The sequence below is a fragment of the Equus quagga genome, chromosome 20 (genome assembly GCF_021613505.1).
Source record: "Equus quagga isolate Etosha38 chromosome 20, UCLA_HA_Equagga_1.0, whole genome shotgun sequence".
Taxonomy (NCBI): Eukaryota; Metazoa; Chordata; class Mammalia; order Perissodactyla; family Equidae; genus Equus; species Equus quagga.
This window is the reverse complement of record NC_060286.1, coordinates 40920035-40988924: the sequence shown is the minus strand read 5'-3', so window position 1 is coordinate 40988924 and position 68890 is coordinate 40920035. Positions and strand designations below refer to the sequence as shown.

The window sequence follows — 68890 nt, the reverse complement described above, 5'->3', positions numbered from 1 at the left end:
CGCTACAGTCCTGAGGTCCCACTGGATGCCAGGCTGCAGCTGAAGGCACCTAGCACCTGCCCCTCCCACCACTGCCCCTGGCTGGGTGTGGCTCCATCCCCATGTGCCGATGGGGAGGGGCGTGCCTTGCCTGAGGTCCTGTTGAAGTGTTGGAGGGGGTTTGAACTCAGATCTGCTCACCTCCCAGTCCGGTTCCCCCGGAGGGGTGGAGGGCTGCTGCTGGGCAGGGGGCTGTCCAGGTGTAAGGGGGTGGCCGTGAGGGGCCTGCAGGGGACAGGGGGACACTGTGGCCTTCGCGAGACAGCCTGAGGTCCCTCCCCATGCCCAGCCCCGAGGAGGTCCACGCCAGGCCTTGTGAACTGACGGCCTGGACCTGTGATGCCTTCATTCTCCTCCTCGTTCGTCTGAGAGCTCCTTCCTGAGCGCGGCTCTGTGCCCGGCCCCCTGTGGAGGGAACTTCTAGGGGACATGGAGGAGAACCGAATGATGGCAAACATGTCAGTTACAGAGGGGACCGTGTTACGGGAAGAGCAGGGGTTCTAAGAGGCTGTTGTGGGGCCCCCCAGTCTGCTCCGGGAGATGGAAGGGGGCAGGCTGTGGAACCGAGCCCTGCAAGTTCCATGGGAGTTAGATGGTGAGAAGGAGGGGAGGCAGAGCGAGTGGGGCGCTCCTGGCAGCGGGACCAGCAAGTGCAAAGGCCCTGAGACCAGGTGGAGCTCAGCAGGCTCGAGAACTTGATGGAACTTCCTCTGCAGGCGGCGGTGGGGTAGCACAGAGAGAAGGCCCTGGGCGTCAGGGCTGGCAGGGGCATACGAAGGGGGGCATTGTCTGCTCATCCGGTCTGCGATTTTACAAGTTGATGCTGGCATGTTTATGGGATAGACAGAGCTGGACTGGCATAGGGTCAGGGGCCCCAGGGAGGGGTGACTGCAGGTGTCCAGGGGAGACATGGTGGCACCTGGGCCCAGCGAGGTGACGGTGGGGAGGGTGGGAAGTAGTTGGGTCTGAGAGAGGCGGGGTCGCCAGGGCCTGGTGCTTGTGGGGTGGTGGGGGGGAGGGGAGAAGGGCGGGTCCAGGTGGCTTCTGTCCCTGTCCCGGCAGCTGAGCTCGTGGAGTGTTTCTGACATTCGGCAGGGGTTCTGGGGGCATCCAGGGAGGCAGCTGGCTGAGCCCGGAGAGAAGGGGCGTCTGGGCGCTGCAGGTGGGCAGGCCCAGGTGCACGGCCCAAGCAGCACCAGCAGCCAGGGCAGGGATGGGGGTCACGGCCACCAAGGGCCTGGGACTGCCACCCCTATGCAAACCTTCTTTTGACTCCAGTGCCCATGCAGCTGCATCCCAGGAAAGAGTCCTGCCTGGACCCCTGGCCTCCTGAGATGCCAGGAGGAAGTGCCAGCACCTGGCTGGGGCCCTTCTCTGGGTTAATCTCCCCTAGCCGGCTCTCCATCCAACTACGTCCTGGGCCGCCATGTGCCAAAGGTTCTTGCCACAGAGCATTATCAGCCGCTGTTCCTCTCCTTATCCCCTGTATATCCTGAGGAATTGCACACAGCTGCTAGGAACAGAGACTGGAAATAACCATGGCTTAAATAAGACAGGGAGTTATTTCTCTCTCAAGTTAAACAAGTGCCAGAGGCAGGTGGCCCAGGGCTGGTGTGATGGCTCAGTGGTCATGAGGAACCCAGATTCCTTTTGTCTTTCTGCTCCTCCATCCTTTATATATGGCTTCTGCCACAAGTTTGCCTCATGGTGCAAGACAGCTGCAACAGCTCCAACCATCACTTCCATGTTCCAGATAAGAAGCAGGAGGGTGGGGAGTGGGAACAAAAAGGGCAAGGGCAAGCTGTCTGATCCCTTTTAAGGAGCTCTCCCAGCAGTCAAATACAAGCACTTCTGTTTATATCTCATTGGCTAGCCCTGGCTGCAAAGGAGGCTGCGAAATGCAGTAGCTGGGTATCTTGCCTCCCAGAGTAAAATGAGGGTTCTTTATGAAGGAGGATAGGAGAAGGGTTGACAACCAGCGGTCGCCACCACGCCCTCCCACTGTGCCAGGCCCATGCAGTTCTAGTTTCCCTGCCTTTCCTGTGCTCATCCTGTCATGGCAGTTGTCATCGCCATCTGTGTCCTGTCTGCCTCTCCATGTCCCTGCGCCCAGCGCCGCACCTGGCAGAGGAGAAGGCGAGAGTGGAGCATGTGAGGCCCAGCCCGGGGCCCCTCCCTGCACACAGCAGGTGCTCAATCCGTGCAGGCTGCCTCCCCAGGCGGATGCAGAGCCCAGGACATGACCTTCTCCTCTCCAGCACTTTCTAAGCTCCGAAGCCCAGCTCCCATTTAGTGAGGATCAATTTAGGGGCGGGAGGCCCCTGCCACGTGCTCCCTGGATCAATGGGCGGATGGGAGTCCGGTGATGGCTCTGGCCAGTGAGGGACGGGTGGCCCTGCCCACCCCCCAGAGAGGGGCTCCAGCCCCAGGGAGAGAAGCAGGCTCAGCAAGGCGCTTGGAGAGCTTGGCCTCGGACGGACGGACGAGGATGCTCTCAGAGGCCGGCTCCCAGGCACGGGGCCCCGACCCCGGCAGCCCCAGGCGGGATGGCCACCGCTCCCTCACGGAGCCCGGGGCCGAAGGGCCCAGGAAGGAGGCGCACAGAGAGGGCGCACAAAACCGCCAGCCGAGCTCCAGCCCTGGGCGGAGCCCCGAGGGCCAGACCCCTCGCCCCAGCTGGGCAGCGCGGCCCCGCCAGGAGGAGACACAGACGACCCCTGGCCGGCCACCCACCCCAGAGCCCCTGGGCACGGGCACTGGGGCTGCCACCGGCCCCCTCGCCCGCCTGGGCCGCCGCCGGGAGGCCAGGCTGCCCTTCTCCAGGTTCCTGGATGAGGTCACTGTGCGAGTGCTGGATCCTGGGACCCTGGAGGCCTTACGGGGACTCAGAGGCCGCAGCCCAGAGCCCTCCCCGGGTGGGCAAGGCCCAGGCCCGGCCCAGGAGCCCCTTGGGGGAGCTGCAGCCCCACAGAAGATGCTGGCCCTGAGCCCTCAACTGTCCTCTGAGACAGCGGCTGAGGCCGCGAGCACAGCAGGGCCAGGCAGGGCCCTGGAGACGGGCGGGCTTCGCGTGGGCAGCGGCGAGCACGGAGGCCAAGCTGCCTCCCCCCGCAGGCCTCCAAGCCGGGTGAGTCTGAGCCCCGGCCCAGCCCCCAGCAGCAGGCCGCGGGGCAGCGGTCAGCTGCGACCCCTTCCCTCCTCCCTCCGTGTGCCATTTCCCCACCCGAGGTCCCTCATCACACCCCTTTTGTAATATCTGTAATGAAAAAGACCTTAAGCGCCAAAAGAATGAATCTCTAAGGTGAAATTTCTGGCTTTGGGGCAGGCAGAATATTTCTGGACGGAGTGTGCATGAGGAAACAATAAGGATGACAATAATAACGTCACCCCATTGGCAGAGCCCTCGGCACTTTACCATGCGTTCTATATAATTACCCCTTTGAATGTCTGAGCCTCGGACGCTGCCGCCTGAGGCAGGATGTTACAGTCCTGTCGGCAGGTCTGCGGGTCCACGTCCTTCACGGCCGCCCCTGTTTCCCGGTGTTGGAAACTGAGGCTGGGAGGGACCCTGGTCGCATGAGGAGGCTGGGCATGGGCTGAGGTCGTCAGGTGTAAGCGCAGGTCTCTCTCAGCAGGCCCTCCGCGCGGGCGCACACACACGCACACGCTGGCCACAGACGCGGCGGCAGAAGGATCTGGAGAGATGCTCGGCCGTCTGGGGGGTCGAGCAGTATGAGCATGGGGAGGGCAGCCCCCGCGTGCTTGCACCCCCGCCTCGGGGCTGACCTTCTGTCCCCAGAGCCATCTGTGTCCCCAGGGGCCGGGCTGGGTCATCACGGGCTGCTGAGGCCGTTGTCCCCTCCTGACTTCTCCGGGCACAGGAGCGCGGTGGGGCCGCAGGGCCAGTGGGGGCCGTCTCCCTGACCCCTCCCGGAGTGTCCCTGTGGGGAGAGGTGGTTTGAACACAAACTCCTCGGCGGCCGCCAGGGCCGATACTCACTGAGTGTTGTCCTTTAAGCTCCGGGTCCCCAGCCTCCGGGCGCCACCGTTATGCCCTCCATGTCCAGAGGAGGAACCGAGGCCCTCAGAGGTCATGCAGAGGAGCCGGTTGGAGCCCCCTCTGCACCTCTGCCAGCTTGCCCTCCAGGGGTCCGCCTCCTTCTCCAGGGAGAGCTGGGGAGCAGCGTGGCTGGGGGGCAGTTCTGAGTATGTGAAGCCCACCAGCCCTTCCCCTGCGGGTCTGCTGTGGCCAGCTGGGCCACACCCAGCCTGGGAGTTCTCAGCTCAAGGATCTGCTGCCTGCTGTGTGACCCTGGACAGGTCACCCACCCTCTCTGGGCCTCAGTTTCCCCGACCGTGGAGAGGCAGTAAAGGTCATGATTCTTCCTCTGCCTTGCCATGGGGAAAGCATCCTGCGGGTACCCAGTAAGCGTCGTGTCCCCAGCCTCCTCCCCGGGGGCCTGGTGATCCAAGCCCCCTGCCTCTCTGCCGCTCTGGGCTCTGCACACCACACAGAGCTCACTCTGGGGACCGCTGGGCCCCGGGGGAGCCCAGAACGCCCAGGCCTCTGGAGGATCCTGCCTCGAGGCCCCTCACACACGCCCCGCGGGGCTGCCAGGCAGCACAGAGCCTCGGGGATCAGTGGGTGCTGGGGGGGTGGGGCTGCGTCCTGGGGCCCAGCTGGGAGTGTCCTTCCCAAGGGGCCGGTGTGGGCTCCTTGAAGCAGGAGGTGGGCATCAGCCCCTACCCCACCCTCCCGCCCAGGGTCACATCCCCTGGTGGGCATCTACCCCGGGTCCCCTCAGCATCTCGGAACAGGCCGGTGAGAGACACCAGGATCGGGCCCATGGACCGAGCTGAGGCTCAGAGAGCTGAGCCCTGGGAGAGCCCCGTCTCCCTCGGCGTCTTCGCCTGTGTTTGTCGAGGGGAGTTAGAGCGAGTGGGGGGATCCCAGTGTGTGGCAGGAGTTCGCTCACTGGGACGATGATGGCAATGAAGATGACAATGATCCCCTTCTACTGGGCACCCCTGCCCCCTGGCCTGGACAGGCCTGTGTCCCCAGAACAGTTCCCAGGGTGGGGGTGCAGCTTTGGGAGGCAGGGCAGCCCGCCGGCTTCCAGACATCATCCTAAAAGCCCCTCCTCAAGGACAGCGCCTGGAGTCCCACCATTGCCCACGTCAGGGAGGAAGCTGCAAGCCAGGGAGGGCCCTGGATTTCCCACCTGCCTCTGCCTCATCCAGCCGAGGGGCTCTGGGGGCTCCCTGGTCCTCCCCTTCACTGTCTAGCAAAAAGAAAACGCTGTAGATGGCCTCTGGGCCCTCCAGCTGTACACTGTCCACAGCTCCCTCATACTATAGTGTGAATGACTCAAGCCATCCATTTCCTGAGAACAAAAGGGTCAGAGAAGGGAGCAGGAGGCACAGGGCCCTGGTCATGGAAGGAGAGGTGGGCTGGGGGTTCTGAAGGGACCTGGGTGGGATTGTGAACCCTGAGGCAGGCCGGGACGTCCCCAGAGCTGCAGTCGATCCTGTCCCAGGGGCTCTCCTGCCAAGTGACCTGGAACAAGTTGGTCCACCCTCCAGGCCTCAGGCTCCCCCTCTGCAAGGCAAGCCGAGGTGCGGACGGTGCCTCTGCCCGCTGGGGGACCCCCGAGGTGCCTCCGGAGGGGGCAGCTGCCTCCCCGCTCCCCAACTGTTACCACGTGGGAATGTGGGCCAGAGTTGCCAGATCTTCCAAAATTTCAGTAGAAGCCAAAAATATGGATTTTAAAATGAAACTCTCCCAATTTTTAAATGTTGGCTCAAATGTTTAAAAAAAATTTTAAAACCCTCTTGCAGGCCAAATACAACATGCTGGTGGGCCAGATTTAGCTCCCGGAGGCCAGTTTGCAGCCGCCGGCCTGGGCCTTTGCTCGGCACAGGGCTGGGAGCCCCGAGGCCTGAGGCCACTCGGAGCCCAGGGAGAAGGGGCGGGATTGGGACCGGGCATGGCTCAGACCGCAGCGGGTCCTCTGGAATCCAAGGGGAAGGACGTTCCCGGCCAGGGTTCAAGTCCCCAAATTGCTGGGTGACCTCGGGCAAGTGCTCGCCCCTCTCCCATCCATCAGCTGAGACCAGGAGAGCAGGGCGCCTCCATTGGTGTTCCCGCTAAGGTCCGGGGATGAGCCACTGTGTGGCCAGCACAGGCTAGCCCTGTGGGGGATGCTGAGGGACACGCGGCTGGCTTCCCGCCCCCAACCCTCGTCCCGGAGACGCCCCCGCCCCCTCCCCCAACTTCCTCCCGGAAACGCCCCCGCCCCCCTCCCTGCCCAGTCTTGGTCTCCCGGGCGGCTCCGCCCCCTCCCTGAACCCTGACCTGGCAGAGCCCCCTCCCCCGTCTACACTGACCCGGTTGGCCCTCTCCTCCGGCGTTGCGGCTGTGAGTGCGGACTCCGTGCTGACGGCTCCAAGATTCGCGTCTCCCGCGCCTCCTCTGGACTCCAGACGCAGGTACCCTCCTTGTGAAGTCCCCGCTGGGCCGTCTGACAGACGCCCCTGGGCCTGAGCCCCGATCTTCTCCCCGCTCCTCCTTGGCGATTCCCTCTCCGCTCCCGCCTCTGCTCTGTCGGGGCCCCGAGCGCCTCCCCGCACCCCGCCCCGGGCCCCCAGCGCCTGGATTTGTGCGGGCGCCTCCGGCTGGACCCTCCAGCCCTGCGCTGGCCCCGCGGGGCGTCCTCCACGCGGCGGCAGGCCTCCTCTGCGCAGCCCTCCGGGGCTTCTGACCCGCTTGGGATGGAAGGCCAAGTCCTGCCGGTGGCCCACGAGGCCCCCCAACTCGGCCCCTCTCCCCACTGGTGGCGGAAGCTCCCCAGTCTCAGCAGGTACCGTGCTGAGCCGGCTCCTCCTACCAGTCTTTGCTCCTGTTTGGCCTTGACCTCCCTGTTGACAGGTGCAACCCCAGGGGCCCGGCCTCCCTGTGCTCAGCAGACTCTCCCGTCAGGCACACTGGGGCCCAGGGCGCTGCCCCGATGTCCGTGTGATCTGTCCCTCTTGAGAATACCAGCTGCGTGAGGGCACAGGATTTTCTCTAGTTGGTTCACTGCTGAATCCTCTGGAACAGGGCACACAGTTAATGTTTGTTGAATGAATGCAAGAAGGCAAGGAGTGATGTAAAACATCTTAGAAGGACATTCACCCCAAATGGTTAAATTAAAAGGCTGGCTCTCCGGAGTCCTGGCAGACCTTTAGAAGCCCTGTCCCCAGGACAGGGCTACCTGTCACTCACAATGTCTTTTGAAGATTTTCCATCCTCCCTATGTGAGAGATTGAACTCAGAGAGGTTGAGAGCATTGTCTGAGGTCACACAGCTACTTGGGAGGCCCAAGTTGCCGTCAGTGGGAGGGGGGTGGTCACTGTCTTGGCTGTGCCTGGAATTTGTCTCCCCCACTCCAGGCCTTGTCTCTGCCCTCCTTTTCCCCAGCTTGTTTCCTCCCCTTGAGGTGGTGTTGGGGGGAGCAAGATAAGGGGGAAATTGAGGAAACGAGCCCAGAGTGGATAGGAGGAGGCCCTAGGGGCTGAGGACTGGGGTTGGGGTCTGAGAGGCCAGCCGCAGGCCCCGAGGGAGGGCAGGACGGGCCCAGGGTCACACGGCGAGCTGGGACCAGCACCCAGCAGGCCCCCTCCGACCTGGACTCACTTTCCTGCTCTCAGTAGTTCCAGGAGCCGCAGGATTTAGGGGATGGGAGCAATGCAGTGGCCGGACAGAGCAGCAGTCACACGTCCCGAGGTGGGGGCCGAGTGGGACTGACCCGCACACGCAGGGGGCCTCCTGGGCAGGGCTGTGCGCCAGGGGGGATGCGGGCTGGGTGCCCCAGGCTCGGGGCGGGCTTTAGGGAGGGGCCGTGAGAACAGACGGAGGCTCTGCGTGGGGGCAGATGCCTCTGAGTGGGGTTCAGAACCGCCCCGTCCATTCAGGCTCGTTGGGGGCCTCGGGGCTGGGACCTGGGGATGGAGACACCGGGACCGGAACCGAGAGGCCCTGCTGTCAGGGGGTCATTTACAGTGCAGGGCCGGGGTCGGACAAATGACCAAGGAGGATGAGTACCCAGAGACAGGGTGTGGGGAGAGGTCTTCTGTTTGGGGAGAGGGGTTGCTGTAGACAGGTGGTCAGAGACAGAAGGTGCCAACCACGCCGAGATCCGGGGCGAGCATTGCAGGCGGAGGGAAGTGCAAAGGCCCTGAGGCAGGGGTGAACTGGGTGAGCTTGGGACCAGCACAGTGGCCAGTGTGGCCGTGCATCTCAAGTGAGGGGCAGGTGGCAGGGTGTGGTCAGAGGGTCAGGCAGGGCCAAGTCAGTATTTCTCACCCCTCACCGAGGCCTGGCTGGGGCCACAGAGTTGCCTCTGTCCACGGCCTCTTGGGAGTACCTGCTGTACGCCTCAGTCACCATGCCTAGGGTCACCTGGAGGGTGGCAGCCGTGGAGGCTGACGAGAGCCCCCTTCCCAGGTCTCCGGCTCCTGCACGCAAACCACAGGGCTGCCCTGGGAGCCTCTGTGCGTCTGTCAGATGGGGAGACAAGACCCGGCCCACGGAGTCCCTGCGAGCATTAAATGGGGTGGGTTTCGTCCGTGGGCAGACGGAAGGGTGCATGGGTCTGCTTCTGACCCGGTGGCCCTTCTGAAGCTCAGAGTTGTGCAGGGAACAGGAAACCAAGCAGGTGGCGGGAGGGCGTGGTGGGGCCGTGGCCGCCAGGGAGCTCAGAGTGGGGCTGGGGAGTCTGGGGGGGCGGGCGGTCCTGGGGAGGGGGCCCAGCAGGGGCAGAGACACGGTGGAAGGGACGCGTGGCACCGTCCAGTTTGGCCAGTACGAAGGGCTTGTGTGAGGTAGCTGGGGAATAAAGGCGGCCACTGGGCTGGACCACCCAGAGGGGACGGGGGGAGACTTTGGGACAGACAGTGACGAGGTCACAGGTGGGTTGCAGGAACAGGCCTGGGGCCGTGAGTGTGGGGTGGATGGAGGGACAGTGCCCGGAGGCGGGAATGGACAGTCTCTTGAGTCTCCTGGCCACCCGTGTCCCACCTGTGCTGGGAGAGCACTGGGATCCCACTTGCTGGCGGGTCCCTGAAGGGGCCAGAGGGGCCCCGAGGGTGTTTCCCACCCCCTCATTTCTCAGTGGGGACCGGGGCATCCCACAGGCCCCTGGTACTCAAGGTCCCCACTGGCCCCGGCCCTCCTCCTACAATGGAGGCACCGCCTCTGCTCCGACACGCGGGCAGCGCCCCCGTTCTCCTTGGTGCAGCCCCCCGGCAGGCCTGGGCTGCGGACTTTTTAAAGATTGGCACCTAGGCTAACATCTGTTGCCAATCTTATTTTTTCCTTCTTCTTCTCCCCAAAGCCCCCCAGTACATAGTTGTATATTTTAGTTGTGGGTCCTTCTAGTTGTGGCATGTGGGACGCCGCCTCAGCATGGCCTGCTGAGCGGTGCCATGTCTGTGCCCAGGATCCCAACCTGTGAGACCCCAGGCTGCTGAAGGAACGTGTGAACTTAACTGCCAGGCCACGGGGCTGGCCCCCAGGCCACTGACCTTGAGCCGGCCGTTTCACGCTGCGGCCCTGGTGCCCTCATCCGTAGAAGTGGCATCTCGGGAATGTCCCCGAGTCTTTTGGTTAGTGAATTGCAGGGTGGAGACTGGAACATGGGGCTCTGGCTCAGCACCAAGACCATTGCCAAAGGCACGGTGCCTCCCCGCAGGGCCAGCCTCACGGCTCGCCAACCATGCACAGCTGGGACTGCTCATCACAACCCGTCCAGAGCCTCAAGCAGGGACTCCTGCCCCCCACCCCAGGGGAGGTGCCGGGCTAGCCCCAGGACACAGCCAGGAAAGACACAGACCCCACCCCAGGGAGTGCACAGGTGGTGTGGAGGTCTCAACCCATCAAGGCCTCTGGGTCTCCATGGAGGGCTGCCCGGAGGGGGAGGCTATAAGGGTGAGGGCAATGGTTACCCTGCAGGCACTGGGCCTGGGGAGAATTTGAGATGTTGTGGTAGCATCAGAGCCAGGCTTCAAGGTCTGGAATAGCAGAGCGAAGGGAGGGGCTGCTGAGGCGCAGGCTCTGGACCCCCTCCCCTCTGCTGTCTCCTGCCCCGCCCTGCCCCCCACCCCCTGCCCCCAGGGCCACTCAGCAGCCTCTCCTAGAGTCCCTTCTTGGGGGAGAACTTGCCAGACAGGCCTTTTAGAAGAGCTGAAACATTCAGTGTAAATAATTAAGGCTAAATTTTTAAAATTAAATTTTAATATATTCGTATTAATCTTAGACAAACTCCCTGGCAGGTCATTGACTGTGAGTGATGGAAGCCACTGGAGATAGATGAGGGGGTGTCCCCAGCCTTGGGTGGGAGCGGCCCCTGAGGAATGGGGTCTCTCCTCGGCCGTGAACCGGGACTGACGCTTCCGTGAGAGGCGCCCCGCCGTGCGAACGCCGGGAGGGGTGGGGGGCAGCGGTGCTGTCATTCCTGCCCTCCGGGGAGGGTGGCCTCCCAGGGCGGGAGGGGGAGTTCGCTTCTCAACCATCAGCCCCTGGAGGGCAGGGCTCGCTCACTCGCTGCCCCCTCCCCACCCCAAGAAGTTCGCGCAGAGCCTTGGGTGGATGGACGCGCGCTCGGACGGCGGGGCTGACCCCGGGAGGCGCGGCTCCTCCTCCGCTGCGCTGGGCCCGCGAGGCCGGGCCTGCTAGGTGCTGGGGGGGCCCTGGTGAAGGGACAGGGCGCCTGCGGGAACTCACAGCCAGAAGGGAAGAGGCAGGAGCCCACAGGCCACAGTGCTGTAGGACCCAGGCATGCATTGTCCGTGTGTATTGAGCGCCTGCTGTATGCTGGGATCGAGGGCGCTGAGCATGGAGATGGGCACCCGGAAAAGGTGGGCCTGGAGTACCCAGGGGGCTTCCGAAGGTGTTGGCCAGGCGGCCAACTCTGTGTCTTGGGGGAGGAGGGTATATCCAGGGGGTCCAGGCTCGTGGTCTCGGACAACTTTTCGAGCGTTGGGGATTGTGCCTGGCTGCCAATCCGGGCCCCTTGGGGTCCTTCCCTCTGAATTTCTTTCCCCCGCCCCAGCCCCTTCGCAGACCGCAGTGCTGAAGGGCAGCAGAGCGCTTTGTCCGCCTCCCCCTGCCCCCAATCCCAGCTCGCAGGTGAGGAAACTGAGGCCAGGAGAGTCCCGGGAAGGCCTGCGCTCGCCCTCGGGGAGTTGGCGGCCGAGCCTGGCCGAGGCCCCCGGGCCGGGCCTCCCAGCTCGGCGCTGGCGGCCGGGCTGCGCCCTCGCCCGGCGGGGCGGTGGGGGAGGCGGCGTGGGGCCCGGACCGGAGCGGAGCGCGCTCCCGGCGGACGCGGCGGCGGCGCCCGGCGCGAGGGGCCGGGATGGGCAGTCATCAGTCTTCCCAGGTGTGTCGCGTGGTCCCTGGGCTCAGCCCCTCGTCCCCCGTTAATGCCAGTCATGGCACGGAAAGACGGGGGAAAGCCCCCGGGAGCGGCCTCTCCCGGGCGATGGAGAGCCCGCCCCGCGCCCCCCGCTCCGCGCAGGAAGTGCGATCCCGCCCGGGCCGCTCGCGGTCCCCGTCGTTCGCCGGCGCCCGCAGGGTTAACGGCAACGGGTGGGTCCCCCCTCCCGGCGCGCGGAGGGGCTGCCCGGCAGCGCGGGGCTGGGCGGGGAGGGTCTCCAAGCCGCGCGCGGGCGGGTCTGCGCAAGCCCGGCAGGGAGCCCCGCCGGAGAGCCGGGCGCGCAAGGGTTAATCCCTCGGGCCCGGGAGGGGCGAGCCAGGCCAGAACCTCAGCATCTGAGGGCAGCGGGGTCCCAGATCGAGGAGTCTGAGGTCCCAAATGCCATCACCCTCGGATTGTGTAAGTGTCGGGGTCTGCAATTCCGTCAGGCCCCCAGTTCCGCGATTCGAACATTCTCCGACTCGGAGGTTCTGCTCGTCTTCCTCCCGGAGGGAGCGCGGGGCTGGAAGGGTTAACGGGCGGGGCGGGGTGGGGGGGGGGAGCAGTGGGGGCCGCGGCCACCGGAGAGTTAACGGGACCGGGTCGGGTCCCCCTCCTCCGGGCGAGAGCGGGATCGCCCCGGGCCGTAGCTTCCCGAGTCTTCGGGCCAGCCCCCTACTCTCCCCCGGGGGGCGTAACTCGGTGCCGGGGCGCGCGGCAGCCCGGGCGGGCTCACCTGTTACTCGGCCACGGCCCGGCGCACCCTCCAAGTCCGAGGGACCGCGGCCCGGGGGTGGGGGCTGGGGGCGCGCGGGCCGGGCTTCCTGCCGACCGAGCACGCGGGGGTGCCCCGCCGCCGCGCCCGCCCGTGCCCGCGGTGCCGGCTCCGCCCGGCGCGGCCGCGGAGCGCACGCCTCCTGCCCGCTGACCCTCTCCTTTGGTTTCTCGCAGGCCTCTGCCGCAGACATGGAGAAACTCAGGTGAGTGGAGCGTCTTCCGTGCCGCGGCTCGCGGGGGCCGGGGTCGGGGGTGGGGGCGCTGGGGAGGGCGCGGGGAGGGAGAAGCCTGTGCCGGGGCGCATCCACGGGGCCGCGGCCGCCTCGGCGGGGCTGGCCCGGGCCGGGGTGCCTGTGTGTGGTGCGTGTGTGCGCGCGCGAGACAACGGGGAGCCCCGCGCCGGGGCTCCTCGATCGGGCCGGGGCCGCGGCGGCGGGCGGGGGGGCGCGCCACGAGGGCCGGCCTCCGCGGTCCCCCGTGCCCTGCCCCGGACTCTCGGCTGTCCCCCGGGACCCTCCAGGTTTCCGCTCCTGCTGTTACGCGCGGGTCCCGGCACCGGCTGCGCCCCCACCCCCCGGCTGACTGTAGCCCGGTCCTCAGCTTTTAAGTTTCCGCCTCGTGGGGGCGGGGGTGGGGGATGGAGTCCTCGCGGCTGGCTGGCCGGCCGAGGCAGGCGCGTCTTGGAGCCATTTTGGGGGAATCCCGCGACGGCGTCTGGGGAGTGTCCCCCTCGGCCACCCTCCCAGGGCTAAACTTTGAGCCTTTGTGGACTCCACCCGGCTCCCTCCGCGGCAGGCCGGGGAGCAGACGATTTGAATATTCACGACTTCCTAGGCGACTTCCCTTGGCCACCTTGACCCCCACTTTGGGAACACCCCTCCTGTGTTTTCCTTCCGGAGTCTGAGCCGAGGCGGTGTGTGAGCAGCAGGCCCAGCTCTGGCTGCCGCTCTCAGCGCGGTCCACCCCGGCCTGGAGGGTCTCTCGCCCCCCTACTCCCTCCTCTGAGGCCAGAATCAGCATCAGTGGGCAGGACTCTAGGTAGCAGGGCACCCATTCCCCAAGAGGCAGGGACCCAGCAGAGCCCAGGATTGCCCCAGGGCGGGTCCCTGGGGCTGGGTGCCTTCCCAGGGACCCATAGCCCCGTGGGTGAGTCGCTTGGAATGCCCAGGTGGGAGTCTGGGGCTGGTGGGCTCGCACAGAGGCTGCAGATTGGACACCAGAGTGGGGCCATCTCCTGGCCACTGAGCTGGAGTGCAGCCCCCTGTTGTGGGTCCGGCGTTTGTTCTGGCTGGGAGGAGGGGTCCAGTCTCTTAGGTTTTAGGAGCTCAGATCCCAAACCCATGTGGGTCAGCGAGGCGCCCTCGTCATGGTCAAAGTCTGGGCGGGGCTGGTAAGGCCAGAGAGGGCAGCTCTGGCTGTGGCCACACAGATGGGCTGAAGCCGGGCCTCTGACCCCAGGCCAGGCCCTCCCCGGGACCCACGCTGGCCATCCTCTCACGGGGTTGAGCTCCCTCTGGGGGAGGGGTGCTGCTTAACTCCACTGGGATTGGAGGAAATGGTGGCATTCGTGGGACCCCCTGAGGCCAGCCTAGGGGGTCCCCTCTGTGGCCCTCTTTCTCTTTCCCTTTCTCTCCCCGCCCAGCCAAAGCTCTAGGCAAGAGGGACAGAGACGTGTACCCCATAGCCTGGTTGGGGACACAGGTGGGCAGGTGAGCAGCTCCACTGTCCGAGCTGCTGGGGGCTTCCCTGGGCTGAGTCCTGGAGGCCGGTGGCAGTGGCCTGGGCCTGGGTTCCCGGCTGCACGGGGCCACGTCCCCTTTCAGTCGAGGTAGAATTCTGGAGCTGGCAGCAGCGGGGGTCCCATGGGGGCAGGACCCGGCATCGCCCCCCAGAACTGGGGAGGGTCCTGCCCCCCACCTCGTCCCGTTAGTGTTCTCAGAGCTGCCCCGAGGGACTTTCCAGACCATTCCTTCCCGGCCAGTGCAGGGGCTGCCCCTGGGGGTTCTGTCCTGCATTTAGTTCCAGGGGTCCAGGACCAGGAGGCCCAGAGGGATGCAGGGGAAGTCGGTCAGCATGGCCTCCTGCAGGGAAGGTCACAGAGTTTGGGGTCCCATAGACCCTGTGTCTGGCAGAGTCCTGACCCTCTGTGGGCCTCAGTTTCCTCATCTATAAAGTGGGTGTCCTAGCCACCCCCACCTTGCAGGGCTGTTGGGAGGCTGACGTGAGCTGCTGTGGCTGACCTGTGTCACCTGGGACCTGGCCCATAGCCAGGGCACAGGTAGAGAGTCACCATGGGGCATGGGAAACTGCACGATTACAGGTTCCCCGGGCAGGAGAAGATGCACCTGCTGTCCAAGCAGCGGGCTCCCGGGGAGTCCAGAGGGCTGACCCTGCGCCTGGTCCTGCCTCCTGGCCCTAGAGTGCGGTTGTGTACATCACAGGCTGGGCCTGGGGGTCTGAATAGAGAGGGCAGGCCCTGGGGCCACCACCTGACACCCCCACCCCCACCGCCATGCCTGGAACAGAGCCTGGCTCGAAGAAGGGCCCAGGAAGTACTTGTTGAATAAGCAAGGGACAATGTCATTGTGACCCCCGGTGGCTCCCTTTGTGGGCAGGTACCCAGCTGGGGCCATCCCTGCCCCCATCCCTCCGCCCGACTCCCACTTCTCGCCACCCGCCCCATACCGCATCCCACTTCTGAGGCCTGAACCAGCTGTCACACCTCTCTGCCTTTGCCCATGCTCTTCCCTCTGCCTAGCATGCCCTTCCACCTGCCTTCTTGTCCACATGACAAACTATTTGTCCTCCTTGTCACCTTTTCTCTGTGGCTTTTGTGACCCCCTTGCCCCTCACTCCCAATGGACTCCTGCCCCCTCTGTGTACCAGGTCCTGCATGGGCACTGAGACACAGTAAGGCCCAGCCTGACTCCAGAGCAGGGACACAGGCCCATCGACAGATCCTCCCAGGGATCCTGGGTCGGGGACACTGGCCTGGGCTATCAGGGAGGGCTTCCTGGAAGTAGGGACATTTGAGCTAAGGCTTGAAGGATGAATAGGAGTTTGCAAGGAGGACAGACAGGATAGAACTTCCAAAGGTGCAAAGGCCCGGGGGCCTGAGGGAGCAAGGATATGTCTTGGGAGACAGGTGAGGGGTGGGGAGTGGAGGGCAATGGAGTGACCTCTGCCCTCCTCCTGCCCCAGATGGGAGCCCTGCGGGCAGGGCCTGGGTCTGACCCCTTGATTCCTCCAGCCCCGGCACCAGGCAGGGGCTGGCCCACAGTTGGGCTCCCCAAGGTCTGGGCCCTGTGGCTCTGGCCTCATGTGTGCCCTCTGCCCCCTGACCCTCCTCCCATAGCATCCTGCGTCCGACTGCTTCAAAACTTTCCTGTGACATGGAGTATTTATAGCTGTGCACGCGGCCGCTGCCCTGTGTGCAGAGCCGCTGCTCCGCTAATCCCGGTTAATCCCCTCCTCTGCCTTCCTCGCCGGTCCCCGCGCCTCCGCTCCCCCGGGGCCGCCTTGTCTGCTGCGGGCCTTTGGGCCGGCCCTGCCTCTGCGTGCGCTTCCGTCCCCTCCTCTGTCATCTAGGAAAGTGGGTCACTTGCCTCACAGGGCACTTGGGACACAGAAAGTGCCCAGGAAACCCAGAGCTATTCTGGTTACGAGTCCGCCCCTCCCCGCAAAGGACGGTTTTTCAAAGTTGTGAAGGGGGGCGGGCACAGGAGAGAGTCACACGTGTCCGGCAGTGTAGAGGCGAAGTTTGGGATGACCACGCTGGGTCGACTGTGAACACTGCCAGCCCCCCGGAGACCCCCCAAGGCCCTTCCCCCATCACAGCCCCCTCCGGCTCCCCAGGGGTCTCGGGGACCCTGACTTTGGCATGAGCGGTTCCCTGTTTCTTTGAGGCTCAGAGTATGGTCTTGCCTGGTCTAGAGCCCGTGCCTGGCGTCCTCCAGCCGGGGTGGCAGGCTGGCTTTTTCTCACCAAGACGTCATGTCCGTGAGCATCGTTCCTGGCGGTGCGCAGAGCGGGCGGGGCTGGCTGGCCAGGGACTGGCGTCTGTTGACGACGATGCTGCCGTCTGACTCCTCACTGATATGGGCGTCTGGGCAGCTCCCAGCTGGGCCCCTCCTGCCCGGGCCATCAGGGGCACGCGCCCCGCATTTCTGGGGTGCAGCCCGGAGCAGAATGGCCAGGCCAGGGCCCATCTCGGGGTCTGCAGCTGCGCCCACAGCACCTGGACATCCCTGCATCCGACCGGCGGGGTCTGTGCTGTGTCGTGGGTGGTGCCAGCACACCTCCCTGGACGATGCCCACGGGGCTCCACTTGCCCGCCGGGCTGCTTCCGTCCGGTCATCTCGCTGACCCGTCAGAGTTCCTCGCCCGCCCTGGGCGGCACAGCCACCGCACCCCGCTGTTCCTCCTCTTTCGATGGTCCTCTGACTGGCAGAAGTTCTTAATTTTCCTGCTGTCCAATGGGAGGTTTTACTTCTGACTAAAGCTTTCTGTGTCGTGTTTGGGAAACCCTCTGTGACATGAAGCTCTGGGCCTTTACACCGCTCCAGAGTGGTTTCTGTGTGTGGTTTGAGATTGGGCTCCGTTTTTCTTTTTTCGCACACAGACTCCCAAATGTTTGGGCCCACACTCTGATTTATTCGTATCACCAATGTTTGTTGTGGTCCTGCCAATGCCAGACGCTGTTCTCCATGCTGGAGATGCTGTGGGGAGACACCAGGATGACGCCCTGGAGATGCAGACAGGTGGTCATCTGGCTGTCCGATAAATGAGCCGACATGGACCTCATTTCCCACCACCCTCCTCTCTGGCCACCAGGCCTCCTTGCTGTTCCTTAAACACATCACACAGGCTCCTGCCCCAGGGCCTTTGCACGCGCTGTCCCCTTCTGCCTGGAATGTCTGTTCTTTCCAGCAGATCCACGTGACTCCCCGGCTCCCTTCCTTTCACGTCTTTCTCAAATGTTGTGGCAGGGGTGGGGGGGGCGGTGTTTCCCCACCACCCACTTCATGTACAGCGATACCCCCTCCCCCACCCTTCCACTTTCCTGCTTTGATTTGCCGTCTCCCTGATCCCCACCCGACTCTCGAATTGTTTAATTTGTTTATCGTGTTTATTATCTGTCTCCCCCAGAACAGCAGCTCACTGCAGATCCCCAGGGCTGAGACCTGGCACACAATAGGTGCTTGGTGAAGGCTTTTGAACCAGAGTGACCTGGGGCGACAGTGAGGAGGGAGGAGGCGGGTCAGCCATCCCCACACCTCAAGATGCCAAGAGGGGGCCGCTCCACTCTGCCCCCAGGAAGAGCAGTGTTGGGAGCCCAGCGCCCCCACCCTGCTCCTCGGCCCCCAGGGAACAGTGCGTTTTATTGTTTTGTAGAAATCCCCCGATGAACAGGCTCCGGTGGGGCCTTCAGCCTCGGGAGCTTTTGCGGGAGAGGGACGCTCAGGTGCAGGAGCGGGGAGGGGTCCTGGCGGGACCAGCACGGGGTCCCGGGCCCGGTGAGGGCGGGTGCTTCCCCACGGGCACTCGGCTCTGACCTCAGTGCCCCCGGCCCCCACTCTCCCAGCCATGAGGGATCACAGAGCTGGAGGGGTTTGGGGAAACTGAGGCCAGGAAAGCCACAGCGTCCCCAAGCAGCTGGACACTTCCCAGTGGGAGGAGTCATCTCCGAGCTTGGGCCAAACGATGCGGCCCACCGGCCCGAGGACGCCCAGTGCCCCAGTCCCCGCAGACAGGCCGGCCACCCGCCCCCTTCCAGTGTCCCCCTCCTCGGGGCCACACCCACGGCCCTTCCTGAAGCCCAGAGCTGAGGGTGCACCTCCGACACCGCCAGGCCTCCACGGACCCCTCCAGAAGACCTGAACCCCTTGCGTGGCACCCAGGCTGCCCTTAGGTCCTGGCACAGCCACCCCCCAGACGCTGGTCGCCCAGCAGGGCCCTGTCCTGCCTCCCTCCCCTGGGAGTCTCTGGCCCTGGCCCTCTGGGTTGTCACTGCTGCTTTAACGTGCTCATTGAGCACGTATGTGACAAGCATGTATTGAGCACCTGCTGTTTGCAGAGGCTGTTGTAGGCGTTGCGGACAGAGGGGTGACCACACACGGCAAACATCCTCTAGTTCAAGGAGACGGGATACCTTTTAAAATAAATAAAGACAACAGTGACAAGTGCTGGGGAGACCAAAACCCCCCCAAAACCAGGAGGTCAGGGCACATGTATGTGGGGGGCCTGGAAGGTGGTACGTGGGTGAGGACCTGAGCAGGTGAGGGCGGCCCCATGACGTCTCAGGGGAGAGCTCCAGGCAGAGGGATGGGGCAGGTCATAGGCGCCGAGGAGGGAGCACCCCGACCTGTCAGAAACCACGAGGGCCAGAGGGCTGAGCAGAGGACGAGCAGCCCGGGAGGCGAGGGGGACCGCTGGAGCCCCCGAGTCCAGGGGGACGCTTGTCCTCGGTGAGTCAGGACCGCCGAGGGCCGCGATGGGGTCAGGTTTGTGCTGCGCCGTGTCGGGCCCTGGGGGGCAGGGAGGCCGAGCTGGGAGGGAGGCCAGGGCAGAGGCAGGGGCCTGGGGGAGAGGGGTGGGCAGCTCGGAGCAGGCAGTGGCCACAGCGGTGGCAGAGGAGGTCGGATTCTGACATCTTAGGGATGGGGGCGGACAGGTCTCCTCACGGCTGGACGTGGAGTGTGAGGGGTCTGAGCCACCGAGAGGATGGGACGGCTGTGGGGGAGGAGCGGGCGTGGGGGTATGCGGCTGTCGTCGCACCCACGGGCCTGGGTGTCCCCTTTCACTTAGCAAACCCCTCCTGCACACGGGCTCCCCCATCTTGGAGGGCATCCCAGCTCTCTGGGCACACAGTCGGTGCTCACTGAGGGTCAGGGGACTGCCGGACATTGTGGTCTGGGACTTGCCAACTCGAGAAGAGGCGTCCTGGGGGTGGGACTGGCCACCTGCTGGGAACCACCTGCCGCTTGCAGGATTGCTGTTGAGTTTCCTAGTCCCCTCCCTCCAGACCCCCTACTCTTTACCTCTTGTCTCCTCCACCCCACATAGGAGGCCCAGCCTCTCTCTGAGTGGGGTCCTTCGAGGCCCTCTGCCCTGCTTCTAAACTTGATCCTAGTGGAGGAAGGCTTATGGACTAATTCTCACTATGGCGTGAATGACTGCCTCACTTTGATTTCTCTCTCTGGGATCCAGGGCATTGTAAAGAGACCTTCCACATGGACTGTCCTCTCTTCTTCTGCCCTACCCTTCAAAGTCTCCTGTCCTCACAGCCCATCTGAGTCCCACTCCTCCGAAAGGCTCCGTGTGAAATATGTGGTTAAGAAGTAGACTCACGGGGGTTTGAATCCCAGCTCTGCCACTGTGTGTGGCTGTGTGGCCTTGGGCAAGTTTCTGACCCTCTCTGACTTTGTGTCTGCAGCTGTAAGATGGGGAAGATAGTAATAGCACAAACCTTAGAAGGGTTGTTTTTAGAATTAACTCGTTCACATGGAGCTTGGCACGTGGTGAATGCTGTGGGGCTCGTCTGGCCATTAACTGTCCACCCCTCTCTCCGGTGGTCTCGTCTCGCCCAGGCCCTGTTTCCCCAGCTGTTGGGCAGGTGGCATTACTCCCATGGTGAAGGAGAGGACCCTGCAAGGTGGGGGGCGACCGCAGCCCTGGACTGAGCGAGGACGGCGGGAGAATTTCAGTTGGGGGCAGGGCCCAGGGCCAGGTGGTGATGGGTCCCCAGAGCCAGGGTGGGCAGCGGGCCCACAACCCAGCGCTCCACCTCACCTCGCTCGCTGCGAGCAGAACACCAGGCGTGCGGGTCGGAGCCCCGGGGGCCATGCCCAGCCCTCCCCGTGCCTGCCACCTGCTTCCCCTGCGACAGCCCGAGAGTCACTTTGTTCCCTGTCTCCCACGGGCCCACCAAGGCTCTGGGGCTTGTCGGCGTCAGGGCACGGGGTCAGGGCAGCGCCGGGAGACAGTTGGCCGAGTTGGCGCTCCCTGAGTGGGAAAAGTGGAGAGGCGGCGGATCGGGTGAGGGCAGCAGGCCTGGCACCGGGTCTCCTGGCATCTCAGGCTCCACTTCCCCCCTGTGGCCCCGTCGGGGGTGCTCTGTGTCTTGTCCCGTGTCCCAGCGGGAGGAGTGAGGGCCAGGGCCGGGGGACCAGTGGGGACATTGGGGTGGCCTCCCTGGGGAGGGGAGGCCATGTTGGGGAGCGATCTAGTCCTGGCTCCCGTGGTCACACTGGTGCCCTCGAGAAATGCCCTCACCCCAGACCTCGACGCCTCCCTCTGTGCCCCGGGCCACGCGCCCCGCCAGACCCCGGGTGAGTTTCAGAGAAAGACACCGCTGGCATACAGTAGGTCTCCTTGGGTGATTGAGTGATTGAATGCGGGTAAGCTTGGGGGAACCTTCTAGAAAGAGGTCATGAAAGTCACAGGTGCCCCTTTGGGCTTTGATTACAGATGGGGAAACCGAGGCCCAGAAAGGCAGCCTTGGCCCCAGTGCCTCCTTCCAGCCCCCGTTGCAGCGCCTGTCCTTTTCTTCCGGTCTCAGCTTGGCCCTCGGGACTGTCTCCTGTGGGTGTGGCGAGGGCGGGGGACACGGGGAGGTGAGGACCAGCCAGGGACCCCGGGCGCCTGGAGAGGCCCAGGGGCGTGGAGCGGGTGCAGGGTCAGGCGGCCGCCCCCTGCCCTGCTGCCAGGGTCACCCTGAGCTGCCGCAGCCCTGATCACCTTTCCGGTCCCCAGACTTCCAGAAGCAGGCCTCCAGCTGATGCAGTTGACGTGCGCCCAGGCGGTTCGCAGAGCTGGCGGTGGTGGCCAGATGGGGGACACCAGCGGGGTTCCTGGGTGGGCAGTAACGAGCTGACCGTCAGAGCGGGGATGGCAGCCCCCTCTCCCCTGGGCTCTGGGGCGGGGATGGCCAGCATGGGGGGTGCGGGCAGCACAGACGCCCCTGAACACTCATGATGGGTGGGGGCAGGTGTGGCCTGGGGAGGGGCGGGACCAGGGCCAAGCTGTGCACAGCCCCAACCCCAGCACCCCAGTCTAGTGGGGAGACCACAGGAGAGGAGACTCCCGGTGGTGCCCAGCGGTGCTGGGAGAGACCGCTGGGCAGGGGTGTCTGAGGGGCCCCTACTCGGCCAGGGGTTGGGGGGCTTCCCGGGGCCCACCGTGGGGCTCGCCTCCTTCTCCCAGCACAGCCTCCTTGGTCTCCATGTCTCGCTCACCCAGCCGAGGGACGGTCCCCAGCCTGAGCTTGCTGCCAGTCCTCTGGCTGTGTGGCGCCTCTGGGCTCCCTGCGTCCTGAGGGGGAGGACCAGCCGCCTGGCACCGCTCAGGGTCTTCTGCCGGCTGACCCCAGGCCCCCACCCCAGGCCTGGCCTCCAGCCACGCTTATCTCCAGGAGCCAGTGCGGCCCCAGCTAGAATGTTCTCACCTCTGGGCCTTTGCCCAAGCCACGCCTCCTGCACAGAGGCTGGTCACGGTCCTGCTCTTCATCGTGACTGGCACCGATGGCCCCTCCCGCAGGCCCTGGAGGCCCTCTGCCCCCTGCTCGGGCTGCCGGATGAAGCACCGGACACCCAGTGAAATGTCTGTTTCACTGTCTCGCAGTCATTTCAGGGTTCAGCCCCTGTAGGAAACAGAAAGCAACTTCTTTGGGCCAAAGCAAGCCCCTAAAGCCCCAGAGGCCAGAGGCAAGGAAGAGCCCGCAGCCCTGGACACCACGGAGGGACACTGGGGTGTCTGGTCGGTGGTCCGGCAGCCTGTGGGCCCGGGGTGGGCATTCTCTCCCCGAGCCTCAGTCTGCCCATCTGTAAAATACATTCACTCAGGTGATTTTCATTCATTCAACAAATGTTTATTGGGGCCTCCTGTGTGCCAGGCTCTGCTGCAAGGTCCAAGGACACAGAAAGTCCTCTCCCGTGGAGCTGCTGCAAAATGGGGTGAGGCCAAGGACCCACAGGCCCAGCAGGGAGGGGAGAGAGGTGACTTTGCAGCCCAGGGAAGGCCTACCCGAGGAAGTTGCATTTGAACATTGAAAGAGGGAGCAGAGGAGCAGCCATGGGAGAGAGGGATCCAGGCAGCAGGAACAGGAGGTGCAAAGGCCCTGAGGCAGGAGATGCTGAGTGTGGCTGGAGGAGGGAGGGAGGGAGGGCAGGCGCAAGGAGGTCCAGGAGGTGATGGGAAGGCCGCCTGCCCGGGGCCTGCAGACCAGCGTGAACACTGGTGTTGGCTGGGGCTGTGGGCAGGGCTTGAGCGGCAGCGGAATGGATATGACTTACTTTCCACAAGATCGCTCTGGCTGAGAGCAGATAAGGGCAGGGGCCAGGAACCAGCCAGGAGGCCGGGCAGCAATCAATCTGTGAGAGAAGCCGGGCCCAGGGGGGTGGAGGATCTCTTCCGGAGGAGTTGCTGGCCTGGAGGGAAAGGAATGGGGGATGCCTCCTGGCATGGGGAGGGGCTTGCCTTGCTGGGGTGGGCGGGGAGGGGAGGCTGTGGGTCTGGGGAGGGCACGGGGAATTTGAGGGGGCCCTGCAAATCTGTGCTGCCTGCGAGCCACCCGAGCAGAGATGGAGGCAGCGGGCGCGTGTACGCTGGACCAGAGGAGACAGAAGTTCAGGGTCCTCAGCAGAGAACCGGTGTTTGTGGCTAGGGTCACCGTGGGGCGAGTGGGCCTGGGGAAGGGGAGAGGCCTGACCCGGGCACCTGCTGGTGTCAGGGGGTCCGGTGGATGAGGACACTGATGAGGGCATTTCGAGAAGGATGGCGTTTGCAGGAGGAGGGAGGGTCCGGCCGTGTCACTGGCTGCTGAGGACTCAGGTCACCTGAGGACCAAGGAGGGTCCCGCAAGAGCCGGGTGGGCGTTGGTCCTGGCAGGATGGGAGCCAGGACGGACATTTCCCTGGAGCAGAGAATGAAGGTACCTGCAGGGTCAAGAGAGGGTGGTTCTCAATATGGGAAGAGCACCTGCGTGTTTGCATGCCGGAGAGAAGGATCCGGAAGAGAGGGACAAAGCGGTGGCTCTGGAGTGAGGGGAGACGAGCCGGAGCGGTGCCGGGAGCGTGGAGGGGCTCCCGGGCGGGCTGTCTGTAGTAACAGCGGGTGACGCCGGGTGTTGAGGCAGATGCTGGGGGGTGGGTGGACCCGGGGCGACATCTGTGGAAGTTCCCTTTGGGTGGCCTCGTTTTCTCAGCGGAAAAGGAAGCGAGGTCATGAGCTGGGGGGGAGGGATGGGAGGTTGAGCAGAGGGGAGAGGGGTGAAGTCATCTTCTGGGCGGGTGGGGGAGGGAATGGAACAGAGATTCCCGGATGAGCAGAGGGTGAGGCTGTCAGCTCAGCTGTGACTGCCCGGTGTCCGTGCGAGTGCAGGCGCTGAGTCCGTGCAGACGTGGCCTCAACCAGGGCCGGCCCCGACCCCAGTGTTAGCACGAGGAAGATAGACACATAGAGGGGGGATCTGAGGGGCTGACACGGTGGGGACGAGGTGGGTGAGGGGCCGTGAGAAGCTGGCAGTGTTGCTGGAGCGAGGGCGCCTCAGAGGGCGAGAGCTGGAGAGAGCAGGGTGTCGCACGTGGGATCACTGAAGGGTCCAGCGTTGGTGATGGCACAGTGGGGCGTCCCAGTGGCTCTGGGTCACCCCGTTCGCCCCAAGTCACTGTTTCAGTAGGTGTTGGCTGTGCCAGCTCAGTGCTGGACCCACGTTCCCTGCCCGGCAGCCCCCTCGCCCAGGCCGACTTCTGTCCGTCTGCTCTCCGTGGGCCTTTGTGACTGGAAAGGACTGCCGGGGCCCCTCGCTGGGGCTGGGAGGCCTGGGTTGGGCCCGCCTTCACTCACGGGTGACACACCTCAGGTTCTCCATCCACAATGCAGGTCTGATGAGGACTGGTGTGGACAGCGGTGGGCCGTGACCTGCAGAGAGTGGGCTGAGGGACACCCGAGGCTGATGGCCCTGCCCCCCGCTCGCCCTCCTCGGACGCCCAGAGCCCTGCTGTTTGTCTCTGTTCCTCTCTGCGGGCCAGGGTCCCTGGGCCTTCTCTTAACAGGCCTTTCCTGAAGCCGCTGCTGGGAGCTCAGGGCCTCTGTGCTCTTGCTAGACCAGGGCTGCCCAGAGGCCGTGGGCACCTCCAGCACACGGCCATCAGGCCCTGCCATGTGCCCTGCCCCGCACCAGGTGCTGGGACCCTGAGGAGGAGGAGCAGACACAGCCCCTGCACCCAAAGAGCACCCTGTTCCCTGTAGAGCTGGGACAGGGACAGTGGAGAGGGCTCCTGACCCAGCAGTAGATCTAGGAGGGCTTCCTGGAGGAGGTGAATAGAGTGAACCTAAGAGCAGGGAAAGGGGTGTCCTGAGCAGGAGGGGCAGCATGTGCAAAGGCCCAGGGGTGACTCTGCAACTGCCCTGTCCACCTGCCTGGGTTGCCTTGCTTTGCCCCAGCCCAGGGCGCCCCTGGGTGTGCCCACCCACCAAGGGCTCACCAGGCATCAGCGCCGCCAGTTTCCAGCACATGGCTCTGCTTCTGCAGAGAGAGGGGGCAGCAGGAGCAGGGCTGCAGCCGCCTGATAAGATGGGGCAAGATGAAGCCTTTCCTTCAGCGTCTCCTGTCTCCTGTCTCTGGGTGGGAGGGAGCAGCGGAGCAGCCGTGTCACCTGAGGCCGTGGGGTGGGCGATCGTTCCACTGGGCGACCTTGGTCGGTGGGCCAGGAGACAACAGGACCTGGGTGGGCGTCAAGTTCGAGGAGTCCTTGCACCCCTGTGGGGTCCTCCCTGCACCCCTGTGGGGTCCTCCTGGCTGTGGGCCCCCGTCGGCACTGTGACACTCCCCTCCCTGGGCACAGAGGCACACACGGGCACCACCTTCCCAGGAGCTTTGCACAGCAGCCTGGCAGCCGTGGTGGCAGCGCCCAGGGTCCCATCTCTGTGCACATGGCGTTGCCTTCTGCAGGGGGACTCAGGAGTGCCCCCCGCTGGGGGCAGGGGATAGGGGGCCGGGACCGTTCTGCAGGGACCCACCCCTGGGCCTGCGCAGGGCATCCCAAGAGGCTGATGGGCTGTCCCAAGGAGCCAACTTGAGGCCCAGCTTGGAGAGGACCAGGCTGGGTCGGAGCAGCTCTGGGACAAAGACTGTCTCCCAGGGCCGGGGTCACCTTGGCCCAGCAGCCCGTTGGTGGTAGCTCTGAGGGTCGGTCCACGGTCTCTGCCTCTGCCCTTGAGCCTGGGCGCTGGCAGCGAGTCCCTGTGCCCGTGAACAGGTGTTCCAGTGGCAGATACCAGGGCAGCCAGTGGCTCAGGGCTGTGTGAGAGGCCGGGGGTAGGGCATGGCCAGGGCGCTGCTCCTCGCTGGCGTTGCGGGGGTGGAGGGAGGTCTTGGGCTCTTTGCAGCCACCCCCACTTCTCCAGCCCCAAAGTAGCCCCAGGGATCTAAGATCACCAGACCTGGCCGCCCCGAGACCGGATCGGCTCCTCGTCGCGCACACGTTCGTGCAGCCACTCATTCAGCACGAGTCTGCTGGACGCTGTCTGTGTGGGGACCCGGGGTGGGTGCCAGGGATGGAAGGTGGAGGAAGGCCAGTCCCATGGGAGGCAGGGAGGTGACAGGGTCATTGTCCTCCAGAACGAGACAGGGGTGAGGAGGGCAGGCTGTCCCAGGAGGTGGGGCCGAGGGAGGAGGGTCGGCCTGGAGAGAGCTGGCTGGCCCAGGGACCAGCGAGGACAAAGGCCCTGAGGTGGAAGGAAGGGGCTCCGGTGTGCAGCCTGAAGGCCGGCATGAGTGAGAGCGGCCAGAGCAGGGCAAGGTGGGGCAGTAGGGGGTCCGAGGGGCCTTGGGGTGACAGGGAGTCATGGGGCATTCTGACCGGAGGCAAGTCACCGTCTGGCTGGGTTTGGTGACATGCCATCTGGGGCAAGAGTGGAGCAGGAGGCCTAGGCGCCATCGCTCAGCGATGACAGCACAGCGACTGAGCCCCTGGAATGCTCACTGACGAGGAGCCGCGTCGGTACCCGCCCAGGGCCGGCTAGGGCGTCAGGGTCCCCCCCAGGCCCTGGGTGGGAGGAGTTAACCTGGAGCAGGGGGAGCCAGTGCGATCCTGGCAGAGGGGATGCGGGGACAAAGTCACCAAGATGAGGAGCTGCCTGCAGCATGTGAAGAATGACAAGCAATTTGGTGCTGCTGGAGCGTGACTGTCGGCCGGGGCCGAAGCGCCAGAGCCGGGCGAGGACAGGCTGTGCCCGGGGGGCGGCCGCGGGACGCAGGCCCTTGCTGGCCGCCGAGGGCTCCTGGCAGCTGGGCGCTGGTGGGCAGTGACTTCTTCAGCCCAGCCCCAGGAGCGCGCCCCAACCCAGACCCCCGTCGCCAGAGCCCGCTGGGGATGGGAGCCACAGGCCCGCCTGCTGGGTGCGCCTCCACCCCAGGAGCCTGTCCATGCCACTGGGCAGGGGAGGGTCTCCTCCTGCACCCGGGCCCCCGAGCTCCTGTGCCCTTCCTCCCCTGTGCCCAGCACGGCGCCACGGGACCAAGGGGAAGGGGGAACAGCCCTCCACCCCTCCAACCCCACTGGGACCCCAGGTGGCCCCGAGTGACGGAGGAGGAGCGGCAGGAGGTAGAAAGGGAAAGAGAGGGAACCTTAGCGAGGAACAACCAAGAAAGGCTTCCTGGAAGAGGTGGCATCTGAGCAGAGCCTCACAAGAAAGGAGAGGATCTGGGGATTCAGAGGAGGGAGGTGAGGGCCTTCACAGTGGAGGGAACAGCATGGAGAACGGCCTGGAGCACGGGTGGGAGTGCGGCCACATCTGGGGGAATCAGGAACAAAGAGGCAGCTGTCCCTTCCAGTAGGGAGAGGAGGGAGAGAGCCTGGCTGGCTTGAGAGCAAAATGTCCTGTTGTTCTGCCTGTGGCAAGGTATGCAGGCATCAGGGGGGGTCAGGCGTGGCTGTAACCCCCTCTGCCCCTCTCTCTACCTTGGACGAGGTCAGAGGGCAGCCACAGGTGGCCGCAGCCGTCTGCATCTGTACCCCGGGGGTGACGCTGGTGCCCCTCGGAGGCCGAGATGAGGTGGGAGAAGCACCCGGCGTTCGCTGTGCCCCCTTCTCCACCCCCAGCCCCAAGGACCCTCGGCCCCTCAGAGCTGGCCTGGCTGGTCTCCCTGCTCCCTGAGCCAGCCACTCCCTGGGGGCAGTCAGACGGCTGCTCACATTCTGACCACCCCCTGCTCCCCGGGGGCCAAGTGCGCCCTTGACTCCTGGACGGCTCCAGGCCCCCCGGGGGCCCATCTCATCCTGAGAGACACACAGGGCCGGGAGGCAGCTGTTCCCCACGTGTAGACACCCACGTCCACGAGGGGGCCCGGGATCACCGAGGCCCGGGTGACTCAAGGCAGGTCAAGCCTTGGCGGCCCGGGCCAACCCTCTGTCCATCCCTCTGCTCAGAGGTCACCAGGCCCTTCTGCCAGCAAGGGCAGGAAGTGGCCTTTTGTGCCTGGCTAGGGTGACACCGTGGCTGGCTGTCCCCTGGGTGGAAGCTCCACCATGTTGGCTCCCGCTGGGGCAATCGCTGGCCCCGCTGAGAGCCAGCAGCCAGGAGAACCCAGTGGGAGCCAGTTAATTCTCTCTTCCTCTGTCTCGCTGGGTACGTCTACTCTCCTCAGAACACTCTGGCAGGCCTGTGGCAGGGGTGGCACTCCCGCGGCCATCCTCTCGCACCCCCCAGGAGGGGCTGGCAGATCTGGTTCTTGTCTCATCCTCACCAACGATTTGCTCTGTGATCTTGGGAGAGTTGCTTAACCTCTCTGGGCCCCAGTTTTCTCATCTCTAGGTTGGGGGCCCTCCCCATGTCACTGGCTGAGAATGAGAATTTTCATCAAAACAAGAGTAGGTTGTCAGTGACAAATGCCTCGCGTGTGACCAGAAGCAGAGTCGGGGTCGAGTCACAGCGGGACCCCCACTCACTGTGCCTCCAGGCAAACCTCGCCCCTTTCCTGGGCCTCGGTTTCCCCCTGGGTCCCAGCCTCCCTTCTTCTGAAAACTCACCTGCCAGGAGTCCCTCCTTTGGAGGGGCCTTTGGGGGCAGGGCCTGGCTGACGAGGGCCGAGAAGGGGACTCCCATGGGAATTGCCGGCCTCGGTCGGGCCACCGAGGGCAGACTGGTAGTCTCGGGGTGCTCCCAAGGGAACCAGCCCCTCCGGCCCCCACTCTCCATCCACTCAGCAGTGTTGGGGTCACTTCCAAAGTCCCGTCTAACCAGAGACTAGGCCGCTGTCCCTCCGCCTCCACCTTGGCGTGCTGGGCCCCTGCAGACCCGCTCAGGAGACGGGGCCAAGGGCAGCCCATCCGGCTGACAGTGGCTGGCTCAGGGACGTGGTGGCGGATCTGCAGCTCCCAGCCCAGGGCTTGGGGCTCCCCGCTGCCCCGCTCAGCCTGTCAAATCGATGCTTAACATTTTTTTTTCCAGCAAGATCTGATCCTTAGTAAATTTTTTTTTCTGATTTTTCATCCTCACTGTAGGAAATATGACAAATCCAGAAAAGTATAACAGAAAAATTTTAAATTACCCAGAATCCCACCCCCTACCTGTAACATTAGCACTTCTTTCCTTCCATTATTTTTTGTGGCTGTCTGTTTGTGGTGTTTTTTTTTTTTTAATTTTTTATTTTGCTGAGGCAGATTGGCCCCGAGCTAACATCTGTGCCCATCCTTCTCTATTTTGTATGTGGGATGCCTGCCACAGCATGGCTTGATGAGCCGTGTGTAGGTCTGCCCCTGGGATCCAAACCCACGAACCCTGGCCGCCAAAGCAGAGAGTGTGAACTTAACCAATGAACCACTGGACGGGCCTATGCAGTTATTCTTTTAATTTTACTTTTTTGAGGAAGATTAGCTCTGAGCTAACATCTGCCGCCAATCTTCCTCTTTTTGTTGAGGAAGACTGGCCCTGAGCTAACATCCGTGCCCATTTTCCTCTACATTATATGTGGGACGCTGCCACAGCATGGCTTGATGAGTGGTGCGTAGGTCCACACCTGGGATCTGAACTGGCGAAGCCCTGGGCCACCAAAGCAGAATGTGCACACTTAACCGCTGCGCCACCAGGCTACCCCCCTGCAGTTATTTCTAAGGGGGATTATACAGCTTTCTCTTGACACGAACATTGGCCCGTGACTCAGAGCATTCTTCGGGAGCCTGGTTTCTGGGGCAGCATCCTCTCATCAGATTCCCGCTTTGGCCCCGGGCCAGCAAGGCCACCCGAGCGTCCCTGGAGAGACTGCAGCGGGGGTCACCATGGCCAAGGCTCGGATGTGTAGGCTGTTGCCCCCAGCAGGGTGGCGCCACAGCAGAGCCAGGGGAGGCCTGTGTCGCTTCTCGTGTCCATCCATGCGGCTCCCACCCCACTCCGTCCCCCCCGCTGCTCCCTGCCCTGACCCCTAACATCCACCAGGTCCCACAGCCTCCAGGACCGCCCCCCCCAAGTTGTCCATTCGCGTCAGCCGTCATGGTGTCCCAGCAGAGGTGGGGGGCTGGCGTCACACTGTCCCTCCATCCTCCTTGCCTCTTGGGTTCTCTGACCAATGGGTCCTTCCCGCAAGGAGCGGGAGCCAGGCGGCCCCCCAGAGCTGGGGAGCCTGCCCCCAGTCCCGTCTGAGGCTGAGAGGCTGGATGCAGACCTGCGGGTGGGGACCTGCCCCTGGTGGGACTCGGTGCCACCAGTGGGCTCAGGCAGCAGGTGGACAGGCTGGGTCCCCACCCTGGTTCCTCCCCCTGCCCCCGCCCCCGTGCTGATGACAAGGAGTTTTCCTGCCAGGCGTAGGGCGGAGCACCATCCCTCCGTGACGGTGTGCCCGTGGTGAGCGGGTGCCCCCGGCCGCGCTCTGAGCAGCTGTGTCCTCTCTGCCCACAGGCTGCGCAGCCCCTGGGTGCCCTCGTGCCTTGGGCAGCCCCGCGTCCTGCAGGGCCGGCTGGCCAGGTCCTCGCCCTCGCTCTGGGACAGGTAACCTGCCTGTTGTCTCCCCGGCTCCTTGGTGTCCCCACATCTGTCCCCAGACCTCCATCCCACATCCACATCAACACCCCGAGACAGACGGGGAGGCCCAGACAGGGGAAGGGGTCGGGTCGCCCCTTTCTGTGCTATCCCGTCTCGGAGGCGCGGCCCTCATGCCCCCACAGCCCACTCCCCGGCCCCAGCCAGGGGCTCTGTCCTGAGTGGCCAGAACGGGTTCCCGGGGGAAGGTAGGAGGGGATTCCTCGGGGCCCCGCTCCTCACGGAACGAGCTCCTCGTCCTGCCCTGGGAGGTGAGAAAGCACTTCTGGGGCTTCCGGTGTGCAGGGAGGGAACCAACCCCCCCACACCTCCTGTCATGCCAGCTTCGGATCCTGATTTCATTCACCAGGACACATGCTGAAGCAAGGGGACCTCACAGGCTACAGCCTGAGCTGGGCTTCCTAAACCCCCACCTGGGAGGGGGGTCCTGATCTGGAGGGTGCGGCACTGGCTGGTCTGGTCACAAAGGACTTCCACACACTCCCCATGCACCTGTCAGGGGCTGTCTCCAGACGCTGGGGACTCCGAGCCACCTCCCCACCCGTGGGGAGGAGGAAGCCGCAGCCCCAGGCCCCCAAGCGGTTCCCCCAGATTCCCAGCGGCCCAGAGGCCCCACGTCTACACGGTGCTGCCTGTGACATCGTCTCCTGGTAGTTCTGATGACCCCGGGTAGTGCAGGGACCACCACGACAGCGCTCCTTCCCGAGGGTGGGGGCTCCCCAGTGTGGGCACACAGTCCCTGTATTACAGACGTGAAGACTGAGGCTGAGGCCTGCCAGGGCTCGGGTTAATGCCCTGGCAGGGGAAGGGACGGAGGCACCACCCAGGTGACCGCAGACCCCAGGGTGCCCAGCCTAGAGCCCTCCCTGGACCAGTCCGAGGAGGGGACATGTCCAAAGTTTCTGAGTAGCTGATTGCCAGGACTTGGTGACAGGCTGTGAGGGGCGAGGAGGGCTCACCATGGCCTTTTGGGGTCTGACTGGGGATTGAGGGTGGTGGGCCCTTCCGGGGGGTGGGGAGTGCAGAGGGCAAGAAGCAGTCAGCACTGGACGCACTGAGTGTGTGGTGCCTGCGGTCATCCGGGCAGACAGGACGCTGGGCGCCGGGACATGGGAAGAGAGGCCTGGGCTGAAGCTGGAGGTTGGAGAGGATCTGTGTGGGCTGGGCGTGGGGGACACTCGGCCTGAGATGCGCAGGGGCGGGGCGGGGCGGGGTGCAAACCCGGACCTGAGGGGCAGCCTGGGCACACTCAAGGGGTGCAGATGCAACAGAGCCGGGGTGGCAGAGATGGGGAAGGACACGGTGGGGCACAGGTGCGGGGGAGCCTGGGTGTCTGCTGTGACGGAGAGGTCGGGAGGAGTGTCTGGGGCTGGGGGCCAGGCGCCTGCAGCAAGCGGGCTGGGGTGGGGAGCGAGGAGGGGCAGGAGTCAGGGGCCAGGGCACTGCCAGCCCAGGCCTGGCCAGGGTGCAGCTTGGGGGTTGGGGGGCGTGAGGGGCACAGGGAGGGTGGGAGCAGTCTTGGAGGGGTGGTGGGACAGAGCCACCCGGTATGTCTGGAAGGCCGTCCATCTGGGGGCCAAGGGTAAACTGAGGCTCAGGCGGCCGGCTCGGTGAAGCTGGGTGCCCCGTGTGGAGAGGTCTCGGCCCAGGTGCCCCTCGGCAGGTCCTGGCTCTGCCGGACGGAGCCCACCTCACAGCCCTGTCATACTCTTGCCTCGTTGACAGGCCTGTTCCCTTGCTCATCGCCCATGTCCCCTCGAGATGGTAGGCTCGGTGGGGCGGGACCATGTTGTCTTACATGCTGCTGTGAGGTGCTGTGAACAGGGCCGGGTGGCAGGAGAGGAAGGAAAGAGGGTGACGGGTGCATGCGTCGTGGGATGCTGTGGCTGGGTCTCATCAGGAGTGGGCTGTCTGCGGGGTGGCAGGGTATAACCTGCGGCTGCGGGTGGGTGGCCAAGCTGGGGGAGGGAAGGTGGCGAAAGTCGCTGGTCCTGAGGCAGGGGGCTGGGGCTTAAGTGGCCACACGAGTGGACGGGTGATGCTTTCGTCTGGGATGAGAGGAGACTGACTTCAGGGGCTGCTGCCCCACCCCCAGCCCGACACTGTGCCTGCAGGGGGTCAGGCACAGGGGATGACATGGGAGAGCCCCCAGGAAGCTCATCACGCCCCTGGGCCTGGCGGGGGGCACTGTGGGATCTGTGACTGCAGGGTGCTCGTGGTGGGGCAGTCAGGCACGCTGCCCGGAGGAGGAGGCTGGACATGCGTGGGCAGCCGCGGGTGTTCTGCCTCTGGGCTCCCTTCTTGCTTGTCACTCTCCAGCCTCCTTGGGGAACTACTCTTGGGAGGCCCGCCCCACCCTTCTCCGAGGTTCTCAAAATGCAGGCTACTCTTTATTTATTTTAAAAATGTAGCCCTGGGCAGGACTCCAGGAACGCTTGGTCGCAGTTCTCTGCCTGCGCCCGTGGTGAGGCGGATGTTTACACACGGCCCAGGGCTGAAGAGCCCTCTGCCTGGTGCTGGGGAAGCTCCCGCCTGTCCCGGGATCCCGCACTGGCCTCTGGTCTGGGAGGCCCTGAGAACACGGGCTCTAGCCCAAGGTCCCACAGCACATCCAGGCATAGTCGGGGTTACCAGGCATGACATCTGGGGACTCCCCTCCTGCCCCCACCCCATGGTCTGGAGCGGGCACTGTCCACCCTCCCCCCCCCAATCCCACAGCAAACCCACCAGAAATTACCATCCAAAAGGGTGTTGGATCCGGGTGGTCCCCTGAGGGCGTGCACTTGTTCCAGCAAACTGACGGCCTGCTCCGGCCCCTCCAGCTTGGGCACCCCTCTGGGCGGAATTTTTCTGAGGGCTGTGGGGCCAGAGGGCAAGACGGGGGCAGTCCCTGCTTCCCAGGGGGAAGCGGAGGCTCGGGTGGGTAGTGGGCCCCTGGGGGCAGATGGAGGGGACCAGTAACTAGGTCTGTGGGACAGCGGAGCCCCTGCCCACCCCACGGCACAGGCTGGTGCCCATCTTTGGGCCACAGCACCCTGGGCTTCATCGTCACTGTAGTGCGCGGTGACAGGGCAGCGCCCACCCAGAGCGCTGAAGAGCAGCTTGAATCTTGGCTCTGTTGTGGCGAACACCCTGCGGAGCGACCCCGCGCCCCTCCCAGCGCACAGCAGTCCCCTTCTCTGCAGAGAGCAGCTCTCGCGGCCCCACCTCAAAGCCGAGTCCTTCGGCCAGCAGCCCCTGCCCTCTGGGGCCTGGTCAGTAAAGGAAAGGGCCGTGGAGCGCGTGTGGACCTGCGGGCTCCTCTCCCGGTGCTGCGTGGCTGCTGACAGGAGGGGGTGGTCCCTGCCCGGGTAGAGTTCACAGCCAGTCCCCTGGGCGCGGCCCCCACACCCACACCCACCCCTCCGCCTTGTGCCCAACTGATGACTATGCTCAAGTGAGCTGACTGCCACGGTTCAGAGGCCGGACTCTCCTGAGTCTGTTTTCTGAGCCTGGGGGCTCAGCATCTCGGGGTCCCCCAGTCTGTGGGGGAGAGAGCCTCAGGAGCGGGGCCTGAGGGCTTCCTGGAGGAAGGGGACACAGCAGGCTGGGGCTTTCCTGAGTTTCTGATGCTGTGTGCGGCCAGCTGGCCACTGTGGTGGCTGCTGCCTGGGCATGGGGCTTCCTGGCCCGTCCCCTCCCTGGCCCGGAGGTCACACAGCCAATTTGGGGAAAAGAGGCCTGGTCTAGGGTGTGCCACTGACACCTCTGGGCCTCAGAATCCCCACCCAGCGCTGTGGAGGAGCCGAAGTTGGAGCCCTTGTAAGCTTCCCCATCCAGAGGTCGGCTCAGAGAGGGAGGGCCGCCCTGTAAGCCGTCCCCAACACGAGCCAGGTTCTGGGGTCCAGGCGTTTCTCCTCCCAGGTGACACCTCTGACATGGCGCTGCTGGAGGCTGACGGATGACCTGGGCCCAACTGGCTCAGTGTCAGTCCCTACGCCTGAGGGTCCGTCAGCCTCTAGTGCTGCCCACAGGGGTGTGTGTGTGTGTGTGCGCGCGCGTGTGTGCGTGTGTGAGTCTGGCTGGGCGCATGCGGTGCACGCACAGCCCGACTGGCCGGCGCGGCCTCAGTTTCCCCGCGCTCAGCGCCGCGGCCCGGCCCGCCGCCGCGTGTCGTTTCAGCGCGCTGCAGGAGCAGAAGGGCGAGCTGCGGAAGCGGCTGTCCTACACCACGCACAAGCTCGAGAAGCTCGAGACCGAGTTCGACTCCACGCGCCACTACCTGGAGATCGAGCTGCGGCGCGCGCAGGAGGAGCTCGAGAAGGTCACGGAGAAGCTGCGCAGGTGAGGGGGCGGGGCGGGGCCCCGGGGTCTCAGCGCAGAGCTCTGCCTCCCACCGATCTGGTGACCCCATTCGCAGATGAGGAGTCCCGGGCTCAATGAGGGCCAGCTCCTTTTCCAAAGTTGTACTTTGTGCCAAGAGCCACCAAACCAGGATCTTAACCCAGGTCTGGCTACTGCCAGGGACAGGCTCTTCCCACAGAAGCGGCCATCTCCAGACCCCGACTGGTCCGCCAGGGTCCCAGCCACGGTCCCCTGGGACTCTGATAGGAAAAGTGATGTCTAGCCCTGGAGATGAGCCAGAGGTTAGGGACCTTGATGAACCAGAGGTTAGGGACCAATCCCTTGAGCAGCAAGTGAAGCGTGGATGAGGGACCCTGAGCAATTACTCCCTTAAAAACCAAACTTTTCTGGGGCTGGCCCGGTGGCGCAGCTGTTAAGTTCACACGTTCCGCTTCGGCAGCCAGGGTTTGCTGGTTCAGAACCGGGGTGCGGACATGGCCCCGCTTGGCACACCATGCTGTGGTAGGCGTCCCACATATAAAGTAGACAAAGATGGACACGGATGTTAGCTCAGGGCCAGTCTTCCTCAGCAAAAAGAGGAGGATTGGCAGCAGTTAGCTCAGGGCTAATCTTCCTCAAAAAAAAAAAAAACTTTTCTGAAAACACTGTTCTGTACATTTTCCTAAAACATATTACACACTTTCCAGCCTTCCTTTAGGAAGAACGCAAAGAGAAGGCAGACTTTGCTGCTGGGCCGGTTTATTTTAAATATTTATAGAGCAGCAGCTGATGCTGTGTCGAGACAGGAGTTGCCAGCAGGGCTGGCTGTCCCTTCAGGGCCCATCCTGCTGGGCCTTCTGGGTGTCCCCATAGAGTCCTGTGGGAACCAAGCTTGGGCAGCGCTGTCAGACCTCGGTGAAGGTCCCAGCTCTGCCGCTTCCTGCTGTAGGCACCTCTAGCCACAGTTTCCCCATTAGCGAGACAGGAGGCAATAACACTACACGCAGGTTGCCGAGAGGATGGAGTCTGTCCCGAGCTCCCTTCCGCTGTCACACTGCGTGGCAGCAGTAGAAGCAGAGCGCCCGATTTTGCCCCGCACTCGCCTCCACCTTCCCGTCTTCCAGGGGAACCAAGTCTCCAGCACTCATCCCGGGCCCATCGCATGGTCAGTCTTAAGGCCTGTAAGAGCTGTGTGTAAAACGCCAGTACACTGGCTCTGAGTGAGGACCTGACTGAGTCGCCTGTGAATGACAGGCCTTCCCCTCTCATCTCCCGGGGGTCCTGGACCCTGACCCAGGAAAGGCCTCAGCAGGTTAGCTGAGATCGACGCTTTCTGCTGTGTGCAGAGGGGCAATCAGACCAGGGTGGGCCAGCGCATGGGCTCAGGGGGCCTGCTTTCAGCCCCGCCCTGCTCATCCAGCCGGTCGCTGGAGGGGTCATGGGAGGCTCAGGGCTCGCACCGGTGACCCATTGCCTCCTCCTCCAGGATTCAGAGCAACTACATGGCGCTGCAAAGGATCAACCAGGAGCTGGAGGACAAGCTGTACCGCATGGTGAGGCCCCCGCCCCACGGCCCTCAGCTCTGGACCCCGGGGGAGCCGCCCTGCCCATGCAGGAGCCAGGTCACAGGCCTTGTTTCCTGACCCCCTGCCCCTTGGGTCCCACCCCTTTCTGCACCGAATGGGAGGGTGCTGTCAGGACAAGGGAGTGGTAGGGTTCAGAGCTACCCCGTGAGCCTCAGCAGCAGGCGGTGCATGCCGAGCTGGAGGCATGAGTGGGAGAGAGGACGCGCATGCACTGGGGACCGCCAGCCAAGAGACCCAGACCTGGGAGGACGGAGGCCTGAGTTCGGGCCCCGGGTGAGCCAAAGCTGGGTTTGAGCCCCCACGGCGCCTCTCTCAGGACCCCTCCCTCTTACCATGAGGAATAAACGAGACCGGGCCGTGCCTGGCCCGGGGCGGGGCGGGCAGAGACCCTCCTGGAGACCCCCCCATCTGCAGACAGCCGGCACAGCTGCGTTTCTCTCTGTTGGTGGGGCTGGGGAGCCGTCGGTGTGAAGAAATAGAAGTGGTGGAGGTGGGCCCCCTGGTCCCCTCTGACCTCAGAGCTCGCCCTCGAGGATGGGTGGGCCGTTTCTGGCACCTCCCTCCACCGAGAGAGAAGTTCCCTCTTTTTAGTGGTTGCAAGCTTATTTTGTTTTTGGAAATCAGAAATGGCTGTTCGACGCCTGCCTGTCTTCCAGCTGCTGGCGGGGGCTGGGGTGGCTCTGCTAGGCCCCTGGACAAGGGCCCTTTCCTTTCTGAGCCTCAGTTTCCCAATCTGTCCAGTGAGATGGGCCAGGCTTCGGGCTGAGCACAAACCATCTTCTCTCGGTCCTCACCCCAGCCTCCCAGGAGGAGGATGTGACTCCTGTGGTGCAGGTGAGAAACTGAGGCTCAGGCAGGCCGTGACGTGCCCGAGGCCATCTGGCTTGTCAGTGGTGGCGCGGGATTTGAACTTGGGGGGGGGGGGGTCTGTGCTCTGACCTCTGCACTCCCTAGCCCTCCAAACACCTCATCATTATCGGCTGCAAGAGGGCATGCGTGTGGCCTAATGGCACAGCGGGGCTTGAGCCCCAGGCCTTGGCTGACGGCTGACCACCCCCACCACTGCCCCGCCCCCCGCAGGGCCAGCACTATGAGGAAGAGAAGCGAGCGCTGAGCCATGAGATCGTCGCCCTCAACAGCCACCTGCTGGAGGCCAAGGTGACCATCGACAAGCTCTCGGAGGACAACGTGAGTGTCAGGCCATTCCGACCCCAAGGGGCCAGGCCCAGGCACTACGGCCCCGGGCTCGGGGGGCTGGCCCAGCGGCAGGTGGATGGACAGGGCGGTCAGGGCCTCCAGGAGCACCTGGGCAGTCGGGGAGGACAGGGGCTGCCTCCCCAGAGATGCACCGCCGAGGGCGTCCTGGAAGACCCTGGAAGGAAAGAGGACTCGAGGTAGGGAGCACTGGCCAGATCATCCTGTTCACGGCAGGCCTTGCTGACCCCGCTCAGCATTCCTGCCTTCAGCCAGCCCCAGGGGCATCAGAGCTGTGTGGCCACCCGTGGGGCCCCACTTTCAGGGCCGTGGGACATGGGCCCGGCTGCCCTCCACCGACTCCTGACAGCTGACCCCACACTCACTAATTCCGTCAGACCCTACTGGGCTCTGAGGATATGGTGTGAACAACACAGGCAGAAACATCCCTGCCCACGTGGAGTTTACATCCGAGCCGGGCAGACAGACGGAAAACAAGCGAGATGCGCAACCATGCGCTGTGTCAGAAGTGCTAAATGCCGCGGAGAAAATAAAGCAGGGAGCGTGCGAGGGAGCTGCCAGTTGCAGGGGTAGCACATTTCAAGAGGGCGCTCCTGGGAGAGGCTGCAGCAGCCCAGACCCGAAGGTGGCAAGGGAGCTGGCCACGGGATGTCCCAGAAGAGCGTTCCTTCCAGGCAGAAAGAACCACGGTGGCGAAGGTGGGCCTGGGTAGTTCGAAGAAGAGCAAGGCGGCGTGAGTGGGCTCTTGGCGGGAAGGAGGCCCAGGGTCTGAGGTCAGAAAGATGAGGCCACAGTGTATAGGCTCCCGGAGGAAGCTGGGTTTTATTCTGAGTGAAACAGGGGGCCACTGAAGGTTCTTGAAGAGAGGAGTCACAGGACTGGACTTGGACTTCTGCTCGGTTCACAGGGCTGCTGCTGGGAACAGACTGTAGGGGACGAGGGCAAGAGCAGGGAGACCGAGGAGGAGACTGGCAGCAATCGGGGGAAGGACGGTGGGGCTCGGCCCGCATGGCGGCCGTGGAGGTGGGGAGAAGGGCTGCGATTCTGGTTATATTTTGAGGATGGAACCAACAGGATTGACCAAGATTTTGGATGTAGGGTGTGAGAGAAAGAGACGGGTCCTGCCGTCTCCTGAGCTGGGGACGCCGGGGGAGAAGCAGGCGTGGGGACAGCAGGAGCTGGGTTCCGCAGTGCGCTGGACGTCCAGGAGGAGATGCTGGGAAGACACTGGGACACTGGAGATTGGGGTCTGGAGTTCAAGGCCGAGATCAGCATGCTCTCGGCGTTCAAGGCCGCAGATGGGTTGGGATCACCGAGGAGCCCTGCAGATGAGAAGAAGGGAGGCCCCAGGACAGGGCGGCTGCCAGCCGTCTGTCAACCACCCAGCGGCAGACCTGGGCTGGCTGGGCAGCCCTCGCAGTCCTCTGATGCCAGTGGCAGCCAGTCGTGGGCCTCACAGGGGTCAGTTCTCAGCTCTCAGCCAACTCTGCCCTTCCCAGGAGGCCCATGGAGGCAAGGGGGCTGGGGACCCAGGTTCCCTCCACTGTGCAGGCCAAGTGGGGCAGCAGCCTCAGCAGAGAAGGAGGAGGTGAGGGAGCTCCAGGTCCAGGGCAGGGGGATAAGGAGGGCGCCCACACCTTCAACAGCGGGCCTGAGCCGCAGCACACCTGGCCCTAGTTGAGCTGAGGCCTGGGAGCAGGTGGGCCCCAGATTCCTCACTGTCAGAGCCCTCAGGCCGAGGGTCCCTGGGTGGGGCGGGAGTGAAGGCCCACCCACAGGCACATGCAACAGAGATTTTCCAAAGACGAGACCCAGTCCCCTCCATTCCTACTGTTTGCATCTGTTTTCAGCTCAGGAGGCTGAGCCGGGCCCCGCCTCGACCTGGGGTCACACAGGCCCTCTGTCCCACTCTCCCTGACCCTCGCCCAGCCCTGCAGCCACTCCCATTGCCAGGCCATGCTCTGAGCATGCGGCGTGGGCAGCCAGCCTGGGACTGGGGGTGGCAGGCGCTGCAGCTCCCTCCTCATCCTTATGCCAGCACTGTGCCCTCAGTTGTCTTTGGAGGGACTTGGGAGGCCGAGGGACAGGCAGACCAGGCCTGTCACCATGCCTGGGGCCTCCGAGAGTTCAAGAACCATTGAGTCTTTCTACCCCTGCCCCCACCTTGTGGGAGGGTCCCATCTGGGGCAGCCGCAGGACTGCCTGGCAGGGCCCCCTTCATGCCCCAGCAGCTCCGGGTCAGAGCCGAGGCCCCCATTCTGCAGGCAAGATTGTGAGGCCCAGAAAGGGTCCTTGTCCCGCCACCCACATAGCCACTCTGCCCACTGGCTCTCTGTGTTGGCCACTGGGCGCCGGTCAGGGCGGCAGGGACCTTGGCGAGGGGCAGGCCTGCGCCAAACACCTTCTCTTGTCTTCCAGGAGCTCTATAGGAAGGACTGCAATCTGGCGGCCCAGCTGCTGCAGTGCAGCCAGACCTACGGCAGGGTCCATAAGGTGTCCGAGGTAACGTGGGCCCGCCCTGCCAGGCCGCCCTCGCCACTGGGGCATGGCCACTCCCCACCCCCAGGGGGAGGCGCTGGGTGAGCCTGCGGCCTCTGCCCCCGGCGCCCCCGCAGCCTTTCTGAGAGGTGCTGGAAGGGCCACCCCACGCACACTCCTCCCGGTGTGGACAGCCGCCCATTCCCCCCGGTTTCCTCTGCCGGCTGCTCCTTGTCCCGGCTCCATGCCCCCCCCACACCGTCCTCGGAGCACTGATGGGGCAGAGTGACCCAGTGTGAGCCTCACAGAAACCCTGCAGTTCGGTTTGGGCACAATGACTGGCCAAGGCCACAGGGCTCTCTGGTGCCAAAGCCAGGCTGCCCCTCTCTCCACGCTCTCCCGTCATCCAGGCCTCCGTCGGTGTCCCCTCTCCCTGGGCCACCCCTGAGACACTCTCAAATAGATCAAACAGTAGTGGGATGTCCCCACAGGCACCAGGCGCTCCTGCGGAACCTGCTGGGCGCCTGGCCCTGGATCTTTGTTGCATCTGTTTCTGAGTCTGTGTGTTCAGGAGCCCCCAGGCCACATGACTGGGGGTGGGGGGAGCAAGTGAACCCCTCAGGGGGAGGAAATGCGGGGGCTGCGGCGGGGGCGGGGTGGGGAGTAGTACAGGTGACCAGGGGTCCTGAGGCGTCCTGGGCCCCGGCTCCAGCTGGGGAGCCCGGCACAGCTCCCTCCTGGTCCACCTGCCGGGGCTCCGCGGCAGCTGCGGTCCCGGGCTGACTGCCGCCCCTGTCGCCGCCCCGCCCCGCCGCAGCTGCCCTCGGAGTTCCAGGAGCGCGTGAGCCTGCACATGGAGAAGCACGGCTGCAGCCTGCCCTCGCCGCTCTGCCACCCGGCCTACGCCGACAGCGTCCCCACCTGCGTCATCGCCAAGGTGCTGGAGAAGCCCGACCCCGCCAGCCTGTCCTCCCGCCTGTCGGACGCCTCGGCCCGCGACCTGGCCTTCGGCGACTGCGGCGAGAAGCCGGGCGCGCGGCCCCCCTACAAGGGCGACATCTACTGCAGCGACACGGCCCTCTACTGCCCCGAGGAGCGGCGGCGCGACCGGCGGCCCAGCGTGGACGCGCCCGGGACCGACGTGGGCTTCCTGCGGGCCCAGAACTCCACCGACAGCGCGGCCGACGAGGAGGACGAGGCCGAGGCGGCCGCCTTCCCCGCCGCCTTCCGGCACGAGGCCTTCCCGGCCTACGCGGCCTCGCTGCCCACGTCCAGCTCCTACTCGAGCTTCAGCGCCACGTCGGAGGAGAAGGAGCCGGCGCCGGCGGGCACGCTCCCCGCCGCGCAGCAGGCCCTGTACCGGCCCGGCCGCGACGAGCTCTTCGAGCGCGCGCCGCCCGCCGCCGCCGCCTTCCAGGGCAGCCCGCGCTTCGCCAAGGCCGCGGCCGCCGTGGCCGCGCCGCTCGAGGCCGAGGTGGCCCCGGGCTTCGCGCGGACCGTGTCGCCCTACCCGGCCGAGCCCTTCCGCTTCCCGGCGTCGCCGGGCCCGCGCCAGGCGCTCATGCCGCCCAACCTGTGGAGCCTGCGCGCGCAGCCGGGGGCGGCGCGGCTGCCCGGCGAGGACGCGCGCGCGCGCTGGCGGCCGCTGAGCGTGGAGGACGTGGGCGCCTACCCGTTCCCCGCGCCCGCGGCCGGCCGCGCGTCGCCCTGCAGCTTCTCGGAACGCTACTACGGCGGCGAGGGCGCCGAGGGCCGCGCCAGCCCGCGCTACGCCGCCTACAAGGCCGACAGCTTCCCCGAGGGCGCCGAGCTGGCGCGCGGCCGCCGCGCCGAGCCCTGCTTCCTCCGCGCGGCCGCCGACCGCAGCCTGAGCCCCGGCCGCGCGGCCGACCCGCTGCCCGGCTACGCGCCCGGGGACGCGCCCGGCGACAGGCTGTGCGCGGCGGCCGGCAGCCCCGAGCCCGAGCGCAGCCCGCACAGCTCCAGGGACTCCCTGGAGCCCAGCTCCATGGAGGCCTCCCCGGAGATGCTCCCGGCCGCGCGCCTCAGCCCGCAGCCGGCCTTCGCGCGGACTGGCGGCGCGGGGCTCAGCCGCAAGGACAGCCTCACGAAGGCCCAGCTCTACGGAACCTTGCTCAACTGAGCGCCGCCCGGCCCGGCCCGGCCCGGCCCGGGGCCAGCCTCGCCCCCGCCCCGCCCCGCCCCCCGGCCCCGCCGCCAGGCCCCTCTCGTGCACCTGCCCCCGGCGAGCCGGCCGAGAGCAGGGCCCGCCCCGCGTTGTCGCGTCCGCCCCAGCCCCGCCACGGTGGAACTGCCCCCAGAACGTTTTTCACATTCCAGCGTCCCTCCCCACCTGAGATGAGCATTCCCCCCTTTTATAAAGTGAAACTATTTTTATAGAGAAAAAGGGTCTTTCTTAACGCACTTGGCCTCCAGCTCCCTGGATGGCAGCCTTGGCGTTTTCAACACAAAGCTCCTTTATTTTTCGGATGAGGGCAAGTGGGGCTTGCCCCTTGGAGGGAAGGACGGTGTCCTACGGAGACACCCCGGTGAGCCAGTGACAAGGGAACCCCGAAGCTCTGTCCACAAAGAGGGGAACTGGAACGGGTGAAGGGATGGGAAACGTTTTAAACTGTTTTCGCCGTGTGGCCGACACCCCCCGAGCTCTCCCGTGGTCCGTCGTCCCAAGTGGGGCCGGTGCTCGTCCCCCAGTGTCCCGCTCCCTGGCACCACCTCGCTCTACCTCAGACGTATGAGGCCCTCTGACTCCCGGTTTCTGTGGCTTGCTTTCCTGTCGTCCGCCATGCATGCCCTGTCTCCGTTAGTACTGTATTTTGCATTCATTAATAAAAGACATCGGTGGAAAGAATCTGGGTCTGGGCTGTTTCTTCTCCCCGCTGCCTTCTGATCACAGGGACATGTGGCCCTGGTGTCCTTCCCCGTCTTCTCTCTGCGGCCGAGGCGTCTCCTGACCCTGATGCTCCTGCCCCCACCGGGCATGTGTCGGGTTTGAATTGCCATTGTCTGACCCGCTACACTTATGAGCGCCTTTTAGACGGTGTTCCTTTACCTTATCCCACACATTTCTACTCCCTCATTCATTCCCACATCTGACTTTGCTTCTGCATAAAAGATTCCCTAGAATTCCTTTAGGGCGGCTCTCCTGGTGCGATTCTCCCAGCTTTTATTTCTCTGAAGATGTCTTTGCCCGTTTTTGAAGGACATTCTCACTGGGGAGGATGTGAGCAGGTGGTCCCTTTGCCCCAGCACACAGAGATGCCACCTGCGCTGTTCTCTGGCTTCCCCTGGGGTGCAGCCTCGCCAGCTCTCCCTCCGGGAGCTGTTCCCCTGGTGGTCATCTGTCTTTTTCTCCCAGCTGCTCAGGACCATCCCTTTCACTTTGGTTTTCTGCAGTTTCCCTGAGGTGTGTCTTGTGGGTTTATCCTTCTTGGGCGTTCACAGGGAGTCTTGGATCTGTGGATTGATGTATTTCATCAGTTCTAGGACATTCTCAACTATCCTTTTTTTTCTCTGCCGTTTTCTCCCTTCTCTCGCCCTGGGATGCCGTTGGAGCGATGGCAGACCCTCTCACTGTATCCTCTTCGTCTCTTCTGCATGGGCCCCATTTTCATCTTGCCATAGTGAGTCTGCGTCATTGGTCTGCCATTTCACTAATTCTCTTTTGCTGTGTCCACTCAGCTGCCAAACACAGCCACTGACTTTTTAGCTTTAGTTATTAATGTTTCCCATTTCTAGAAGTTCTGTGCAGTTGTACACATCCAGTATGCTACTTTGATAGTCTCCTATGCCCTAGAGCTGTTTCCAAGCTTGTCCTTTATTTCCTTCAACACCGTGGGCACAGCTGGTTCAACGTCTGGGTCTGGGGCTTCCTGCCATCACGTGGGGCCCATGCAGATCTGTTTCTCTGGGTTCCTGACCATGTTGCCGTGTTTCTTCGTGTGCCTGGTTATCTTGGATGCATGCTCATCAATACCCTTGAGAATGTACTTGGGTCGGGGCGGGGGGGGGGGCGGTTCTGCAAAGTTCTGCGGGGGCGCTTTATGTCTGTTCCTCCAGGGGGCCTCTGGCTCACCTTGGCCTGGGAGCATGCCTGAAGTTCCCTTGCCCACCCAGCTTCGTGTAGCTCCCAGGTGGGTCTGCCTCTTGCCAGGCGACCCCAAGGAAGGTGGGCCTCAGCTGTGGCTCCCAGCATCCCTGCACTCGACCTGCTTCTGGAGGAGAGGCCAGAGCCCACCTGGCTGCCTCCCCAGGAGCAGATGTGCCCCAGGAACAGCCTCCCCAAGCCAGAGGGGGCTGCGGAGAGCCTTGGGGGTCAGCTCCCCTCTCTGGGGCCCAGTTTCCTTGTGGGCAGATGGGGGAAGTGAGCCTCACTGAACTGGGGGCAACTGGCAGGTGTAGGGAAAAACATGTGGCCCCGGGCACCCACCCAGCAGGCTCTCACCCAGAAGGGACCCGAGCCTTGTGAGCCCCAAGTGTCGGCGTGCGATTGGGCAGCAGGGTTGGGAACCCCGAGGGCTTTGTAGCCTTGGCCCAGAGGGCCTTCTCAGATTCAGGGTCCTGGCCCTCCCAGTGTCATCTCAGTGCCCCCCCTAAATGGCTCTATACATCACAGAGCTGTCCTGCCATGGCCTCCAAAGCCAGCCACAACCATAGCCAGTGTGCGGTTCCCTCTGCCAATCACCCCTCCCTCCACTTGGAGTCCTGCTGACCCCCAATGGGACCCTGTCTGTGCACCCACCACCCACCTACCCATCCATATACGTTTCTTCTCGACCCCCAGCGGGGAAGTGTGGAGCAGGGATCTGCCGCCAGCTTGCCATGTCACCTTAGGTGAGTCCCTCTGGGCCAGTTTCCCCTTCTAGAGCCTGAGGACTCTGAAATGAGATTCCCAGGGACCCCTAGACAGTAGGTGGCCCCACCGTGTGGAGAGCCCCAGGCTAGGCCAGAGGAGGATCCCGGGAGGGGGAAGATCACGGGCCACGGAGTCACACGGTCCTGGGCACGTCCCTCTGCCCTCCGAGCTGCAGCTTCCTCAACTGGACAGCGGGGATGGCAGCGACCTCACGGGGGACTGCGAGACCAGCGCCACTCAACAGTCATGGCCTCGCGCTGGCAGCACACAGCCATGCTGGCGTGTCGAGGTGAAACCGTCTTCTCCCATGACAGCCCGGATCCGTATTTCAGATGTGCAGGTGAGGGGAAAGGCAAGCTCTGAGCCCCGGGAAGCAGGTGGCGGGACGGCCCGCTTTTCTTTGGCATTCCCGCTCCTCACTTTCTGCATTTAGCTCTCTTGTTTTAAAGTTGCAAATGTGAACTCCCAGACACCCTACAGAGGACCAGAGCGAGCCTGTAAGGATGCTCTCTGGGAGAAAGCATTTGGAAAAAGAAACAGATAGAGACATGCAGGACACCTGCCATTCTTCAGAAAAATTACCTAAAAAGGGAGGGGCTTGCAACCAGCACTCATGGGGCACTGGGCTGAGAAGCCAGATCCACAGAGAGTGGCATTAAGAAACAGAGGCTGTGGTTCTGGGGCGCCCTGGACACCCCCTGGCTCCACGAGGATCAGAGCTTTGGTTGGGTCAAGGGCACCCGTGTGGGAAAGAAACGGACTTCAAGGACAGAGGTTTAGGTGGTGTTTGCCCCGTGGGGTGGGAAGGTACTGGTCTATGAAGCCCTTCCTCTGCATTATCTCCCTGGCTTGTCCCCACTTTACAGATGAAGAAACTGAGGCTCAGAGAAGCAAAGCACGTGCAGAGGCCGGATGCAAGCGGATGATGGGCCTGGGACCCGAGCCGGTCTCCTGGCTCCAAATCCCACGGTGGCAGGCAGCCAGGGGGTGGGCTCAGCACAGGAGGGGGGCCGGGCAGCCCTGTGGATGGGGAGGTCATCCCATGGCCACACCCCAGAGCCTGACTGAGATGATCTATAAGCGACGCTCACTAAGCGAGCGGTGATGTTAACACATCCTGGTGGGGAAAGCACGCAGCACACCCTGCCGTGAGAGCTCACTCAGGAGATGCCCCCCAGCAGGCCAGGCAGACGACCGCCCGCTTCAGGCTGGGCTGGAAAGCAGGACGTCTGGACTCCAGCACCAGGGGCTGCAGGCAAGGCGGGGGCAGGAAAGGCCAACGACAGGCACCCTGGGAAGGCCAGTCCCCTCCCTCCCCTCCCGGCGTGTCGCAGTTCATCCACATGTCACTCATTCACCCCACAAATGTGTGCTGAGGGCCTGTCCAGGCCGGACCTGGGGAGACACACTGTCCTGAGAACACAGGGGGCCCATCACCCTCCCCTCCAGCTCTACAGGGGAGCTGTGCCTGGCCAAGGACCCTGGTCTGGGGTGACGTGTGACAGAAGCCAGCCAGTCAGGGTCCTTCCCTGAGACTTGTCAACGGGGAATGGAGGAGGGAGGCCACCCTCGGGGGGGGGGCTCCTGCCGTGAGACTGAACCTGGTCGAGGCTGATGCACAGGGAGGACGGGAGAGGCCCCGCCAACCCTCGGCCCAAGGGCTGAGAACGGAGCCGGACTGCGCCCTCCGGCCTAAACTGGCTGGACTCCTCCATCGAGCGACTGGACTGACTAGCATTAACATTATTATTCATACTGCCAGCTGCCGCTGCCTGAGCGCCGGCTGCATCCAGGCCCTGCCACAGCTGCACGGGTCCAGCCTCAGGAATCCCCGCAAGCTGGCTACTGGTGGTTCTCACATTACAGAAGGGAAACCGAGCCACTGGGCAGCTCAGCACTGGCTGCGGCCACACGGTGACGACAGGCGATGGCAGGGTTTAAGTAGACGTCTGTCTGATCCCAAAGCCCGCGTCCTGTCGGCAGGCCACACCTGCAGTTGTTCACAGAAGGCCCACTGTGCGCCAGGGGCCAGGCACAGAGCGGGCACTGCAGCCCTGTGAGGCTCACACCCACTGTGCGTGTGGGGCTGGGCGGCGCCAGCATCAACAGCATCCGGGGAGCCGAGTGCCCTGGGGGAGGAGACTGAGCTTGCCGGGAGGTGGGGAGAGGCCTCCCTGAGGCCCACCGTCTGCGCAGAGCCCCGAATGAGGGAGGGAGGGGGCGGGGGAGGCCCAGCAGAGGGGGCAGCAGTGTGATTGGCGCACAGTATGGGGAGCCATCATCTGGGAAGGCTTCACCCAGAAGTGACCCAGGGTGGGCTTCACAGGTCACAGAGCTGCCCCTCAGAGCCGGGGAAGTCACCTGCGGTGCAGGTGAGAGCGTGAGCGAGGCCCGGCAGGACCGCTGTGTGAGGGCACCGGGAACATCCATGGCCGCACCAGGTGCTGAAGGACGCACGCAGCCTCCGCCCTGCTCAGGCCAGGGCAGCCCCTGTGGGGGCCTCCACTTCTGCTGGGGACCAGACCCACTGGGCACGGGATGTGATTATCTTTATTTTCACCAAATCAGCCATTCTGGAGCCTAAAAAGTGAAGGGGATCCCACCTTGAGCTCCCAGCACTCACTGGGACCCTGCATCCTGCACGGGCCTGGGGAGCGCATTTCTCTTCACCCTTCAAGAGGCGGGGGTGGGGGGTCACTTGGGACCATGTGCTCACGGCAGTGGATCCCTGGGCTCGTGGGGGCAGCCGCTCACTTATGGCCCTGGCGGGGTTAGTCCTCATTGGCCTGCCCAGATCCCCGGGGAGCTGGGTCTTCCCAGCCCAGCTCCTTGCAACTCCTCAAGGGCCCTTTGCTCCTCCACATTGCTGCTTCACCCAGGGCAGACACACTCGCGTGGGCAGCATGCACACCAACAGGCAGTGGGCAAGAGGGAGCCTAGAGGGCCCCAGGGCTTGGGCAGACCCAGGGGCCCAGCTGGCCACGCTGTGTGTGCACAGCTCGAGGGGCCTGCGCCCTGTGAGCAGCAGGGCCTGCCATGCTCCAGCACGGAGCTCCTGAGGGCAGACCTCAGACCCACAGTTCCCCAGAGCCTCCATCTGCCCTGGGCACTCCCTCATCAGGCCCAGCAGAGCCAGGCTGACCCCATCTCAAGCCCCCACCATCCTCTTTGTGTCAGAGCTCCTGTGGGCCTGCAAGACGAAGCTGCCAAAACGTATCTGCCGCTGAAATAACCTAAGAAATAGCAAAACACTCACATTTATTGAGCGTCACCAGCAACCTGCCAGGTGCCTTCACTAATGTGGTCCTCATGACCCTGAGACAAACGGACTTTGCCCCCATTTTACAGATGAGGAAACTGAGGCTTACAGGGGGGTGGAGGCAGCCAACCTCGAAGCCAACCTCAGTGCTTACACAACCCACCCCACAGAAGAAGGGGAGCCTGGGACCCTGCTGGCGTCTGGAAGGTTCCACACTCGGAGGCTCAGTGCCAGATCTTAACATCGCCCTCCCAGGAGCAGGTGGCGAGGACGGAGGGCAGCACAGGGTGGAATGTGGTGCCGACACAGGCCTGGGCATGCCCGGGCAGTATCCGCGCTCGGCTGGCAGTGCGGAAGCTGTACAGCAGGGCCCGGCCGTCAGCGCTGCCCGTCACCAGCAGGTCCCCGTCCGGGGAACACTCGCAGCCCACCGAGTAGCCTTCCACCTGCAGAGGGCGACACCGAGGGTGAGCAGGCCACAGCGGCCCCCACGCAGTCCCACCTCTTCCTCCAGCCTGTCCCTGTGAGGGCGTTATTACGCCCACCCTACAGAGGAGCAGGCTGAGGCCCAGAGCAGGCAGGGAGCAGAGCTGGCTTCACACCCAGCAGCCCCAAGCCAAAGCCTGAGCTCCTCCCGTGAGGCTGGGGTCCCGGTGTGGACCCTGGTGCACAAGGCTAGTTTAGCGGGATGACGATGGAACAGCACCAGCATGGCTGTCGGTGTCTGGCCTCGCTGATGGTCACTGAGTCCCCAGGGCCCCTCTGTCCCAGTGAGGCAGGCCTCAGTGGGGAAAGGGGATTGACGTAGAAATGGCCCCCACCCCCGTTCTGTCCTGCCATTCCCCCCATCACTCTGACCTGTCCATATGAGCCAACCAGTGAGGGGAAATTTTTCCCACCAGCGGCTGGGGCCTGGGGTAGGGCCAGGTGTGGCCCAGGGCCTTGAGTGGACACCAGGCCACAGAGCATATGGTCAACTGGGAAACAGGAAACAGAATCTGCCTGGACAGAGGGCCCGCACACTCTGGGCCCCAAGTCCATTGCTGGCATTGTCCAGCAGGAGGCTCTGGGGCCAGAGCTCAGCTTTCCAGCTGGGGGACAGGGACAGGGTACCTTGTGCCCTTCGTAGCGCCGCCTTCTGCTCATCCGGTAGGGCCACACGGCGGAGAAGAGGGCCAGGTAGTTGCCATTGGTCTGCGCCAGGAACACAGGCTCCCGCGGGTGCAAGGTGAGGCTGGGGCAGGTGTATCTCTCCTGGGAAACAGGGCCACAAAGAGGATGGAGAAGGCTCCCGGTGGGCCGGCAGACACGCCACCCAGCACTCTGCTCGGGGCGTCGAGCCCTCCTCCCGGACCTCAGCCGAGGGGTCTGTATGAGTTTCCTACGGCTGCTGCAACAGACTGCCACAATTCTTAGTGACTTAAAACAACGCACAATGGTTAGCTCACAGTTCTGGGGGCAGAGACTGAAGTGCGTCTCACTGGGATGGAACCAGGTGCCAGCGGAGCTGGCTCCTTCTCGGGGCCCTGCGGGGAATCCGTCCCCTTGTCTTTTCCAGTTTCTAGAGGCCTCCTGCACTCCTTGGTCACGGCCCTTGTGGTGGACTGAAAAATGTCCCCCCAAGTATATCCATGTCCTAACTCCTGGGACCTGTGAATGTCCCCTGTCCCTGGGAACCTGGGACCCTATATGGCCCCTCCAAAGATCAAGAAGGTAGATATAATTAAATTAAGGATCTTGAGACGGGGAGATTCTCCTGCATTGCTGCCCTAGGTGCACTCGCAGGTATCCTTATAAAAGGGGGGCGGGGGAGAGCAGACACTCAGGAGGGGGCTGTGAAGGAGCAGGGAGTGGCGGGAGGATGTCGGTGTGAAGACTAGAGTGATGCAGCCACAAGCCGAGAATCCCCAGCAGCCACCAGAAGCTGGAAGGAGCAAGAGACAGACTCCGCCAGAGCCTCCAGAGGGAGCACAGCCTGCCAACGCATTGATTTCAGCCAGTGACACTGACCACAAACTTCTGGCCTCCAGACTGTGAGAGGATAAATTTCTGTTGGTTTAAGCCACCAAGTGTGCAGCCACTTGTTACAGAGCAATAGAAAATGAATCCCCACGCCCACATCCCCACCTCCACCGTGAGCCCTTGGGGCAGCCCCAGCCCAGCCCAGGGTCCCACATAGCAAAACACACAGCAAGGGAGGCGGTGAACGGCCACGGGAGAAGATGAATGCCTGAATAAAGTGCTCAAAACACAGGCAGCGAAATCTCCCCGTCTGATAGGCTCGGTCACACAGACCCCCAACCCCTCTCACCTGCACCTGTGCTCCCATGTTCTAAGTATCGTCCTTAAGCCACACTCGCTAAATGAGCCCCAATGCAGAGGGCAGCGTGGGGAGCAGCGGGAACCACGGCAGCAGACGAATGTGCCCATTGGAAGCATGGAGGCCACGGTGGCCCCGTGAGGAGCTCCCCAGAGGGACACTGCCCGGCAGAGCACCTCCTCCCCGCACAGCGAGTGAGGAGCTGTGATCCAGGAGGGCCGCCGGCTCGGGCGCGCCACGCCTTCCTCCACCTCGCTCGCTTGCCCTGGTCTCTGCAGGGGCTGTGGCGGCAGGACGCCCTGGTGGCCAGACACGCTCCTGCGCCCCTCCAGGGGCCTGGCCTTCCCAGGCAGTTGCACTAGAACCCTGAAGTGAAGGTCCAGAGGCAGGTTGGCGCAGGATCACTTTGAACCCACTGAGAACAAGGGAAAAGCAGGGAGCGGGAGAAGCTGTATATGTACACCTGACAGATAGTTTTACATTGCGGGTGGGAGAGAATAGCCATGGCTGATTGGAAATCTTAAAAGATGACGATGGTAGTGACGGGGATGGTGATGGCGATGATGGTGCTCGTGCTAGTGACGGTGATCATGAACGATGGTGGTGAGGAGGGTGGCGGTAGTGATGGTGATTCTGAAAATGATGGTGGCGATATGATAGCAGTGCTGGTGATGGTGGTGATAAGAGCGGTGGTGATGGTGGTGCGGTGGCGGTAATGGTGATGGGGTGGTGATGGTGAAAATGATGATGGCGGTGGTGAGGAGGGTGGTGGTAGTGATAGCAATGCTGAAAATAATGGAGGTGATGATGATGGTGGTGGTGATGACAGTGGTGATGATGACAGAGGTGATGACAGGAAAGGCATTCACGGAGCACTCTGTGCCTGGCACTGTGCTAGACCCTTTTTTTATAAGCATTATCTCTTTTAATTCTCAAAACCGTTCTATGAGGCAAGTAATATTCTTATCCTAATTTTCTAAGAGGAAAATGAGACTCAAAGAGGCTAAGCAATGGGCCCAGGGCCCCCAGCGTGTCAGTGGTGAGTCCAGGATTGTAATGCAGGTGGTCTAACTTCGGAGTCCCTGCTGGAACTCCGGAGCCACAGCCCAGGCAAAGCCACTGGGCAAGGGAGGGCAGAAACCCGCCAGCTGGCTAGCGTGGCACAGAGGGGAGGGGTGTCTTGGGTTGTGCAGCCATCTTCCTGTCAATCTGGACTGGCCTCCCCCTCCAGACCCTAACCCTGAGGTGGCTGCGCTGGGCAGACGAGCAGGAGGACAGTTAGGGAGTGGCTGTGATCTGGGAGCCTGTGGGAGGTTCTCTGGGCAGGCCTGGCCCTACGCTTTGCCTTCCCCCACCTCAAGGTTTCAGGCAGACAATCTTCTCCCCAGAGCCTGCCTGCTGAACCATCTCCCGCAGGAAGTGACCTGGGACCCAGATAGCCGAGGGCTACGCGGACATATCCGGGGCTGAACCTGAAAGCAATGCCAAACAGGCTGTCTCACATGGAAAATCTGGTTGGAGATTTTGGCGGAGCTCCGGAAATCCCAGGCGATAATGGTGCGGTCGGCGGAGTCCCGGCTCGAAACATCTGTGCTGCTCAGAAACTCGGAGCCCTCCTGGAGGAAGAGGATGTCCAAGGTCTGCTGGATGGTTGCCTTGTAGCTTCTCACCACCTGCAAGAGTGGACACCTGTCATGCTGGTGGGCCCCAGGAGTTCGGGGCAGGCACCCACAGGGAGGGCTGCCAAGCACCCAGAGGGCAGGAGAGTTTAACGAGGACCGTGCTGGGCAACGCACCCCCAGGCTGAGCAGCCTGAGCTGTGGAGCTGGGGCACGGGGCAGGGAGAACTTGGGGCCCTCCCTCCCCGCCAGGCAAATGTCTGTCTCCCTGGGGACCTGCTCTGTGATACCTCCCACAGCCTCGCCTGATAGCTCCCTATGAAGAGTCCTCCCCCGCCCCACCCACCCTACATCCACCAGCGCGGGGGCCCAGGGCAGCGTGATGATCCCCGCAGTCAGCCTGGTCCCCAAGAGAGCAGCTGGTGACCATGAAAGTGAGCTTTGGGAAGGGCCCACAGCTAGTCAAGAGCAGGCAAAGGGTCTCAGGGATGCCTATCAATACTGTGGCCATACTTTGTGAAGAGGGTCTTGCTTCTGAAGACCTCATATAATTCACAGCTCATAAAGTCCCAGCCTATTGTCCCTGGAGCAGTAATCCTATCACAGGGAGCAGGTGTTCTTGGAGACCATAAAGCCAGAACCACAGCACGTAGGTCAGCTTTAAAGACACTTTTTATTTCTTAGCATCACTGCCAATATTCCATTGCTTCCTGTCTCATATAGTAACATGATTAAGTATCAAGCAGTTGTTCCGCGCTCTTTAGAGCATTTTATCACACTCACCTTCCATTCTAAAACAACTGGTTTGGGTAGGGGGGGTCCCAGGGCCAGGACTAACAAGTATCTCCACTTAACAAACTCATGGAAAGAGATTCCATGCTCATGGGTTGGAAAAATAAATATGTCAAAACATCCATATTACCTAAAGCAATCTACAGATTCAGCACAATCCCAATCAGAATCCCAATGACATTCTTCACGGAAATAGAACGAAGAATCCTAACATTTATGTGGAAGAAGAAAAGACCTCAAACAGCCAAAGCAACCCTGAGAAAAAAGAACAAAGCTGGAGGCATCACAATCTCTGACTTCAAAATGTACTATAAAGCTATAGTGATCAAAACCGCATGGTCCTGGCAGACAAATAGGCACACAGATCAACGGAACAGAACTGAAAGCCCAGAAACAAAACCACACATCTACGGACAGCTAATCTTTGACAAAGGTGCCAAGAACATACAATGGAGAAAAAGACAGTCTCTTTGATAAATGGTGTTGGGAAAACTGGACAGCCACGTGCAAAAGAATGAAAGTGGACCATTATCTCACGCCATACACAAAACTTAACTCAAAATGGATCAAAGACTTGAATGTAAGACCTGAAACAATAAAACTCCTAGAAGAAAATATAGGCAGTCCACTCTTTTTTTTTTTTTTTTTTAAAAGATTGGCACCTGGGCTAACAACTGTTGCTAATCTTTTCTTTTTTTTCTGCTTTATCTCCCAAACACCCCCCCGTACATAGTTGTATATCTTAGTTGCAGGTACTTCTAGTTGTGGGTTGTGGGACGCCGCCTCAACGTGGCCTGACGAGTGGTGCCATGTCTGCACCCAGGATCCGAACCCTGGGCCGCTGCAGCGGAGCACGTGAACTTAATCACTCGGCCATGGAGCCAGCCCCCAGTAGTACACTCTTTAACATCGGTCTTCGAAGGATCTTTTTGAACACCATGTCTCCTCGGGCAAGGGAAACAGAAGAAAAAATAAACAAATGGGACTACATCAGACTAAAGAGCTTCTGCAAGGCAAAGGAAACCAGGAACAAAACGAAAAGACAACCCACCAACTGGGAGAAGGTATTTGCAAATCATACATCTGACAAGGGGTTAATCTCCAAAATACATATAAAAAAACAAACTCACGGACAACACGACTTTGAGCTGCAATATCGAGCAACGGCAGGCAGGGCCCAGCGCCCGGCCAGCCTGCTTACCAGCTCCCAGGGCGCCACCATGTGGCCAGAGCACAAGCACGGTTCTCTGGGACCTCAGCCTGTCACCTGTGAAATGAGCTGTCTTAACAAATTTTTTAAAAACTGGAGGTCACAACCTTCCAAATGTTGCAGACATGTTTTCTATCATCCTCTTTCAAATGTATATAAGTCAAGTTCACATTAAATGAAGCACTCCATAAATCCAACTTAGATGGGTGGTATGTGGGGACCCATTCTCCAGATGAGGAACACTGAGCCTCAGAGAGATGCAGGGATTTGCTGAAAGTCACACAGCCAGGCTGTGGTGGAGCCTCTTCCTGCCCCAGCTGCGTCCCTGGGGTCCACGTGCCAGTCTCCTGCTGGCCAATTCCTGCCTCACTAAACGTGGGGACAAATTCCTGAGGGAGGTAGGCAACAAACGACTGCTCTTCTCTGAGCCTCTTCAGAAGCAGCCCCCAGCTAGAGCAATTTCCAGCAGGGCCCCCTGAAGCCGGAGGAGTGGTCCAGGGGCAGAAAGAGAGGGAAGGCCACAGGCCTCTGAACACAGGGCAGGGAGACGGGCTACCCCTCCCCGGCCAGCCTAGGTAGCTGCTCCCCAGGGCGCGTGGGGCTGCCTGCCTCCCTCCCTCCGGGCGCCAGGATTCCACATGCCCACTCTGCCCTCCCAGCGTAGTGCTGAGTCTCACAGAGTGTGGACCGAGAGGAAAGCTCCCTGCCCCCAGCCATGAGGGGCATGGAGGCTGTGCTGCTGACAAGATGCTCCAGCCTGCCCAGGTCGGGGCTGGGGCAGCAGTCGAGGGCCTGGGACGCGGCGTGGCACACCATCACAGTCCCCAACATCTGCTCAGCAGAGCAGCGCCATCCCAAGACGGCGTCTGGAATCCATTTTGGTGGGGAGGCGGGGAGGGGAGGGAACAGCGCCCCACCATCATGGCTCTGGAGCAGTCTCTTCATGGCTCAGACCCACCCCCACCTCCCAGCCCCAGCATCATTTCAGTCTCCCCTCGCTTGAACCACACTCCCCTCCAGCCCCCCAGACCCCCATTCACCTGGGCCACGAGGAGCCTGACGGCCTTCCTTCCCCCATTCCTGAAGCCCTCTCCATCCCCAAGTTCAGGTGCGGAGCAGGGAATCAGAGACGTCGGAGACAGCAAATGCCAAGAGAGGAGTAGTCCGGCCACCTCGTGTCCCTGGATGTGGCCTGTGTACCGAGGTGCCTCTCCTCCCCGGTGGTGAGGGGCCCACCGCAGTCCTGGAGCTCTAACAGCCTGTAAAGAATGGCCATTGGTGGGCGCCCACATGTGCCGGGCACTTCCGTGCTCCCCACAGGAGCGTGAGCAGGTGCAGGCCTCTGCACGACGGCCCTTCTCCAGCAGCAGCACCTCGGTCCCCAAGGGGGTTCAGGAAGTGCCTGACCCAGGAGAGGATGGAGGAGGAGGGGGTCCCTCCCTGCCACTCATTGAGTGCCCGTGAAGTGCCAGCCACTGGCCAGGGGTTTCACACAAATTATCTCATGACCACTGTGGAGGCAGCTTCTCCCAGGGGGCGGCAGAAGGCCCAGAGAGAAGCAAAGGGCCGGGGGTTCGGGGCACAGCTCCCTGTATGCCCCACCCACACACCACCTGCCCCCCAAGACAAACTTCTCCAGGAGCACGAAAGCTGTTGTGCTATACGTTTCCTGAGGATGGATGGAAATGGCCCAACTCATTAGGGCGTCATAAAATCGAATGGCGGGGAAACAAGCCATGTTATGGGCGATCCCTGCCAATAACGCGGCTCTAAGTGGAAGGCTGACCTTTGAAGTGATCGCCGCCGAGCGTGATTTACTTGCCTTCACAACTGCTCGGGCCAGGAAAGAGCAGAGGAGCCGTTTGTGTGTCTAACTGGTGGGTTTTATGGCAAACTTAATTACCCCGACAGCTGGCGCGTCCCATCCCAGGGGCGGGGGACGGCGCTACGCGGGCCTAACTAGCTGAATCCGGAAGGGAGCCTCGCCCAGACTCTTCTGGCAGCCGAGGCCTCTGTCGGGTGAGCAGATCCTTGGCCGAAGGTCTACGGCTTTGGGAGAGCAGACAACGCGATCATGACACATCCAGGTATGACGAAAATCACCTGATGTCCCTAAAACCTGCCAACGGCTCGGCCCGCCAGACAAACCCGGGTAAGTGGGCTGCTTGTGAGTCATCTGAAGGCACAGCTTTCCTTCCTTGGGGCCCTGCCACTTCCAAAGCACGCGGGGTGGGGGTGTGGGCGAGGGCCCAGTCCTGGCCTGGCTGCTGACTTTACTGTGTGCCCGGGGGAGTCCCTTCCCTCTCCGGGCCTGGGTGTTGAGTCACCACCACGAAGAGCTTGGACTGGACAACAAGCAAGCCCCTGCGCCTCTGAGCACTGCTGGACCTCAGAAGGAGGAGGACCGGGGTGCAGCAGCTCCCCCACCCAGCATCTGCCAGGCCTCTGCGCCCTGACCTGAAGGAAAGGAGAGGGGAGACACCGCTCTGGCTGTGCCCTCAGCCACCTGCCTCGGCCACCTGCCTCCCCCACAGGACTGCGAGCACCTGGGGACAGACGTCTGGCACATTTCTGGGTCACCCTTGGCCAGCACTGGGTCTGCACACTGCAGGTACCAGGAAGGCGTGCTGAATTAACGGCTGGATAAACAAATGGATGCATGAACAAAATGACAACTTGAAAAGTAGTGACCTCGAGGCCTCTGGCCCCCAGCCACATCCAGGCACTTGCAGCTGAGGGTGTTTGTGCCTTGGAGCTGCTGCCGACGGCTGTAGCAGGGAGCCACTGGGAGGGGACATTCACCCACGGGACCTCCTGTGGCCCTGGACATGGAGACCAAGGAAACCTCATCTGCCAAGGAGGTGCGAGACCACGGCGGGGTGGCAGGAAGACCACGGAGGGGTGGCGGGAAGCGCAGAGAGGCAGTTCTCAATGCCACATCGTGCTCAATGCCACACGGTCGCTGGACGTCCAGAGGCTGGCGGGGCCTCTCCCTCCCCAGTGGGAGGGCTCGGGCTCTCAGGCAGACACCTGGTCTCTGAGCCTGACGGCCCATTACTGTCTGCAGGGCCCTGGGCAAGCAAGTGGCCTCTCTGTGCTTCAGTCTCCACACCTGTAAGGTCAGGATAATAACGGACTACGGCTTGGGAGCCAGCGAAGGAGATGTGCCCGGCCGAGCGGCCGACACACAGCAGGTGCTCAGACACCTTCTCTTCATAGGCCAGCCAGAGCTGGAGTCCCCAGGATGGAGCTGTGGGTCCTCGGACATGCCCTTTCTCCCCAGATTTCAATTCCTTCTCCCCGGAAGTAATCATATTGGCCTCTTCAAATACGAAGATGCGAGGACTCTCTGCAGGAAGCCAACTGGGGGGTGAGTGGGGGGCCCCTTTCTATGGTAAAGTTCACGCAAGTAGCCAATCACATGGCACAGCATCCTCCAAAAGTGCTCTGTTGATAAATTCAAAAAAGATCAGAATGTACATTAAAAAAAAGAAAACATGATTGGATTTTTCTACAACGTGGGACTGGAGGAAGCTTTCCCAGCTACAATTCCAAGGCTACGAGCAACAAGAGAAAAGACAGGTAAACCTGACTGTGTGAAAATAATAACAATAATTCTAAAAACTATTGCATGGCATAAAAACCAAGTAAATAAATAAGGAAAGTAAAGAAGGCAAATGGGAGATATATTTGCACTTATATTAGAGGAAAAGGTTACCATCCCTAATATAGAGTTTCTAAAACTATACGAAAAAGACCAAGAGCTCTACAGAAAAATGGGCAAGAGAAGTGAAGAGAGAGTTCATGAAAAAGGAAATGTAATTGGTTCTCTGATCTTGCTCATGACAAAAGGAACACAAATTTAAATTACACAGAGATACCATTTCTTACCTATCAAATTAGCAAAATCCCCAAGTTGGACAGCACACTCCGTTAGGTGGCTGTGGGGCACTAGTTACAGTACACACAGCTCACAGGAAGGAGAGTGGTTCCGTCCCTGGAGAGAGACTCTGGGTAACACTGAGTAAATACCATCTGCCTGTCATCCAGCAGAATGCAGGACCCAGCAACCCCACTTGTAGGAACTGATCCCAAAGTGACACTGGAGAAATCCCAAAACAATCTAAGTACACCACCACTGAAAGTGGCACTACCTGGAAAAATAAAAAACTGGAAATAACCCAAATGTACATCAAGAAGGGACCAGTTAAAGGAACTTCAGCACGTGCACACTCTGAAAGGGTATGTAGCTGTGAAAAAGAACGAGGCCTGGGGCTGGCCCCGTGGCGCGGCAGTTAAGTTCGCACATTCTGCTTCGGTGGCCCAGGGTTCGCCGGTTCAGATCCCGGACACGGCACCACTTAACAAGCCATGCTGTGGCAGGTGTCCCACATATAAAGTAGAAGAAGATGGGCACGGATGTTAGCTCAGCGCCACTCTTCCTCAGCAAAAAAAAAAGAAGGAGGCTATCTCCCTGCCCGCTCTGGGGTGAGCTCCAGCATATTCTGTTCAATGAAAAAAGCAGGGTGGGAGAAAAAAAGCGTGCCAAGGAAATAGAAGAGGTGATATGAATATATATCTATGTGTGCTTATATTTAAAAGCAGCAGAAAGATAAACCAGAAACGAAATAAGTAAATAAATAAGACTGCCATTGGAGGAAGGGAGAGCACAGAGGGAGGAGACAGGGCTGGAGGCAGAACTTGGAGGATTTCTGTGAAGGGCCAGACAGGAAATGTTTTAGGGTTTGTGGGCCACACGTAGTCACTGTTGCACATTCTTCTGTGTGCACATGCACGTGCGTATGTTAACAGTCATTTAAAAACATAAAACCATTCTTACTCAGGGGCCGCACAAAAACAGGCTGTAGGCCAGGTTGGGCCCACGGGCTGTAGTTTTCCAATCTCTTCCCTAGAAACATGTGCGTATTTTATAACATTATGCAAAAAAAAACCTTAAAAAGCAGTCTCTAAAATGTGAAAGCAAAATTAAGCAAAGGAAACTAAGCATGTATTGAGCTGGTAGCTTAACCACACAAATAAGATTTATTTTAAGAGACATTAAAGCTCAGTAATTTTTTTTCTTTGAGGAAGATTAGCCCTGAGCTAACTACCGCCAGTCCTCCTCTTTTTGCTGAGGAAGACTGGCCCTGAGCTCACATCTGTGCCCATCTTCCTCTACTTTATAAGTGGGACGCCTACCACAGCATGGTGTGTCAAGCGGTGCCACGTCCACACCTGGGATCCGAACCAGCAAACCCCTGCCCGCCGAGAAGTGGAACGTGCACACTTAACTGCTGTGCCACCAGGCCGGCCCCTAAAGCTCAGTAATTTAATGGTAGATTCTTAGTTGAATATACACTATGAGCAGAAAAACAGTGATTTGACTGTAGATCCTAATTGGATATACATTGTGGACAAAAGAACTGTGAGAAATCTCAAATTGTTTTCAGTCATTATGTTGCTCGTGTCAATATATACCAAAAAAAAAATCATGTTACGGCAGATAGAAATAAAAATCTTCAGTATATAAGAGATCAAAATATATAAAACAAAGAAGTTAAATAAAAATTCTGTAATCCTAAATTTGAATTGGAAAAATCAGTATAAACAACAATGTATTTTTTCTTAACAACAAAAACATCTCCTAGGTCTGTCCACAGAAAGAGCCTGGAAACAAGGACTAACTGCATCACCCAGATTCTGGTCTCCAAACCCAGAAGTGACACAGATGACAGGCCAGGGCATGACAAGAGTTATTCTAACTAAGAGCATTTGTTTAAGAAGGTAGAGGGGACATTTACTTAGGTAAGGAGAGACACGGAGGACGGATGAGACCCCAATGCACTTCCAGAGATGAAATGCCCAACATTGACATGAGAGTACATGACATGGGATTAACATCAGATGAGACATTACAAAAGAAAACATTAGTGAATTAGAAGACATAGCAATTGAAATTACTCAAAACATACTAGAGAGAAAAAAAAGACTGAATTCTAAAAATTAACAAAATCTAGTTTTAACCTAAAATGGAGTAAACCCACTGTGGCCTCTCACTCTGTCCCACAAATTACAACTAAAAGCTCTGGGAAAACTTCAAGAAGCAACTAGCTGAAGACTCTGAAAAGTAAACATTAGCTGGGGGGTTGGGGAGAGAAGTCAAAATTTGAAGAAGGACCAGTATGGCGGGTGAGGTTCTAGGTTGGTGGGGTTTCTAGTTATGGGGGTTTTTGGTTTTGGGGTTTGTTTTTTTGTTTGTCTTTTAACTCCCAATGTTGACCCACAGGCTGACAATTCAGGAATTACACAGTGGGCATGGACAGAAAAGATTCTGAAATAAATCCATCATTCTGGCCAAAGGAACGAGAAAATGGGCCCCTGTAAGCCAGGCAGTAGTTAGTGAGAAATCTTCCAGCTCTGCCGGCCCTGCCCCAGGGCCAGCCCCGAGAGCAGAACTGCACTGCTCTGCCATGCAGCGCACGTACCTGAAGCCCAGAGGGGAAGAATCTGACTAGAAGGACTGGGGGAAGGGGTCTGTATTGTCAAAACAGGAAGGGCGAAATCCAAGCTGTTTTTTCCTGTTTTCTCTGGCCACTTTGTCCTGAAAGAGATCCCATTTGTGGACACTGTGTGGCAAGGCAGAGGCTAACCCTCTGAGAGAACTCTACCCCTGGGCAGAAGAAGCAGGGCAGGAGCCCTGGGGGGCCCGGCAGTGTGGGAGGAATTCCACAGAGGAGAGGGCTGAGGAAGGAGTCCGCTAATCCTCTGTATAAAGTGACATGCATCCGAGGACACTCCCAAAGCTACACACACGGAGCAGAATCCATGAGGCACCACTGAAGGTTCGAGAGATGGAGGGCTGTGTACCCACTGCTCAAGCCAGAAACACACCTCTCAGTGCCTCTGCATCACGAAGGCTTTGAACACAGAACTGAAAATAGAAACATTGTCCACAGAAGGAGAGAAAGAACTTGTAATCTGAATCTAACAGGGCTGGTTGCCTGTTAAGACAAATCATCATTCTCCACAAGATTTTAACGGGACCCCGGATCTTACAACAGAATATTCAAAACGTGCAGGATACATTCCAAAATTAGTCAACAAGTGAAGAACCAGGAAGACGTACACAGTCACCACAAGAAAAGAGATACAACAGATGCCACCCTGAAATGACCCAGATGTTTGAAGTATCAGACACATTTAAACAGCTATTATAGGGCCAGCCCCATGGCCGAGTGCTTAAAGTTCCATGTGTTCCGCTTCGGTGGCCTGGGATTCACAGATTCGCATCCTGGGTGTGGACCTACTCCACTCATCAGCCATGCTGTGGAGGCGTCCCACATATAAAGTGGAGGGAGAGTGGCACAGATGTTAGCTCATGACGAATCTTCCTCACAAAAAAATAAATTAAATAAATAAATTAAAATAAAATAAACAGCTATTATAATAATTCTCAGTTAAAGATAAACACTCTTGAAATGAATAGATAGATCATCTTAATAGAGAAATAGAAATTATGTCTTCTTTTAAATAGAAATTTTAGAACTGAAGAAATCTAAAATAAAAGAAAATCATGAGATAAGCCCAACAACAAAATGAAAGTGACAAAAGAAAGACTCAGCGAACTTGAATACAGATCAATAGAAACAATGCAAGCTGATGGAAAACTGAACAAAGCTTTAGGGACCTGTGGGATAATACCAGAAGGTTAAATATTTTTGTCAACGGAGTTCTTGAAGGAGAGGGAAAAGAGAGCAGTGTAGAAAATATATATATATATATTTGAAGCAATATTAACTGAAAGTGCCCAAATTTGGTGAAAAATATAAATTTACAGAGTCAAGAGGTTCAGCAAGCCAAAAAGAGGATAAAATAAAAGAAAACCAAGTCCCTATCATCATGATCAAAGTGCTGAAAACCTCAGAGGAAAAATCTTGACAGCACCCAGGAGGAAAAAATGAAGCGTTGGTGAACACCTATGGATCTCTCATCAGAAACTATGGAGGCCAGAAGACAGCGGAACATGGTGACAGAAAGGCGTGTCAGCCAAAACACTGCACAGAAAAACATCCTCCAGGAAGGAAGGTGAAAATGAAGACCTCGACAGACGGAAAAAACGAAGTGAATTTGTCATCAACAGACCTGCTCACTCTGAAACAAGCAGTAAAGGAAGTTCTTCAGGTTGAAGAGAAATAATAGCAGATGAAAACCTGGCACTTCGGGAAGAAAGGAAGACCAACAGAAATGGTACATAACGGAGTAAACCGAAAGACCATTTTTCTCCGATTAAGTTCTTTGAGATATGCGTGACTCCAGAAAACAAAAATTCTAAGTCCTTAAGGCAGACAGAAAATTATACCAGACCTGAACCTACACAAAAGAATGAAAAGCAATGATAATAGTAAATATGTAGGGAAACATAAAATACTTCTTTATTACTAAAACATTTTAAAAGTAATTTGCTATTTCCAACAAAAATAATAACGTATCGTGGAGATCGTAACATATGTAGAAGTAAAATATATGCCAGCATCAGCACAAAGACCCTGAGGGGACAAACTGAAAATGTGCATGTTGTTGTAAGGTTCTTATATGACACAGAAAAGACATCATATGCCTTGAAAGTAGACTGATAAGATAAAGATGTGCGCTATATCCTCTAAAGCACCTACTAAAAACAAACCACAACACAAAGCCACAGATAATAAAGCAACAAAGGAGATAAGGTAAAATCATAAAAAATACTAAATTAATCCAAGAGAAGGGGGAGGAGCAAAAAAGGGGGGAAAAGAACAGATGGAACAAACGAAAAACACCAGCAAGATAGGAGATTTCAACCCAACCATGTCAACAATTACATTAAATTCAAACAGGATAAACACACCAGCTCAAGGGAAAAGATTGTTCAACAGAATTAAAATAAAAGATCAATACCCAACTAAATGCTACCTACAAGAAACATGTTTTAAATATAAAGACACAAATAGTTTAAAGTAAAAAGATGGAAAAAGATATACCATGCTTACCATGCTAACAGTAATCAAAACAAACCAGGCACACCTGTGTTAATAACAGACAAGGTAGATTTCAGAGTAAAAAGTACTATCAGGGATAAACCGGGTCTTTTCACAATGATAAGAGAATCAATTCATGAGAACATAACAATAATCCTAAATGTTTATGCATCTAATAACAGAGTTTCAAAATAAATGAAGGAAAACCAACAGAACTTAAAAAGTAAATAAGACAAATCCACTCCTATAGTCACAAATTTCAACCAGACGTTCTTAATAGAACAAATAGATACAAATATCAGAAAGGATATAGAAAACTTGAATAACACGATCAACCAACTTGATCTAATTGACATTTATAGAAAATTGGCCGCAACGACAGGATACACATTCGTTTCAAGTGCACGTAGAACATTTACCAAGAGAGACCACATTCTAGGACAGCAAACAAGTCTCAATAAATTTAAAAGGATTCGAACACACAATGCATATTTTGTGACCACAATGGAGTTAAATTAGAAATCAATAACAGATATGGAAAACTCCCCGTTATTTGGAACCTCAACAGCACACTCCTTAATAATCCACAGATCACAAAGAAACCAAAAAGGTAGTTGAATGAAGACGAAAAATAACATACCAACAGTTGTGTGATGCAGCTGCAAAACCTGGAGGGAAATTAACAGCACTGAGCGTGTATCACAGCAAAAATAAAAATCTCAAACAATGACCTCAACCTCCACTTTAAGAAACTAGAAAAAGAAGATCAAATTAAACCCAAGGTTTAAGCAGAAAGAAATAGTTAAGATAAGAAATCGTTAATTTTTAAAAAGAAAATAGAGAAAAACCAAAATCTGGTCCTTTGAAAAGATTAACAAAATTAATAAACCTCTAGCCAGACAGATCAAAGGAAAAAGAGAAAAGACACAAATACCAATATCAGGAATCACAGAAATGAGGTGACATCACTACAGATTTTACAGATATAAAAAATAATAAAATTATGAAAAACTTTATGCCAAAAAATTAAGATAACTTTGATGAAATGGATAAATTCTTGAAGGATACCAACTACCAAAGGTCACAGGAAGAGAAAAAGAAAACTGGAATAATCCTATATTTACTAAATAAATTTTATTTGAGGTTTCAAATATTCCCACAAAAAAAATTTCAAGGCAAGATAGCTTCACTAGCCAGTTCTAGCAAAAATTTATGAAAGAGGGACCAGCCCAGTGGTGCAGCGGTTAAGTTCATATGTTCCGCTTCTCAGCGGCCCAGGGTTCGCTGGTTCGGATCCCAGGTGCAGACATGGCACCGCTTGGCAAAAGCCATGCTGTGGCAGGCATCCCACATATAAAGTAGAGGAAGATGGGCATGGATGTTGTTAGCTCAGGGCCAGTCTTCCTCAGCAAAAAGAGCAGGATTGGCAGCAGATGTTAGCTCAGGGCTAATCTTCCTAAAAGAAAAAAATTTATGAAAGAAATAATATCAATTATACACAAACTCTTCTAGAAAATTGAAGAGAAAGGAACATTTCCCAAGTCATTCTATGAGGCCAGAATTACTCTTGATACCAAAACCAGACAAAGTACAGATCAATACCCCTCATGAACATACATAGAAAAATTCTTAACACATTTTAGCTAATAGAACCCCAAATTATATAAAGATAACATATCATGATCAATGGGATTTATCCCAGGAATGCAAGGTTGTTTTAATATTTGAAAATCTATTGACAAAATTCACCATATTAACAGAATAAAAGAGAAAATCTGTATCATCCCTTCAACAGATGTGAGAAAGGTATTTGACAAAATCCAACATTAATTCATGATAAAAACTCTCAACAAACAAGGAATAAAAAGGAATGTCCTCAAACTGAAAGGGGCATCTACAAAAAAACTACAGCTGACAGCATACGTAACTGTGAAAAAGAATGAATACTTTCCCTCTAAGATTGGGAACAAGGCCAGGACGTCCACTCGCACCGCATCTAGTCAACGCTGTTCTAGAGGTGTGAGCCGGTGCAATAAGGTAGGAGGGAGGCAGGAAATACGGCATCCAGATCGGGCAAGAAGAGGTAACGCTGTCTTTATTCACAGACAACCTGATCATCTTTGCAGAAAATCACAGAATCTACAAAGACGCAACCAGAACAAACGAGCTTAGCAGACTTGCAAAATTCAAGGTGAATGTACAACTAGCCACTGTATTTCTATACACTAACAATGGATAATCAGAAATCAAAATTTAAAAATACTACTTGGAATAGCATAAAAAATAGAAATACTTAGAAATAAATCTAACAGAAAATGTGAAGGAGTTGTACAGTGAAAAGTACAAAACATAGGTAAGAGAAATTAAAGAAGCTTTAAACACATGGAGAAGTGCACTATGCTCGTGGACTGGAAGACTCAAAATTGTCAAGAATTCAATTCTCCCTCGAATTGGCCTGGAGACTAAATGCACCGTCATTCGAAGTTCAAGCAGGCTTCTTCGTAGAAATTGACAAAGTGATTGTAAAATTGAAATGCAAATGCAAAGAACCTAGAACAGTCAGAACAATCTTGAAAAAGAAAACAGTTGGAAGGCTTACACTACCTGATCTCAAGACTCATTCTAAGATTACAATCATGAAAAAAATAGGATATTGGTGTAAAGAAAGAACACAAAGAAAGCAATGGAACAGAAGAGCAAGCACAAAAACAGACCAACACATACTTAGTCCACTGATTTTCCACGGAAGTCTAAAGGCACAGATATTGCTCTCAACTAATGTTGCAAGAATATTGAATATCCATATGCAAAACCATGAGCTTCCATCCACACCTTGCACCATATACAAAAATTAATACAAAACAGACCACAGACTAACAGAAAGCCCAAAACTATAAAACTTCTGGAAGTAACATATGAGCAAATCTGTGGCCTCGGGTTATGCAAAGCTTGCTTAGATATGACACCAACAGCATGATCCAGAAAAGAAAAACGTTGATAAATTAGACTTCATCAAAATTTTTTAAATCTGCTCCTCAAAAAAAACTATTGTGAGAATGAAAATACAACCCATAGACTGGGAAGAAGCATTTGCAAATCACATATGTGATACACGTCTTACATCCAAAATATATAAAGAACTCTCAAAACTCAGTAGTACCAAAAAAACTGATTAAAAAAATGGGCAAAAAATTTGAACTGACACTTTATTAAAAAATATACAGATGGCAAATAAGCTCATGAAAAGATGTTCAACATTGTTAGTCATTAAGGAAAAACGCAAATTAAAACCACACTACGCACATTTTAGAATGACTAGAATTTAAAAGATGGATCATACCAAATGTTGGCTAAGATAGAGAGCAATGGAACCCTCACACAGTGTTGCTGGGGGTGTAAAATAGTGCAACCATTTGGGAAACTGGCTGTTTCTTTAAAAGTCAAACATATACCAGCATACGACCCAGACATTTCCAACCTTCGGTATTTATCCAGCTTCTGAGTCAGCCCACGCTGCCAAAACACAGCTCCACAGGCTGCGCGGCTCAAACAACAGACACTTACTTTCTCACAGTTCTGCAAGCTGGAAGTCTAAGATCAAGGCGTTAGCAAGGTTGGTGTCTGGAGAGGCCTCTCTCCTTGGGCTGAAGACACTGGCTTCTTGTTGTGCCCCCACAGGGCCTTTTCTCTCGGCAGCTCTGCTGTCTCTTCCTCTTCTAAGGACTCCAGTCCTACTGGATTACGGCTTCACCCTTATCACCTCATTTAACCTTCATGACCTCTTTAAAGGCCCTCTCTCCAAATATAGTCACATGAGGGGTTAAGGCTTCAACATATAAATTTTAGGGAAACACAATTCAGTCCATAACACCCAAAGAAATGAATACATGTGTCCACACAGAGGCTTATACGTGAATGTTCGCAGTAACTCTATTTGTAAAAACCAGAGACTGGAAACAATCCAGTGGCCATCAACAGGTAATTAGATAAACTGTGGTACAGTCATGGGTCATTTAATGACACAGATACATTCTGAGAAACATGTTGTTAGTTGATCCTGTCGTTGTGTGATTGCAGAGTGTACTTACACAAACCTGGATGGTACAGCCTGGCACACCCCTGGCTGTCTGGGACTGATCTCATGGGACACTGGGGTATATGCCGTCCGTCGTTGACCGAGATGTTATGCGGCCCATGCCTGTATATCCTCACAATGGAATACTACTTAGCACTATGAAGGAACGGACTATTATTGATACACGCAACAACGTGGATCCATCTCAAAATCATTATGCTGAACGGGACAAAAAGCCAGGCAAAAAAAAGAGCAGACACCATATTATATATTTACACAAAAATTCTAGAAAATGGAAACTAATTTATAATGACAGGGAACAGATCACTGGCTGCCTGAAGACAAGCGTGTCATGGGGGCAGGAGGAAGGGATTATGAAGGGGCACAAACGCAAAGGTGAGAGATACATTACTTATCTTGAGGGTGGGGATGGTTTCATGGATGTACATGTATGTCAAAACTAATCAAACTGTGCACTTCAAATATGTGCAGCTTATTCTACGTCAATTGTACCTCCATAAAGGTACTTTTAAAAACTGGCTAACACGAAAAAAATGAAGGCAAAATAAAGACTTTTTTGACAAACAAAAACTGAGAGAATCCACCCCCAGTAAAACTGTACCACAAGAAATGTTAAAGGAAGTTCTTCAGACTGAAGGGTAATGACACCAGATCGGTACTCAGATTAACAGGAAGGAATGAAGACCCCACAGCCATTAAAAAAATAATAAAATAATGTTAAGAACAATTTTAGGCCAACAAATTCGACACCTTAAATGAGATGGACAAATACTTTGAAAGAAAAAGTCACAAAAATGACTGAAGAAGAAATAGAACCCTGAATACCCCTATATATACCTTTTTAAAAACTTTGTAATAAAAACCTTCCAACAAAGAAAACCCTGGGTCCAGACATCTTCATTGGTGAATTCTATCAAACGCTAGGAAGAAATAACGTGAGTCCTACAGAAACACTCAGAAAAGTATACAAAGAGAGAACATTTCTCGATTCATGTTTTTGAAGCCAATATTAAACTCACATCAAAACCAGACAAAGACAATGCAAGAATAAAGTATAAGCCAATAATCCTCATGAAGAATAATCCTCCTTAACAAACTATTAGCAACTAGAGTTAAACTATATATGAAAAGAATAATACATCATGACCAAGTAGGGTGTATCTCAGAAATGCATGACTGGTTTACCACTTTAAAAAAAAAAAAAAATCAATGTAATTCACCATATTGGAGTGTAGAAAAAGTATAAATGTGATAAAATCATTTGACAAAATTCAACACCCATGCATGGTAAAAACTTTCACAAAACTAAGATTAGAAGGTAACTTCCTTAAACTGATGTAGGATATCTATGAAAAACCCCCATCTAACATTACTCTTAATCGTAATGACTCAATGCTTTCCCCATAAGATGAGGAACAAGACGAGGATGCTCACTCCCACCAATCGTATTCAGTGTTGTGCTGGAGCCATTAGCCAGTGCGAAACAGCAAGACAAAGAAATAAATGCATACACATTGGCAAAGAAGCTATAAAACTGTATTATTCAGAGACAACATGGTCAGGTACCTGGAAATTCCTAAGTAATCTATGAAAAAGCTACTAGGACTAAGAAGTAAATTTAGGGGCCAGCCCGGTGGTGCAGCGGTTAAGTGCGCACGTTCCACTTCTCGGTGGCCTGGGGTTCACGGGTTCGGATCCTGGGTGTGGACATGGCACCGCTTGCCAAAAAGCCATGCTGTGGTAGGCGTCCCACATGTAAAGTAGAGGAAGATGGGCACGGATGTTAGCTTAGGGCCAGTC

General features: G+C 59.1%; 2 protein-coding genes across 10 annotated transcripts in view; one reads left to right on the top strand and one right to left on the bottom strand.

Moving 5' to 3' along the window:
- The first annotated feature begins 10782 nt into the window (after positions 1-10782).
- On the top strand, positions 10783-42891 carry BEGAIN (brain enriched guanylate kinase associated). 5 transcript variants are annotated; one of them, XM_046646968.1, is made up of 8 exons: positions 10783-10935; positions 12444-12472; positions 30165-30254; positions 34467-34628; positions 36115-36181; positions 37295-37402; positions 39848-39931; positions 40725-42891. In XM_046646968.1, exons 2-8 carry the CDS (start codon positions 12459-12461, stop codon positions 42048-42050), a joined length of 1851 nt encoding a protein of 616 aa, XP_046502924.1. In that variant the 5' UTR covers positions 10783-10935; positions 12444-12458; the 3' UTR covers positions 42051-42891. The 5 variants fall into 5 exon arrangements, with proteins under 5 accessions (XP_046502924.1, XP_046502925.1, XP_046502923.1 ...); XM_046646967.1 differs by lacking the exon at positions 10783-10935 and adding an exon at positions 11397-11456; XM_046646969.1 differs by lacking the exon at positions 30165-30254.
- A 4752-nt stretch (positions 42892-47643) lies between these two features.
- WDR25 (WD repeat domain 25) overlaps positions 47644-68890 on the bottom strand; it is a 137770-nt gene continuing 116523 nt past the window's right edge. For 4 of the 5 annotated variants that reach the window (XM_046647409.1, XM_046647410.1, XM_046647412.1 and 1 more), the window contains exons 5-8: positions 55021-55239; positions 51862-52032; positions 49153-49293; positions 47644-48485 (exon numbers count right to left, since the gene is read on the bottom strand). In XM_046647409.1, coding sequence (XP_046503365.1) covers positions 48264-48485; positions 49153-49293; positions 51862-52032; positions 55021-55239 — 753 coding nt within the window. In that variant the 3' untranslated portion in view covers positions 47644-48263. The remainder of the gene's footprint in view (positions 48486-49152; positions 49294-51861; positions 52033-55020; positions 55240-68890) is intronic. The other variant, XM_046647413.1, reaches the window with a different exon arrangement.

Excerpts from the sequence above, each read along its gene's own strand:
- BEGAIN (XM_046646966.1), top strand. The coding sequence starts at position 34,246 with ATGACCTGGGCCCAACTGGCTCAGTGTCAGTCCCTACGCCTGAGGGTC. Across the intron at positions 34,629-36,114 it reads GTCACGGAGAAGCTGCGCAG|GATTCAGAGCAACTACATGG; the intron begins GTGAGGGGGCGG and ends CTCCTCCTCCAG. Across the intron at positions 39,932-40,724 it reads GGGTCCATAAGGTGTCCGAG|CTGCCCTCGGAGTTCCAGGA; the intron begins GTAACGTGGGCC and ends GCCCCGCCGCAG.